The 72,089-nt window shown below is 45.3% G+C and overlaps 1 protein-coding gene across 1 annotated transcript; it reads left to right on the top strand.

Annotated features, from left to right (window-relative positions):
* Window positions 1-20,552: 20,552 nt before the first annotated feature.
* On the top strand, window positions 20,553-51,064 carry LOC139266317 (NACHT, LRR and PYD domains-containing protein 3-like). The gene is made up of 12 exons (XM_070884138.1): window positions 20,553-20,562; window positions 20,845-20,976; window positions 21,079-21,102; window positions 23,954-25,730; window positions 32,213-32,299; window positions 32,592-32,762; window positions 33,769-33,939; window positions 35,904-36,020; window positions 36,583-36,753; window positions 40,245-40,415; window positions 46,140-46,307; window positions 50,956-51,064. Exons 1-12 carry the CDS (start codon window positions 20,553-20,555, stop codon window positions 51,062-51,064), a joined length of 3,108 nt encoding a protein of 1,035 aa, XP_070740239.1.
* The last annotated feature ends 21,025 nt before the right edge of the window (window positions 51,065-72,089 follow it).

The raw sequence follows: 72,089 nt of genomic DNA, 5'->3' as shown, positions 1-72,089 counted from the left end.
TTTTCCAATGGTAATTAGAGTTCTCACACAGCACACAACACTCTCACACACAACTGGCTCTTTAAAAATGGCTGATTGCAGACCTGCATGCGCGCCCATAGGAATCAATTCAAAAACGGCCTTTTTTTCACGCATGTGCAGAAGGGGCGCATTGCTTTTTCGGCGCAGTCAGTAGGCACCACCCACCGAAGCAAATGGACAGGCTGCGTGACGCAAAGTTGAAAGAAACCTGCCATATTTATTTTTGGAGTAGTTCTGGCCGAGAAAAATGGGCATAACTGGCAATACACTAGAAAACAGCTTTGGGCAGAATTGAACCCTATAGCTGTACTGGAACAGCTTGGCTAAAAGTACTGCTAATTAAGTTCAAAGACCAATATAAACCATTTTGCAAAAGCAATTCTGCTTCGTTTGAGCTCAGTGGAAAAAACAGATAAATGAATAATTTTGATGCAAACGGATCAAAACAGTAAAGTACCTTTTGTTGTCAAATGTTGGCAGCCCCAAAGCCCATCAGTACCATAGCAAACAATTGCATCTAAGACACACCTGAGAGTGAAGAAAAGTTCATACCTAACTCAATTTTAGTTGACCTGGGTTTTGTCTCATTGATGTTTTATTGTCTCTTAACTATATTTCCACTATCAAAGATCTGTTTTTTTTTAATTGAACTTTACAACTCCATAACTTCAGATGATTTTGCACATAGTCTACTTTCAGGTGCACTTATTTAATTCTTATCATTGAAACATTGAACAATGATGGAGTTGTTTACTATCTTAATAACATGGAAATTAAAACTTGGTCAATATAAACTGGGCACGAATGTCAATGTAAAAGATAACACGTTTCAATTTGATGAAGGTTCATGGACCTGGGCTAACTCGGTTTCGGGAAAAAGGCATTTTCTGTCTGCCTCACCTATGACATACATTGACTGTCGTGAGGTTGCTGTATTTGCACGGTAACTATAAACTAAACTCATTGCTGATATTTAGAGCCATTAATTGCAAGCCTAAGTACTCTTAACAAAGTGGTGAGTGTCAATTTGCTAATCAACCTCACTGACACCGAAAATTAGTATAAGTTTGGAATCACCTTCCTTCAGGTTGTGAATTATTTTAGGAGATTTAAAAAATGTCAGTTTTTTAAATTTACTTTTATTCCCCTTTATAGTTTCTGTCACGTTTTCTCTCTACTCTCTCTCTTAATCCAATCTTTCTTTTTCTCTCTTTATTTTGCTTTCTGTACCTGATTTGACATTGCATCCACCCCCTTTAATTCACCCTCTTTCTCAGTCATTCCTGTGTTTATTTCCCAATCCTTAAATCTCACTGTTTAAGGAGATACCCTTTGGTTGCCCTGTTCACTCAGGTCCCAGATGCTGTGTTTCCCTCGCTGTGCCGTTATCAGCTCGCACTTTCAGCAACTTAGTGAGTTACCAGTGCCCCATGAATCGAAACCGCTTCCTTCCACACCACTCTTTGAGCCACGCATTTAACTCTCTGCTCTGCTTGTCCCTATGCCAATTTGCGTGTGGCTCAGGTAACAATCCAGAGATTATTATCTTTTAAGGTTCTGCGTTTAATTTGGATCCTAGCTACTCAAACTCTCTCAGTAGGATATCATTCCTCGTTCTACTTATGTTGTTAGTTCCTATGTGGACTACAGCAACTGGATCATCCCCTCCCACTCCAAATTCTTCTCCAGCCGTGAGGAGATAGACTTAGCCCTGGCACCTGGCAGGCAACACAACCTTCGGAACTCCTAGGCACAGCTACAGAGGACAGTATCTATCCCCTACCACTGCAGCATTCCTTTTCACTCTCCCCTACTTGACTGGCCTCCTGTACCATGGTGCTGTGGTCAGTTTGTTCATTCACCCTGCGGACTTTGCCTTCATTCAAACAGGTAGCAAGAACCTCATACCTGTTGGATAAGGGCAAAGGCCGAGGCTCCTCCAGCACTGCACCCTTACCTGCCTGAGTCACAGTCACGCCTTCTTGTCCCTGACCGCTAACCAGACCTACTCCACTACCTAACCTAAAAGGTGTGACTGCCTCCTAGATCAAAGTGTCCAGGTAACTCTCCCCGTCCCTGATGCCCCACAATGTCTGCACCTCAGACTCCAGCTCAACAAGTCTAAGCTGAAGTTCCTCAAGGTGCAGCCATTCACTGCAGACCTGGTCGTCTGGGATAGCAATCCACACCCACATGTTGCAGTTGTGGCACACCACCTGCACTGCCATCTCTTTATTTGTTTAATTAATTAGAGTTTATGTATTTAATTAACTTAATTGTTTAACTAATTAGTTGATCTAGTTTAAGTTATAGGTAAATGAAATTATATATGTACCTGCAACACAGAGTATGACAAGTATTGGAGGCAAAAAACAGCCCCTCCTTCGCCCTCTGCTCCCAATTCCCACTCTCACCAAATCTCCAACTTTAACATTCTGTTTCAAAATACTCCATTTAATATCACTCTATGCAAACCACTCATTGAGATAGAGGAAATATTTGCTTAACATGAGGGTCCTTTCATATTTCCACACCTTCCGCTTTCTTACCACGATTTACCTAATCCCTTGCCATTAAGCAACATCCAACATTAGCAAGACCACCCTGCTTTTGCCCCAACAAGAAAAGAAAAATTGTATTTGCACTTATATAGTACTAGTCATATTATCAGTATGTACTAAAGTTCTTCACAATAATTAATTATTTTTGAAATAATCACTGTTTTTGTCATGTATCTCACATTACTGTATATAACTGTATCTTACCATGCTATACATGACTGTAACTGGATATGACCTGTAACTATAAGCATACCTTACCACCAGGGATGCACTTGCAGGAGACACTCCATACCTGTCCCACTGAGGTATATAAAGGGAGGTGTTGAAATCTCGACCTCCAATAAACGACTCAGACACCTTCAGCTCCGGCAGAAGTTTATTTAATTTTACTTGTTAGCAAGTGAAAGGTCACACTCAATCAATGGCTAAGTGAACATCTTCCAAATGGAACAATTTCACGAGATATTTATATAGCAAAACCCAAGTTATGGCCTCTCCCTGTATATTGGCTCTGTCTCGCAGTCAGTGAATACAGATAAAGAGTTAATTACTACACCCTTGTCCTGACATGGTTTCCAGATATTTCCTTTTGTCAGGGTTATTAGTTGGCCAGCCGGCCATTACTCCATGAGAGTGTGGTAATGAGCTATTACCTGTCTTGCATTGTGTCAGGATTGTCCAGTTTCCTGGTCAGTTATCTTTTTGCATCAAATGGATGAGGTCTGTACAAGAGATAATGGCTGGTGGTTTGAGTACTTTGAAAAGGGTGGGGTGGAGTGGAACTGGTGTCGTATCGACAATAGGAGAGCACCATGGGGGATACTTGTCTCAGCAGGACTTGCCTCCCAGCTGTCTGATGGCTAAGAGCCATTTCAAGCCAGGTTTAGCTGTTTATGCAAACCGACTGCTTGTTGCAGAAATTCCTGGAAGGACCAGGACTCCATTTTGTTTTATATTAAAAAGGGCACAAAAATACCGTGTGGTACAGCTTAGGTAAAAATACATTTCCACAGAGGTCTCAGGTATGTGCAGCACTGGAGAGCTGGAATTAAAGGTACAGGTCCTGAGTGACCTTGACTTCAGCATGTGTATTGTGTAAGTCAGTATATTAGAGTCAGGACTTAACAGTGGCGACGAGTTACGGGATCACAGAATCCACAGAATGGCTACCAACAGCTCAGATGAGAAATACAATGCTGGAGACAATTGGGATGACTTTATAGAAAGGCTCCAGCAAAGCTTTGTGACCAAAGACTGGCTAGGCGATGATAAGGCAGACAAGAGAAGAGCCCATCTCTTGACCAGCTGTGGCTCAAAAACATACGCTTTAATGAAAGACCTGCTGACACCCGAGAAACCAGCAAGCAAATTATTTGAGGAGTTGAGCACACTGGTGAGAGATCACCTGAAGCCAGCGAGCAGCCTACATATGTCCAGACACAGGTTTTACAACTACAGACGCTGTGTGGGCCAGAGCATACCCGACTTCGTGGCGGAACTTCGGAGGCTGGCTAGTTCATGTGAATTCCCCGATGAACTAAGGAGAGAAGTACTGAGAGACTTTTTTATTGAAGGAATAGGCCACGCAGGCATATTCCGAAAGCTTATAGAGACTAAGAACTTGACTCTAGAGGCAGCAGCACTGGTCGCACAGATGTTCTTGGCAGGCGAAGAAGAAACGAGGCTGATCTATACTTCAGGTACGACAACCAACAAGGCATCGGAATAAAGGGTTCACATTGTGAAACAAACCGCTACCCCCACACACAGACAAAGGCAGGAGAGCAGGCCTTCAACAGCAGACAGTGGTGCCAGAAGCCATCAAAATCAAGGGCCACATGAACGACTGATCACACCTCATCAACCCACAATGCGAGCAAACAGCAACAGATTGAGAGAAGCTCAAGGGAGATCAGCCAGACGCAGCTCATCCTTTGGAAACAATGGAAACTGTCTGTGTTGGAGATGTGGGGGAAGGCATTCAACCAGGGTGTGCCGATTTCAGCATGCTGTTTGCAGAAACTGCAACTACACAGGGCATCTGGCTCGCATGTGCAGAAAAACAGCAGCTCGGCTGGTATATGAATCGGAAGGGTCGGAAAGCGGACCAGAAGACGGTTGGAACAGTGCACGGGACGCCGAGGTACAGCGGGTTAACACGATCAATGTCCACTGTTCTTATACCAAGACACCTCCAATTATGATGAGGGTTCTACTCAACGGGATACCCGTCAACATGGAACTGGACACGGGGGCCAGTCAATCCCTCATGAGCGTTCAACAATTTGAACAGCTGTGGCCGCACAAAAGCAACAGACCAAAACTCACAAAGATCGACACCAAACTAAGGACCTATACTAAAGAAATCGTCCCAGTCCTTGGCAGCGCCATGCTCTCAGTCACACACAAAGGGATGGCGAACCGACTTTCCCTGTGGGTTGTCCCTGGAGATCTCCCAGCCCTGTTGGGGAGAAGCTGGCTAGCAGAACTTAATTGGAAATGGGATGATGTTCACGCCATGTCGTCAGAGAAATGCACCTCCTGCTCAACAGTTCTAAGCCATTTTGAACATCTCTTTCAGCCAGGTGTGGGCTAAAGTTAGAATCTACATCACACAGAATGCCAGACTGGTCCATCACAAGGCTAGAGCTGTGCCTTATGTGATGAGGGAAAAGATTGAAAGCGAACTGGACCGGCTTCTGCGGGAAGGCATAATTTCTCCCGTGGAATTCAGCGACTGGGCAAGTCCCATCGTCCCCGTCATGAAGCCTGATGGATCTGTACGAATCCCGAAACTTTACCTCACATCTGCGTATATGACGCAAAAACTGACCGAAGAGTCTAAGATACTCACCACCATCAACACACATCGAGGCCTTTTTGTGCACACTCAATGCCCATTCGGCACCAGGTCGGCAGCTGCTAAATTCCAGCGCAACATGGAGAGTCTGCTCAAGTCCATCCCTGGGACGGTTGTGTTTCAAGATGACATACTCATCACGGGCAGGGACACCGACTCTCATCTCTGCAATCTTGAGGAAGTACGAAGTCGATTGGATCGGGTCGGCCTAAGAGTTAAGAAATCCAAGTGTTTGTTTCTCGTGCCTGAGGTTGAATTTTTGGGCTGAAGGATTGCCGCTGATAGAATCCGCCCAACCGAATCCAAAACCGAAGCGATTCGCCTGGCACCCAGGCCCCGGAATGTCTCGGAACTGCGCGCGCTTCTTGGGCAACTCAATTGCTTTGGGAACTTTATGCAGAACTTGAGCATGCTGCTGGAGTCTCTCCACGTGCTACTCAGAAAGGGGTGCGATTGGTTTTTGGGGGATGCCCAAGAACGCGCCTTCAATAAGGCACGCAACCTTCTATGTTCCAAGAATGTTTTAGCCTTTTTTGACCCAGGTAAAAAGTTAGTCCTTACGTGTGATGCGTCGGCGTACGAGGTCAGGTGCGTTTTACAGCACGTCAATGATGCGGGTAAATTGCAGCCCGTTGCTTATGCCTCCAGGTCACTTTCGCGGGCAGAGCGCGGGTACGGTATGGTTGAGAAGGAGGCGCTCGCGTGCATGTACGGTGTCAAAAAGATGCACCAATATCTTTTTGGGGCCAAGTTTGCATTAGAAACCGACCACAAACCCCTCACGTCCCTACTATCCGAGTGCAAGGCAATCAACGGCAACGCCTCGGCGCGCATTCAGCGGTGGGCACTCATGCTGGCGGCTTCCGACTACACGATAAGGCACAGACCAGGCACAGACAACTGTGCCGACGCACTTAGCAGGCTACCCCTGGCGACCACAGAAGGGTCCGACGAACAGGACTGTGAGACGGTCATGGCAATCAATGTCTTTGAATCCACAGGTTCGCCCATGACGGCTCGCCAAATCAGAGCCTAGACGACCAGCGACCCCACGTTATCTCTCGTTAAAATATGCGTTTTAACCGGTGACTGGGCAGAGGCTCGCGATGCCTGCCCCGAGGAGATCAAACCCTTTCATGGGCGCATGCATGAACTCTCGCTACAGGCAGACTGCCTGATGTGGGGCAGCCGAGTAGTTATGCCCTTGCGAGGCAGGGAGGCGTTTGTCCGGGAGCTCCATCGCGAGCACCCGGGGATCGTCCTTATGAAGGCCATAGCTAGATCTCATGTCTGGTGGCCTGGCATTGACGCGGACTTGGAGCTCTGCGTCCGGCGGTGCACCATTAGTGCTCAACTCAGTACTGCCCCCAGGGAGGCCCCCCTAAGCCCCTGGCCCTGGCCCACCAAACCGTGGTCGTGGGTGCATGTAGACTATGCGGGCCCATTCATGGGCAAAATGTTCCTCGTAGTTGTTGATGCATTTTCAAAATGGATCAAGTGCACCATTTTAAACTCGAGCACCACCTCCACCACTGTGGAGAACCTTAGAACCATGTTTGCAATGCACGGCATTCCTGACATATTGGTCAGTGAAAATGGTCCGTGCTTCACCAGCACAGAATTTCACGATTTTATAGTTGACCACGGTATAAATCATGTTAAGACAGCACCTTTCAAGCCGGCCTCCAATGGCCAGGCAGGGCGAGCAGTGCAGATCATTAAACAAGGCATGCTCAGAATCCAAGGTCCCACGCTGCAGAGCTGCCTGTTGCGACTGCTGCTGGCATACAGATCTCGTCCGCATTCATTGACTGGGATTCCCCCCCGCAACTATTGATGAAACAAACCTTAAAGATCAGGCTCTCGTTAATCCTCCCAGACATGCATGAAATTGTTGAGGCTAAGCATCAAAAGCTAACTGAGTACCATGACCGAAATTCCAGGGGGAGGTGGAATGAGATAGGGAACAAAGTGTTTGTGCTAAACTATGGCCGGGTCCCAAATGGCTTGCAGGGACAGTAACAGACAAAGAGGGAAACTGGCTACTGGTTGTACAAATGGACAATGGCCAAACCTGCCGGAGGCATTTAGACCAAGTAAAAAGTAGATTCACTGATAACACTGAAGAACCAGAGGCAGACTACAATGTGGAACTCACTCCACACATGCTGGACAGACAGAGAGAACAACCTGAGGAAAGGGCAATCCCAACAGACAGCCCAGGCGAGATACCAGCAATCACACCGAACGATGTTCATTTACTCTTACAATACATTGGTTCCGACCGCAATCGCTCGACTTATCATGGTTATTTACAGTTACATACTTGAATTTGTCAATTACTTCGCTTACATATGTATCACCGGCATCGCTGTATAAAGAGTGGAATTGTCCCTTTAATTGTGATGGGTTGCCGCTCTCCTTTAAGAGGGCCTTGCAATCTTTACCCCAATCCAGTTCGCTGCTCGGCATCACGTGTTGCTCCCTCAATGCTGCCCCTCGTGGTCTGGCCACCACCATCTTTACTTCAGGTGCTTCACCTCGTGGTTCGTGCTCCATCTTCTTTCTCTCCACGAGGAAGGCTGTGATGATCCTTTTCTCCCCAGGTTCTGCCACGGAAACAGGGAAGTTGCCTTCTGCACCAATTTTCTTCCTCTGGAGTCCTGCCACCGGAACCTGGAAGGTGAGGCCGGGTCATTTGGGCTGGATCATCTTGCAGTCGGGTTGAGCGGTCTGTGTCGTCTCCACTCAGATCGAGTTGACCGGCTGGTTCTTCAGGTGTTGTGCTGGATCTGACTTCGGGGCCGCGGAGGACGTCGATCGCTGGAGGCTGGAGGTTTTCCCAGCTCCAGCGGATCTTTTTCATGCATCTTCTTCCTAGCAGCGTTGGACCATCACCAGCAACAATCCACAAAGGTAACTGGTGCATCGCGCCGCCATGGGACACCTGGACATCCACGCTGCCAACGGCTGGGATGGTGTCGTTTGTATAGGTGAGCAGCTTCACTTGGATTGGGATCATTTCAGGTCGTGCGACTGGATTGTCCCAGAGTTTCTCAAAGGCCACCTGATTCATCAGTGACTGGCTCGCCCCTGTGTCCACCTCCAACGTGATTGGCACATCGTTAATTTCGACTTCCGTTTTCAACGGCGAACACTCGGTGGTGCAGGTAAACACTCCGTACACCTCATCGTGGGGCTGAGCTGCCTCATGGACTCTCCCTTCATCGTCGTGGAATCCGGATGATCAGCCAACTCTTCATCGATTCGGTGAGTATAATTTCTCTTGCACATTCGCTGGAGGTGGCCCTTCGTGTTACAGCCTTTGCAAGTATAGTCTTTATAGTGGCACTGGTGGGCCCTGTCATTTCCCCACAGCACCAGCATGGGGTTAGCCGGTTGGCCCCATGTGGCGGACTCAGGGTTGCGGGACTCGGGGTTTTGTTCTCTCTTCCCTGGGAGAGACTGCTTACAGCAGCCCTGCCTCTAAAAGGCGCCAGTAGGTTCACAGAACTTGTCGGGTTAGAGTCCTGGGGATGAGTCATTCGCTTAGGTTTGAGTTGTTCCTGTATCAGCGTTACGAGCTCCTCATATGTTTTAGTTATTGTTTTCGCTGGTGCCATCAAGTCCCTGACGAAGCCATAGACGGTGGGCCCACAACTGGTGAGCCGGATAGCTCTGCACTTATCAGCCAGCGAGGCCGGGTCGTCTCCCGCCAGGTCTTTCGCAATAAAGAAGTGTTCGAGCCTTTCCACAAAGGCCTCCCAATCTTCCCCATTGCCGAACTGTTGAAACGTGCCAAGGTTAGCCATTTTCGCGTGAAAATTCGTAATCTCATCGCCAGTTATTGTGTCTTTAGGCACTCGAGTAATGACTCCACGAGGTAAGGTATTGTACTTGAACTGTGGTGACCTTAGTCCATTTATTACAGCTCCTGAGTGAGGGTACAGCACGGTGACCTCCCCTTTATCCTGGTTACCTGTCGTGTACAGGTGACCCCTCGGTCTCCACCAGTTGCACTCTCTGGTGGTACAGGCATAGTGTATACAGTGTGAAGATACATCCAATAGTCTTATGTAACTGTACATTGAGAGTACAGGGAGTATACTTATATTACACATACACAACAGGGACCATTGGGAGCCCTCTGCCACCAGTGTTCCTGGCTATCACCTCTAGGGCCTCTGCCATCCGCAGCACGTACTCGGTCATGGTGACAGTCATGCTGGCCAGCTGTTGGGATATGCCCCCCATTGTCTTAGGATCTGCTGACCTATGTCAACACTCTTCCTGGACAAGTGTACCATGTCCCCGCTCAGATCTGCTGCTTGTGGAGCAAACCTGCTGCGTCGAACCACCCTCCGCATGGTCAGCACCATCATGGAGATATCTCGGGTGCCCTGCGGCAAGGTGCTTGGGCCCGGTACCTCCACGGTGGAGGAGGGCATGGCCGCAGGAGCACTAGATGTAATCGATGTAGAATGCATTATGGAGCTTGGCGATGCACGCCCCTCGAAGTCCGCACTGTCATTCGTGGAGAAGGCACCCTGCAGCTCCACAGGCGAGGATTGGCGCTCCTCACCACCAGATGGACGATCGCCCGGCGACTCCAGCTCCAGATCCCCAGCTCCTGGGCTCGATGCTCTTGCCTGGGGCCGCACTGCTGGTTGAGCTACAAAACACAAATGAGGTTATTAGAGGAGAATGGGGTGCTACTGTCACAAGGTGATTCCAGTGCTACACACAGCATATACACGACAAAAGCACCACTGCTATCAACATCATCACAGACATCACATTTCATCACCGTGACAAATTCTGCATTACAATGATTCTCATGAGGCCATCATTATTTATCTAACACTTTTATCAATCATCTATCATGTATTATTGGTCGGATATGAGTGGGTGTGGCATCTATTGACTTTACATCACGCAATGGTGTATACTTTACTCACGTAACATCACATCAGGCTCTGCTGCTGCATGCATGGCTGACCGGGATGGCACCCACTAGTGCCAGCACCCGCTCCTCGATGTCGGTGAGCTCGATGATGACTGGTGTCCCGCCAAACCATTCGCCTCTACTCGGCCCTGTTCTTCGAAAGCTCCTTCTGTAAAAGGTAACAATAGGATGACATGGCATGAGATCATTACATGAGATCGTTGCTAGGTACTGTCACAGAGACTGATACAACACATAATAATCATCATTAAATCTGTCGTTTATGAAAATTATCATTAGTTACCTAAGGACGTATACCGTCAATGCAGGCTTTGAGTGAAACATTCCCGATATAAGTGCAAGACATCACATCTGATTTTAATCACTCATTACACACAATTCAAATTATATAAATATATAAGTAAATGTAAATAAATGTAATACTTACTCTGGCGGATCCGACACGGTTGTTCCAGCGTTGCGGCAATGGTTGCCCTCACGCACCTCGCTCGTCGCCAATGAGACCACCTTGTCTATGTCGACCCATATCTTCTGGTAGACCTTTGGGGGGGGCTTCCCATGCACACCCCGGGTCAATTGACCCCAGCGTGACTCCACCTCCTGCAGGAGGGAGGCATTTGCCTTGTCGGAGAATCTCCGAGCTCGTTTTCATCCTCCCAATAGTTCCTCTCCCACCTCATTGCTTTTGCCAGCATCCTCAGTCTCCACAGCGTGCTATGTCGCCTCCTCCATCCTTTCCATTTTAACTATATTTTTTTTGCAAAAACTCCATGGGAACAATGTTATTTGTGCTCACAAGTCTTTTTGCTGCTGGTAAATCTCCCTGTTACCTCCCACAACAGCCAAACAACCGCACAACACATTCACATACGCTTTCAGTTCCTCTCTGCTCCCTCTCTCTCTCTTCACTTCTGCACATGTTTTGATGACCCTTGACCTCCTGAAACACGGGAAACAACCATTGCCATGGCGTTGCTATGGACGCCGACAGTTTATGGCAGAAGGTCAAAAAATGTAATGCTAACGCCAATTTCAGATCGCTCGCGGTAACGCCCATTTTATAAAATGGAAAGTTGGGGTTTTGAAAATGGGCGATAATCCGGCGATCTCAAAACCCATATTTACCGCCAACACTGGAAATAATGTCAATTTTTGGGCGACGTGCACAAAAGTGGAAAGTCTCGTCCATAGTTTCAAAGTAGTGCAACATAACTTTAGGAGTGGATTGTAAACCCTAGAATTATTTAAGAAACAACTAAATGCAATGGAGAAAGTGAAGGGTTCTTCAGCATGGATGTATTAAGATGGACCAAGTGGCCTTCCTCATTCACAAGTAACTTGTGATTTTATCAAATATGCCTTGTTTTCATTTTGGTGCCCTTTTGAAACATTCTGTTAGAATCCCAGCCCATTATGTTAACTTCTGAAACCATTTAATACTTGTTCTTGTGTGTAAATAGTAGTAACAGCAAGAATTTCAGAGCGAAGTAAATGTGTTGTTTAAGATGCAGCTATTTTGATTCTATACTAAAGCTGTCAATCATAAACAACTCTCAGGGCAGAGAGAACAGTTAAGGGCCTTCTTGTAATTCAGTATTAAAACAGGATTTCAAGTCACTAGAAATGTTTGGACTCTAGCACTGTTCTTTATGAGAGGAGCAAATTAAAGGTCATAAGTACATAAAATAATAAAGCAATGAAATACGAGATAGAAAATAGATAGCATTACTAAAAGTGACAATGGTAGCTCGATTGCAGTTAATATATAATTTTTACAGCATCCACAAGTGAAAAACAGAATCAACCCTTGCAAATCTAACCAGAGCTGAAATCTCTGTGCCTTTCAAGACATCTGTAACAAACTTAACTTGTATAGACATCTAAACAACTTGATGAATTCATTGTGTATCTATTTGAAGTTAACATTACAAAAGATTTAAGTTCCACACACAGAGCTGCATTATATGAAGTAAGTCAAATCTTTAAGTTATTATGTTTTATCGACTGCTTATTTTTTTTCAGTCGTTCTGTTCATTAATGAACGCTATTTTATCTAGGACTGTATGTTTTAATGTAATAGAATTGTAGGAATAAAGTTCATTAAACTATTATCTTTGTTTCTTTGAGGATAATTTTAACCTGCCCACCCCGTAGGAACAGGGCAAGCACACAATTAAAATAGCTGTGCAAAGACTTACCCACCTGGCCCAGATGGGAGTCACATTAATATATGTTGCTCGGGATCCAATGATGGCCATAGCATCCAGATGGCATTTTATTGGCTTACCTACCGTGGGTGTCTGTAAAACCTGGCAGAGAAGAAAAGGAGGCATTCTAAGGTAAGTCAAAAGCTTCCTTAGCTGGGTCAGGAGGAGCACAAATGATGCCCTCCTCGTGGCTTACCTTTGTGCTGGTAGGTGGCCTCCAGGTCCCACATTCTTGACCTGCAACAAAGCCAGCCAGCTGCCTCTTTCCATCCTTTCGAGCAGGCAGCCAGCTGGCAGGATGTAAATGAGGCCAGGCCATTAAAATTGGCCTAGGTTTCCCGTGGATATCCCCAGGCAGGAAGGCCATCAGTGACCCCCGACCTCCAATCTTGGAGTTAAAATTCACCCCATTATGTTGGCCTTTCTTCTGTTTGACTGCCAGGAACATTATAACAAATAACAATCCCACAATTGATTACTTTTAGCTTGAGAAAGATATATGGACAGATCAGGAAGTGGTGGTAACAGCCCTGGGTTTTCCCAATGGAGTGAGAGGGGATTGTAGCATCCTTCTCACCCTCCATTCCAACCCCCTTTTACCTTCTTGTGCAGGTGTCAGTATCTGCCAACTTCAATCTTCGAGGTGCCTCTGACCATTTAACTGCCCATTCACCTGTCCTGGTGCTGCAGCAGCACTGAGATTTCACCCCTGGGCAATGGTAAACCCCTGCTCGATGATCAGAATGCCATCAAGAACCCACTAATCATGGATGCAAATTGGGTTGGGATTCCGATGGTGTCACAAAGGTGGGCGAAACTGCCTCTTCACTGGAATACGGCCACTGAGAGGATAATCCCTGCTCGTGAGTCAAATTTGCTTTTGAATTTGCCTGCCTTGTTTAGTGAAGGTGGGCAGTGAAGCACAGCCATTATTTGCTGAAGATCCACCCTTAGCACAGAGCCTCATTGGCAGCTGGTAAGGGTCAGGAAACTGGGCACTGAATCATGCAGAACCAATTTCACAGTGTACCTGATTTTTCAACGGGTGATCTTGGTTTAAAAAAACGAGGCCTTGCTACTGGGAAGTTTGGGCCTCATTTAAATAGAATTACTTCAATTGGGTCATTCATTGAATCTTCCAACTTCAGGCTAGGCTCTGCCCATAGAAAATGGACACATTGGAATCCTTAAGCCTAGACTTCTCAATAAGTTTCCGAAAGATAGGTTAATATTGCACAGTTGTTGAAACAATGATGACTTCAGTTATTTTAAGAGGGGTTTGGCAAAATCAATCGAGGGATATATGTAGCTTTTGAACTTCAGGACTACCCAGTTGGATCGAAATGGTTGTTTTTCCAATCCTGTGTTCCTATATTCTCTATGTTTGTTTTCTTTTTAATTTTCTGTAAAGTTTGCAGCATTTGATTCAGTGCATCTCTTGGTTTTGCTGGATAGTGCACTTTTTTCATTGCTTTTTTAATATCAATGCTTTCATTCATAATTTTTGGGTTGCCATTTAATTAGCACCATACAAAGTAATGAGGATGGAAATTTATTTGAGGCTTCCGCTAGCGCTACATTATTCACGTAAGGAAGACAAGTTCACGTGCCACGTGCAGCACCTGAGGTATGTTGTCCACACCTGTCACTGCCCCAGCATCTATACCTATAGAACCTACCACCTGGCCCCCCTGTGGGCATCTTGACTCCTCATATCAACCCGACAGCGTTGGTGAAGAAAAACGTTAGCACTCAATTTCTGTGCAGATGGTATTATCATGCACGGTCAAGAAAAGTGTGCCATCTAGCTCTGGCACAACAAAAGACTGTTTTGAAAAAAGCAAAGATTGTTCATAATGCTTCAAAATGGTTCCTGTAAGAATATAGATATGATCTTACATTGTTCGATGTAGAATTAAGACAGAACTGTAGGCAGAATTGTTTTAAAATGTATGCTTGCTGATGTTATCTTTTGATCCCTATGACACTGAAATAACATTGGAGAAGGGTGAAACTTTAGACAATAGTCTCAGATATTGTCAAGATGAGGACCCCTGTGGTTGTGTGTTCAGCAATCTGTCCAATGACCTAAGGGTCATAAAATGTGCAACAAAGTTAAACTCAGCAAGAAATAGACAATGTATGATTGTTTTTCTAAATGGTATAAAAAAGGAATACAAAGGAAAACCATTCGAAACTTCAGCTACCTTCAAAGAGAGATATCATGAATAGCCTGGAAAGGCAATCACTCTCAGTTCTGGGAAGTTCTTTACATGCATGTTTCCAGACGTAGGACTAGCATGTACTGCTCTATGTAATCTTGAGAGCATAGAATCATAGAATGATACAGCACAGAAGGAGGCCATTTGGCCAATCATGTCTCTGCCAGCTCTTTGGTAGAGCTATCCAACTAGTCCCACTCCCCTGTGCTTTCCCCATAGCCCTGCAATCTTTTTCCCTTCAAATATTCATCCAATTCCCTTTTGAATGTTACTATTGAACCCCTTTCAGGCAGTGCATTTCAGATCACAACAATTCACTGTGTAAAAAAAATGTTTTCTCATGTTGCCTCTAGTTCTTTTGGCAATCACCTTAAATTTGTGTCCTCTATTTACCAACCCTTCTGCCAATGGAAGCAGTTTCTCCTTATTTACTCTATCTAAACCCATCGTGATTTTGAGCACTTTTATCAGATCTAGTCTTAACCTTCTCTGCTCTTAAGGAAAACAACCCCAGCTTCTCCAGTCTCTCCACATAACTAAAGTCCCTCATCCCTGGTACCATTCTATTACATTTCTTCTGCACTCTCTCGAAGGCCTTAACATCCATCCGAAAGCGTGGTGCCCAGAACTGAAACATACTCTAAATGAGGCCTGATCAGTGTTTTATAAAGGTTTAGCATAACTTCCTTGCTTTTGTAATCTATGCATTTATTAATAAAGCCAAGAATCCGATATGATTTTTTAACAGAGTGCTCAACTTTGTTTACTAAATTTCCAAATTTCATGTCATCTGCAAACTTTGAAATTATGCCTTGTATACCCAAGTCCAGGTCATTCATCTATATCAAAAAGAGCAGTGGTCCTAATACCGACCTTGGGGGCACCACTGTATACTTCCCTACAATCTGAAAAACAACCGTTCACCACTACTCTCTGCTTTCTGTCCCTTAGCCAATGTTGTATCCATACTGCCATTGACCCTTTAATCCCATGGACTTCAATTTTGCTAACAAGTCTATTATGTGGTAGTTTGTCAAATGCCTTTTGAAAGTCATATACACACTTCGACCACACTACCCTCATCAACCCGCACTGACTTTTATTTATTAGCCCATACTTCTCCAAATACCAACTAATTTTGTCTCAGATTATTGTCTCTAAAAGTTTCCCCTACACCAACATTAAGCCTGTAGTTGCCGGGATTATCCCTACCTCCCGTTTTTTGAACAGGGGTGTAACATTTGCAATCCTCCACTCCTCTGGCACCGCCCCCATATCTGAGGAGGATTGGAAGTTTGTGTCCAGAGCCTCTGCAATTTCAGCCCTTACTTCTCTCAGTAACCTAGGATGCATCCCATCCAAATTGGGTGACTTTTTAAATACCTCTTTATCTTTTTAATTGTTATCCTACCCAATATCGTTACTGCTTCTTCCTTTACTGTGACATTGGCAGCATCCTCTTTTCTCTTGAAGATAGATGAAAAGTACTTATATAGTACCTCTGCATCCACAAGAATATCTCCTTTTTGGTCCTAATTGGCACTACCCTTCCTTTGATGACTATTTTACTATTTATATGCTTATAAAAAGACTTTTGGGTTCTCTTTTATGTTAGCCACTAATCTATTCTCATATTCTCTTTTTCCCTTTTATTCCTTTTTTTAGATCTCCTCTGTACTTTTTTACATTCAGCTTGGTTCTCTATGTATTATGTAAGAACATAAGAACATAAGAAATAGGAGCAGGAGCAGGCCATTTGGCCCCTTGAGCCTGCTCCGCCATTTAATAAGATCATGGCTGATCTGATCCTGGCCTCAACTCCACTTCCCTGCCCGCTCCCCATAACCCTTGACTCCCTTATCATTCAAAAATCTGTCTATCTCCACCTTAAATATATTCAAAGACCCAGCTCTCTGGGGCACAGAATTCCACAGATTAACGATCCTCTGAGAGAAGAAATTCCTCCTCAACTCAGTTTTAAATGGGCAACCCCTTATTCTGAAACTATGGCCCCTAGTTCTAGATTTCCCCAAGAGGGGAAACATCCTCTCTGCATCTATCCTGTCAAGCTCCCTCAGAATCTGATATGTTTCAATAAGATCACCTCTCATTCTTCTAAACCCCAATGAGTATAGGCCCAACCTGCTTAACCTTTCTTCATAAGACAAACCCTTCATCTCAGGAATCAACCTCGTGAACCTTCTCTGAACAATTTTTGTGGACCCCCTCATGCATAGCACAAATTGGGGAAAAAATGTGTGAAAAGGTAAAGAACACATAGCTTCACTTTTCTCCTGATTGCAGTACCTATTCCTCATTTGCAGCCAGGTACAAGGTCAGTAATCTCTCTCCATGTTGCTGGGACCTGTGCTTTTATTTGAGGGTATTGTTCAGCCTGAAATAAGGCCATTCTCTTTTGATGAACCTCCTGCAGCAAGACCTCCAAATCTTCAGCAATAAAGGGAGCAATGTTGCTTACATGTGCCTTTTTGTCCACTTTTGTCCATCAGGGTCGGTGCCAGGTCTTGAACCTGCTGCTGGTTCCAGCCCGCTGTGTAGAAATGATTTTACGTTGATTGGACTTGCCCGCCCAGCACTTTTCCCAGCCAATTGGAGGGAGCGGGTCTGATGATGTCATTTGATGATGTCTCATCAACCGGTTTCCTTAAAGGGCCCATGTCCAAATTTACTTTGGCAGTTGTGCCATCAGTGTTCTGCAGCATTGAGGTGCTGCAAACACTGGCAAGCATTGCACAAAGGTGCACAGCTGCACCCAGGCTTATGGAGGGAGTCGTAGCATTCAAGGAGGTTCTCTTCCCTTCCAATGAGCAAAAGAGACCTCCCCAGGAGATCAACACAGTCTGGTTGCACATGGCACAGGACGGCACAAGCAGGGATGTTGTCAAGAGGATCAGGCTGCAAACCTTTCAATGATCTCAGTGGATCATGAAACATTACTGCAAAGCCACACTTAACCTCATCCTGCTGTGCCACTCATCACATCCCCATCACTCTGCCTTCCCTACCCTACTCCTGCACATCCTTACACACACCAACTTAACTTGCACCTCCACCATCTCTCTCTATCTACATTATCTCATCCCCAGCTCACTAGCCACCCCTCACACTCACCCTCATCCTAGTCCAATCATACCAACTAACAACATACAAGGGTAAGCAATTCGATCTTTAATACAATGTTCATGTAAAGTTTCTGTCAAACATTGAAATCTTTATTTTCAACACTTTGCCTTCTTGGACAGATTTCTGTGTACCTTTGGAAGTGGCTTAGTGAGTGAATTGAATGAATGGTGAGACATAACGGTATCCCCAAAATGGTGATGAATATGAAAGGAATGACTTGGGCATTGTAGGGGTGCTTTATGGTGTTGGTGTGGAAAGGTGCCAACCTGGCACATCATGTGACAGCCAGGGTGTACAGCATCAAGTGAAGTAAATGTGGCCGGGTGCTGATGCCCTGTGTCCTGTACAGCATCAGTTGATTGCAGAGAAGGTTGGCGTTATTGTTGGTGCTGCTGTTGTGCCTAGTGTTGCTGATTATGGTGAGATTCTGAGGACCAAGGTGAGATAGTTTTAAGGGCACCAATGTTAATAGATGGCAGATGAGGTTGAGATAACAGAAGCGATCTGTCAATGGTGAGATAGGTTGTTCCAATGAGGTAACACTGGATAGAGAGATTGTTCCAAACACTTGCAACCTGCATAAAGCTCAGTGTGCCTTCCAAATACAGTAAGCAACAGCTGTGGATCTTGGAAAGTGAAAGTGAACAGCTGTGAGATGGGAGCTTTTATAGCACAGTTGCAGCAGTCAAGTAAATAAATTAATTCATGATCACACAGCTCCCGATGTCCTGACCCGATGTGATCCCCGAGCAGAGTAAACTTCATGCACAACCTGGTAAAATGATAAGTTCAGCTCAAAATTATTTTTAATAGGCTCTTAACAAAGTCATAATGACCTAAATTGCCTCCTCCACCGCTGTGTGTCGGGTCTGTTCAGTGTTGACAGACCCGACATTTGGCGGCAGTTTGACAGTGGGTTCAAGACCATGATCATGAGTCGAGGCCTCGAACCACTATGCTACCATACCCCATGACAGAATTATATAAATTATAACACAGGAGGAGGCTATTTGGCCCCCAGTGCTGGCACTCCCTCTTTTCACTCCACTCCCCCAACCCCAGATCCTTTTATATTCCTCCTTTTCAAAAATGTATCCCATTCCCTCTTAAATTATGTTCTCGTCTCTACCTCAATACTCACTTGTGGTGAAGCATCCGTGGTCTAATAGCCCTCAGTTTAAGAAGCTTACTTCCCTCTTCCCACTTACTTCTTCCAGGAGAATCCATGGCCTCTGTCTCCTTGTTGTCCATTTACCCACCAGTGGAAACAATCTTTCACCCACAGTAAGGTTCCCAGGTTTCACACCACTTTACTAGCATTTTCTCTCACCCGCAGCTCACTGTCATTAGGGATGCTCTTGATGGAAGCCTGATCTGCCACAGGTAAATAGGATCATTAGATCTCATGTTCAATAGATCATGGCTAGCCCCTCCAACCCATTTCCCACAACCGTTGGACCAAACCAGCCCCAAATAATTACCGCAACGAGATAAGTGGCAGTCAGAGCTGCAGAAAGGTATCCCATAGGCGAATCCCACATTGAGGAGGCCATTTTGTGTGCTGCTATTGAAGGTTGGTGTTACTTTGCCTGAAAATCAAATTGTTTAGTAGTTTGGAGGTTGTTAGGATTTTTGCGGCTAGTTTTACCAAGCTCCACTTAAAGTACTGCTTTGCACTCGGGGCATGATAATTGGAATACCTATATGAAGAGGAAAATGATGAGAACATGAAAACATTGGAGGCTCTTAAAGACCTTCTCATTCATACTCTCTCACCTGGGTCTACAGACCAAGACAATCTTACTTTTCTGACTGTCAGTGCTTCTGAAGGGGCCCTGAGATCTGGGTCCGTGGCCAAGGGCAGTTGTTTCTCCACCCTCATAGAATATAAAAATTAGGAACAGGAGTAGGCCATCCAGCCCCTCGAGCCTGCTCCGCCATTCAACAAGATCACGGCTGATCAGCTCATAAGGAGCCAAGAAATAAGGACAGCTTTCTATATAACAGGTGATTTGTCAAGTTTGGTTATTTCCCCCTTTCAGGCAATAGAGAACAGCATTTCTACAGTGTGTGTGTTATATTGTTACATATTCACTTGTTGATTATTAATTTGATAGATTTGCTTAATATTTAAAACTAGATTAAGCACAAATGTGATGTATCATTTATCAAGGACAGGAGATATATCTTGCAGAAACATAAGAGTGGTTCCTGTAACTTAAAAATTGTTTTCTGTTCATTGTTCCAAGTGTATTATGTAGATAGTAAGCGTAGTGAAGACACTCTCAAAGGCCTAGGAAATTGGGACTCACCAGGAGACTGATCTACCATCCAGGAGGCAAAAAATCAACAGTAAGTGAGGGTAGAAAGAAATAAAATTGTAACACATACCACATAAAGTAACTGTTGTTTCATGATTAGAAATTGCTATTTTTTTCGTACTGTGATTACGCATTAAATAAAAAATAAAATACAATCTTAACACTATTCAAAAACAAAACTTACTGTTTGTGGATATTTTTCCTTTCAGAGTTTTCCATTTTTTAGTGTACTGATCCACAAATCTGCACCATGGCGACAGGTACGTCAACAAATATGTTTGTAACAAAATAGTTATGCAAATGAGCTAACAATAAATTTATTTAGGAGCAACTTAATGTAAATATACATTTGTAGGTAAATTTCCAGAAGCTTATTGAGAAATGTGCTTTTAGAGGCAGGTTATCGTAAATTAGCAAAACTACTAAAAACTAATTAAATGTATTTTTTTAATATATTCTTAAAGTTCAACAACAAGTTTGTTTGAGAATAAAGCAGGTTTTTATACATTTATTTATTATTTAAAATTGTTAATATAATTAAGGCCACAAGATTGAAAATCAGCAGTCAGTCACAAGTGGTGGAAAACTGTTTGCACCCAATATCCAAAGTGATCATATCTCTGGCCCTGTGTCACTCTCCATGGACAACAAGACAATTGTTCACCAATATGGAGGTAATCTAATTTTTCATTATCAGTTGTGTTTGCTGAAAAATTTGGATACTTCTAAATTTTTCAGGATACTTTTGTTCATGAAATGTTTTTTTAAATTTTCAGGGTCCCATGAAAAAGAACTTACAAGTAAGTATTAAAATAGCATTGTTTATTAGTAAATATACAAGTAAATTATGTTACACATCAGGATCTTGTTGATTTCAGTTACTTTCCCCAAAAAATGTCCTCCATATTGTACCTTATAGATGTCCCGTGATCAACTCACAGTCATGGAAAGATTAGCAAGTGGCTTGATATACAGCTCAACTTATAGTTATGGTCATTTTTTCCAGCTCCAATTGGAAATTGTACACGTTAGTCCTAAGCTCTTTTTGTATCCAGTCTGGTTGCACAGGCTTGACCAACAGTGCACAACCCTGGTATCCTGTTTGATTCCAAGCTTCACACTTCACATCAAGACTATCTGAAAGCCCGTCTACATCTGCTTCCATCATATTGGCTGCCGCTAGTCCTGCCTCACAACATCTGCTACCAAAATCTGCATTTATGTATTCATCACCCCAGAGCACAACTCCTGTAATGTCCCCTCTTGTGTGCTCCCAAGCTTTACCTTGCATTTCTGTGGCTCAGTGGGTAGCATGCTTGCCTCTGAGTCAGAAGGTTGTGTGTTGAAGTCCCACTCCAGAAACTTGAGTACAAACTCTATGATGACACTCAAGTAGAGTGCTGCACTGTTGGAGGTGCTGTTTTTGGATAAGATTTTAAACCAAGGCCCCATCTGCTCTCTCAGGTGGATGTAAAAGATCCCACGGCATTATTCGAAGAAGAGCAGGGGAGTTATCCCCAGTGCTCTGGCCAATATTTATCCCTCAATCATTATAACAAACAAATTATCTGGTCATTATCACGTTGCTGTTTGTGGGAGCCTGCTGTGCACAAATTGGTTGCTGTGTTTTCCACATTACAACAGTGACTACACTCCAAAAGTACTTCATTGGATGTAAAGTGCTTGAGGCATTCGGTGGTTGTGATAGGCGCTATATAAAAGAAACTCTTTCTTTTTTTATTTCATCCAGAACTCCACTTCCTGCATCCAATTTCATATTAACTCCTGTGCAACTATCACTCTTCCTCTGGCCCCCCATTCCCTACCGTTGTGATTTCAAAATCTTTGTCCTTTTTTATAAATCCCTCATGATCTTGCCTCCCTCTATGCTCGCAACTTCCTTCAGCCCTGTATCCAGCTCACACCTTCTGCTCCTCACTAACTTCACCCCAATCCTCAGCTCTGTATCCAGCTCACACCTTCTGCTCCTCACTAACTTCCCCCCAATCCTCAGCTCTGTATCCAGCTCACACCTTCTGCTCCTCACTAACTTCCCCCCAAACCTCAGCCCTGTATCCAGCTCACACCCTCTGCTCCTCACTAACTTCCCCCCAAACCTCAGCCCTGTATCCAGCTCACACCCTCTGCTCCTCACTAACTTCCCCCCAAACCTCAGCCCTGTATCCAGCTCACACCCTCTGCTCCTCACTAACTTCCCCCCAAACCTCAGCCCTGTATCCAGCTCACACCCTCTGCTCCTCACTAACTTCCCCCCAAATCTCAGCCCTGTATCCAGCTCACACCCTCTGCTCCTCACTAACTTCCCCCCAAACCTCAGCCCTGTATCCAGCTCACACCCTCTGATCCTCACTAACTTCCCCCCAAACCTCTGCTTGCCGTCCAATCGCCTTCGAAAAATGCCTTGGGTTGTTTTTTTTTTACATGAAATGACCTGCATTATTGCAAATGATTGTAATCAAGTGCAGTCTGGCTTCTTGAAAACTGTTCCTCGATTGTAAAAAAACAGATCTGGCAGTTGAACCAACTTGCAGCTAAGAGGCTGCCGCAGGGATCAGTGCTGGGACTCCAACTATTTACAATCTATATTAACGACTTGGAAGAAGGGACTGAGTGTAACGTAGCCAAGTTTGTTGACGATACAAAGATGGGAGGAAAAGCAATGTGTGAGGAGGCACAAAAAATCTGCAAAAGGACATAGACAGGTTAAGTGAGTGGGCAAAAATTTGGCAGATGGAGTATAATGTTGGAAAGTGTGAGGTCATGCACTTTGGCAGAAAAAACCAAAGAGCAAGTTATTATTTAAATGGAGAAAGATTGCAAAGTGCTGCAGTACAGCGGGACCTGGGGGTACTTGTGCATGAAACACAAAAGGATAGTATGCAGGTACAGCAAGTGATCAGGAAGGCCAATGGAATCTTGGCCTTTATTGTAAAGGGAATGGAGTATAAAAGCAGGGAAGTCTTGCTACAGTTGTACAAGTTATAGGTGAGGTCACACCTGGAATACTGCATGCAGTTTTGGTTTCCATATTTACGAAAGGATATACTTGCTTTGAAGGCAGTTCAGAGAAGGTTCACTAGTTGATTCCAGGGATGAGGGGGTTGACTTATGAGAAAAGGTTGAGGAGGTTGGGCCTCTACTCATTGGAATTCAGAAGAATGAGAGGTGATCTTATCGAAAAGTATAAGATTATGAGGGAGCTTGACAATGTGAATGCAGAGAGGATGTTTCCACTGATGGGGGAGACTAAAACTAGGGGGCATAATCTTAGTATAAGGGGCCGCGCGTTTAAAACAGAGATGAGGAGAAATTTCTTCTCTGAGAGGGTTGAAAATCTGTGGAATTGGCTGCCTGAGAGAGCTGTGGAAGCTGGGTCATTGAATAAATTTAAGACAGAAATAGACAGTTCCTTAAATGATAAGGGAATAAGGGGTAATGGGGAGCGGGCAAGGAAGTGGAGCTGAGTCCATGATCAGATCAGCCATGATCTTATTGAATGGCAGAGCAGGCTCGAAGGGCTGTATGGCCTACTCCTGTTCCTATTTCTTATGTTCTTATGTTCTAAGAGACTCTTCCACATTTATCTTGAGAACTGTTTCTTTTTATTTCTGCATTTCTCTTCCATCATAGAGGCTGATTTGGAAAATCTCAAAGTGACACACAAAAATAAATTAAGAGAAAGGTTTGAACACATGATGGAACACGGGGGGCAAGGAGGAAAACAAGTTTTTCTGTGTGAGCGATTTATTAATGTAGGCATTACTGAAAGCAAAAAAAGCGAGAATCCTAATGAAGCTGAGTCTGATGGGACGGCAGATACATTTATCGAACTCGGTCATATTTTCAAGCCACCACCTGGACAGGACAAAGCACCCATGACTGTAGTTACAAAGGGGATAGCTGGCATTGGAAAATCAGTTCTTGTACAGAAACTAATTTATGATTGGGCCACTGGCAGTGCACTGTCCGAGTACGATTTCATATTTATGTTTCCTTTCACTGAGATCAGTTTATTGTCCGAAAACAAAAAGGACACCACTCTACCTGAACTTGTCAAAATGCACTACCCACATATGGAAAAGTGTGGGAACATTTTGGCAAATGACTCGATGCGATCCCTGTTTATCTTTGACGGGCTGTCAGACGGTAAACTCGATGTCGATTTTAACAAACACATCGTGTGTCGAGATGTGACCACGGCGGTCACAGTTGACACTTTACTCGTCAATCTCCTCAAACGGCAGCTTATTCCTTCGGCTTCCATTTGGATAACTACCCGGCCCGGAACAAAAAACAACATTCCTCATAACCACATAGACCGGATGACTGAAATCAAAGGATTCCAAGACCAGGAAAAGGAAGATTATTTCCGGAGGCGATGCAAAGAACAGCAGCTGGCAAAAAAATTGATCCAAGTTGTGAAGAAACAGAGAAGCCTGTTTTTCATGTGCTCTGTCCCTGCCTTCTGCTCTATTTTGTTCATTGTTTTGGAAGCTGTGTTGAAATCTGAAGAAATGAAGGATGAAATACCTCAGACATTAACAGAAGTGTATTCTCACTTCCTGGTTCATTTGATTCTATATCAACAGGAAAAACTCGAATTTGTACAAAAAGGTGATCAGACTAAATGTCTGCACTCAAAGCGCGATTCAATCTTCAAACTGGGGAAGCTGGCCTTTGAAAAAAGTTCCAAAAATGTTTCCCAGACAGTCTTATTCAATGAGACAGAATTGAAGGCACACAAACTTGAACTCTCGTTCGTTTGTGGTGGGTTTTGCAAAGAGATTGTCACTGACAACGATTTATCTGAAGAAACGGATTACACTTTTGTCCATTTGGCAGTACAGGAATATTTTGCAGCTCTGTATATTTTTCTTTCCTTTCACAACCAGAAAAAGAATGCCTTTGGGAAAAGTTTCAAAATGTTTGAAAAACGCAGCTATTCCCAGATATGTAAAGAAGCCTGCGAGTCTGCGGCTAGAGATGGAAAGGGTCGTCAGGAGTTTTTCCTCAGATTCCTTTGTGGATTAGGCACAAAGCAAAGTCATGACTTTTTGAAGGGGCTTCTTGTAAATGACACGAACAACAAGGTAAAAGACGATTCGAAGAAAATCGTTAAATTCTTGAAAAAAACCTTGCAGACAAATATTCCTCCGGAACAAACCATTAACATTCTGCACTGCCTAAATGAATTAAGTGACATGTCTGCCCTCAGTGAAATAAAAGCTGCATTTAAATCCGGGACCTTTTCTTCTGGGAGACTCTCACCTGCTCAGTGCTCAGCGCTAGCTTTTGTTTTGCAAATGTCAGAAGAAAACTACCGAGAATTGGATCTGTCACTATACAGACTGCCATCCATTGGCATACAAAGACTGTTGCTAATTGCAAACTATTTTACGGGGATAAAGTGAGTATTTGCTTTGATGTAATATTATTTTCCTAGATTCAGAACTGACGCTATGTGGTTGTGCTGTGGGTTCTCCATTTATGCAACATCGGGTTGTCTCTCTGTAGCTCCACTCAGTTTTTATCTGTTCTGATATGCTGTGTATGTCTGAAGTCCAGTTGCTAAATTGGACCTGCACCACTCTACCCAGCACCTTAGCATCACTTACAAAGGGTAAAATGATTATTTTGAAACGCATTATTGGTTGAACATATTCCTGCAGGTTTAAATAGAGTTACACAGGATATACAGCACAGAAACAGGCCATTGGGCCCAACCAGTCCATGCCAGTGTTTATGCTCCACTCGAGTCTCCTCCCATCCTTCCTCATCTATCCCTATCAGCATAACCCTCTGTTCCCTGCTCCCTAATATGCTTCTCTAACCGCCCCTTAAATGTATCCATACTATTCGCTTCAACCACTCCCTGTGGTAGCGAGTTCCACAGTCTCACCACTCTCTGGGTAAAGAAGTTTCTTCTGAATTCCCTATTGGGTTTCTTGGTGACTATCTTATATTGATGGCCTCTAGTTATGCTCTTCCCCACAAGTAGAAACACTTTCTCTGGATCTACTCTATCAAAACCGTTCATCATTTCAAAGACCTCTATTAGGTCACCCCTGAGCCTTCTCTTTTCAAGAGAGAAGAGACCAGCCTGTTCATCCTTTCCTGCTAGCTCCAACCACTCCTCCCAGTCAAACTGCGATTATTCCCATCTCCAATTTTTGTATAACTAATAAACAAAAATGTTCAAAGAAAATGAAAAAAAAACACACAACTGTTTTCATGCCCCCATGATTTTCCTCATGGGTTGCTCACAGCGGTGTCCAGGAGATTAATCTTTAATTCCTGGAGAATCCAGGATAATCCTGGAGGGTTGGCAACCCTAACATTGACATCAGCTTAAGCCTTTGGCTTAGTGGTAGCATTCCTGCCTCTGGGTTAAAAGGTCCAGGATTTGAACCCTGTTTCAGACAGTCCGGCTGAGTGGAGACTGGAGCCCAGCTCTGAAATCGGATTGACATCCAGCAGGTTACAAGTCCGGTGAGTGTCGGTGCCCCTTCATCGTATGGGTCCTGACAGCCCATAAAGGACTAACCACCCTCCCGGCTAATGTAAAGATGGTTATAACCAGGGAAGGAGCGTTCACTACAAGTTTCAGAACAGCACCTGTCTAGAGCAGAATTATTATCAAAGAGGTCTCCAAGGCACCCACCAGAATCTCTTCTGACGGTCATCCAATTGTCAGGCAAGAATAGCCAACAGGGTCTTTTTAATGTGCTCTCAAAACATCAAAAAGTTACCGACTGGAAGCAATGCTCTGCGGATGTGTATGTGCACACATTTGTAAAACTCTCTGCTGATGGCTGGAGTACAGTTCACAGTAAAGAAGTTTAACAAGGTATATTCCAGTGGTGAGTCACATTCTACACCCACAGGTTTCAGACTAGTAACACAATGGCCCTGAAATTGCCGTCGGAGGCTTCCCGCGGGCAATTGTCTCCGACCAGCAACATTTCTATGAAATTACCTGGTGGTCTGGAAGGAGCCTGAGATTCCGGAGGGGAGGCCTTTTCTTCCCGCGCTGTGAAGCGCGCTTCCGTCCTCGAGATTCCTACGCAGAAGGTGCAGTCACGTGTGACTGCTCGACCAATCAAGTGCAGTATTCTCAATTAATAGCAATGGGAACTCCGTATCTACAAGTTCTCATTGCTATTAATTGAGAAAAAAACAAACACAATAACACCAAATAAAAAATAAAAAACACCTCACATAATTAAAATGAATTGAAATTAAACTTAATAAATATCTTAGAGAAAGCATTTTCTTCCGGGTTTTTAAAACGTTTTTTAAATTATGGTTTAAAATAAATTTAACGTAGTGGGCAGGGTTTTTAAAAATAAAATGTGTATTTTTAATTTTATTTTTCATGTTTAAAGTGTGTTTTAAGACGCTTATGACTGTAAAAGTAGGCTATGCGCCTGCTTTTATCAGGCGCGAGAGTTTTGAGGACATTTGCTGGGCAAGATATGGGCAAATACCGCAATCTTGCCCTTGCAAACGTCCTCGCTCCTGAGATACGGAGTATTGTGTTCCTAACACAGATGAGGCTGCACACAGGGAAGTTAAAGTAACAGTGACCTCAGTCTTTATTAAGACACTCCAGAGTGAGGAACAGGCCTCAGGGGCCGGCTTATATACAGTGCTCACAAGGGATGCTGGGATCCCTTGGGACTACAACATCACTCCCCCACAAATTCAAAGTGAAAACTATTTACAAGGTGAGGCTTGTACAATACTGCCGCCTGCTTGCTACCTGATCATGCAGGTTGGGGTGAACCAGCGAGAGTTTGGTTTCAAGTGTCCTTTTCATGAGTAGCTCAGCCGGGGGTACCTCTGTGAGCGAGTGGGGTCTCGTGCGATAGCTGAGCAGTACTCGGGACAGGCGGGACTCTTTTAAGGCTCTGTTGGATGGTTTGTACTGCCCGCTCTGCCTGCCCATTGGAGGCTGGTTTAAATGGGGCCGAGGTGACATGTTTGATCCCATTGCGGGTCATGAATTCTTAAAATTTGGCACTGGTGAAACATGGCCCATTGTCGCTGACCAGTATGTCAGGCAGGCCGTGGATGGCAAACATGGCCCTCAGGTTTTCAATGGTGGCGGTGGCGGTGCTTCCCGACATTATTTCACATTCAATCCATTTAGAAAAAGCATCCACCACCACCAGGAACATTTTACCGAGAAACGGGCCCGCATAGTCGACATGGATCCTCGACCATGGTCTGGAGGGCCAGGACCACAAACTTAGTGGTGCCTCTCTGGGCGCGTTGCTCAACTGAGCACACACGCTGCATTGCCGCACACAGGACTCTAAGTCAGAGTCGATGCCGGGCCACCACACGTGGGATCTGGCTATCGCTTTCATTATTACTATAGCCGGGTGTGTGCTAGAAATCCGAGATGAACGTCTCCCTGCCCTTTTTGGGTAGCACTACGTGGTTACCCCACAACAGGCAGTCTGCCTGAATGGACAGCTCGTCCTTTCGCCACTGGAACGGCTTGATTGGCTCTTGCATTTCAACGGGGATGCTGGCCTAGCTCCCATGCAGTATACAGTTTTTTACTAGGTACAGCAGAGGATCTTGGCTGATCCAAGTCCCAATCTGGTGGGCCGTGACAGGTGATTTATCAGTTTCAAATGCTTCCATGACCATCAACAAGTCTGCGGGCTGCGCCACCATCAACAAGTTTGCAGGCTGCGCCATTTCCAACCCGTGGTGGGCAATGGTAGCCGACTGAGAGCAGCTGCACAGTTCTCAGTGCCTGGCCTGTGGCGGATGGTCTAGTTATATGCTGATAGTGTGAGTGCCTACCTTTGTATGCGGGCTGAGGCATTAGTATTTATCCCCTTATTTTCAGCGAACAGGGATATGAGGGGCTTGTGATCAGTTTCCAGCTCAAATTTGAGGCCAAACAGGTACTGATGCATTTTCTTTACCCCGAACACACACGCTAATGCCTCTTTCTCAATCATGCTGTCGGCCCTCTCAGCCTTAGACAAGCTCCTGGAAGCATAGGTGACAGGTTGCAACTTCCCCGCAACGTTAGCTTGTTGTAATACACACCCGACTCCGTATGGCGATGCATCACATTCTAGCACAAGTCTTTTACACAGGTTATACAATACAAGCAGCTTGTTGGAGCATAAAATGTTTCTGGTTTTCTCAAAAGCAATTACTTGTTTTTTTTCCCATACCCATTTCTCACCTTTATGCAATAACACAATAAGAGGGTGCTTAATCCCGGTAGAAAGTTACCAAAATAGTTGAGGAGTCCCAGGAACGACCACAGTTCCGTGACATTCTGTGGCCTGGGTGCGTTCCTGATCGCCTCTGTCTTGGTGTCTGTGGGCCGAATGCCTTCCGCTGCGAAAAGTCTTCCCAAAAACTCCACTTCTGTTTGCATTTCGACCTTTTCAGCTGCAGCCCTACACGATCCAGTCGCTGGAGGACCTCCTCCAGGTTTTGTAGGTGGTCGACAGTGTCCCGACCCGTGACCAATATGTCGTCCTGAAAAACCACTGTACGTGGTACCGACTTGAGTGGGCTCTCCATGTTTCTCTGGAAGATCGCTGCAACCGACCGAATTCCAAGCGGGCATCTGTTGTAGATAAACAGTCCCTTGTGCGTGTTGATGCAGGTGAAGCCCTTCAAAGACTCCTCCAGCTCCTGCATCATGTAGGCCGAAGTCAGGTCGAGCCTGATGAACGTCTTGCCTCCTGCCAGCGTCGCAAATAGGTCGTCTGCCTTAGGTAGCGGGTATTGGTCCTGTAGCGAGAAACGATTAATAGTTACTTTATAATCGCCTCAAATCCTGACTGTGCCATCACTTTTGAGTACTGGAACAATCGGGCTGGCCCACTTGCTGAATTCCACTGGGGAGATGATGCCTTCGCATTGCAGCCTGTCCAGCTCGATTTCCACTCTCTCCCTCATCATGTGAGGTACTGCTCGCGCCTTGTGGTGAATGGGTCGTGCCTCTGGGACCAAGTGGATCTGCACCTTCGCCCCGGAAAAGTTTCCAATGCCTGGCTCAAAAAGGGAAGGAAATTTGTTAAGAACCTGGGTACATGAGGCCTCATCGACATGTGATAGCGCTCGGATGTCATCCCAGTTCCAGCAGATTTTGCCCAGCCAGCTCCTTCCAAGCAATGTGGGGCCATCGCCCGGGACAATCCAGAGTGGCAGTTCGTGCACTGTGCCCTCGTAGGTGACCTTGACCATGGCGCTGCCCAGGACAGTGATGAGCTCTTTGGTGTACGTTCTCAGTTTCTTGTGGATGGGGCTCAGGGCTGGTCTGAGTGCCTTGTTGCACCACAGTCTCTCAAACATCTTTTTACTCATGATGGATTGGCTAGCGGCAGTGTCCAGTTCTATGGCTACGGGTAAGCCATTCAATTTTACAATTATCATTATAGGTGGACATTTCGTCGAAAATGTGTGCACCCCGTGTACTTCAGCATCTGCCTCCTCTCTCTGAGGCTCAAAATTGCTTTGATCCACCATGGACCGATCTTCCTCTGCCACGTGGTGGTTAGCAGCTGCAAGCTCGTTGGAGGTGCCCCATTGTTCCACAGCTCTTGAAAACATACCCTTTGAAGCGGCATGAATAGGCTGAATGGAATCCTCCGCAGCGCCAACAAGATGTGAATTGCCTTGCATTCATCCTTTGTTGCGGACTCTGAGTCATCTGGGTCACCTGAGGCCTGCTGGCAGTTGCAGACTTGTGGTTTCTGCCCTGTACATTCCTGCTTGCAAACACAGTTCCAGTTATTTTATGAACATTGCTAACACTTGTGTGCTGAGAGATTTGTTTGGTGTTATCACTGGTGGACATAAACGCCTGTGCTATCGCAATGGCCTTACTGAGGGTCGGTGTCTCTCCAGTCAAAAGTTTTCATAGGATGGTCTCGTGGCCAATGTCCAGTACAAAAAAGTCTCTGAGCATCTGCTCCAGGTAGCCATCAAACTCACATTGTCCTGCAAGTTGCCTTAGCTCGGAGACATAGCTCGCCACTTCCTGACCTTCAGATCGCTGGCACGTGTGGAACCGATACCTCGCCATCAGCACGCTCTCCCTCGGGTTAAGATGCTCCCGAAACAGTGTACACAGCTCCTCATACGACTTATCTGCTGGTTTCACCGGAGCCAGAAGATTCTTCATGAGGCTGTTGGTCGGTGCCCCGCAGACTGTGAGGAGGACCGCTCTCCTTTTTGCGGTGCTTCCTTCTCCGTCCAGCTCATTGGCTACAAAGTACTGGTCTAGCCGTTCGACATAGGCTTCCCAGTCCTCAGCCTCCGAGAACTTCTCCAGGATGCCCACAGTTTGCTGCATCTTTGCGTTGGATTCGTATACTCATCGCCAGTTATTGTGTTCCTAACACAGATGAGACTGCACACAGGGGGGTTAAAGTAACAGTGACCTCAGTCTTTATTAAGACACTCCAGAATGAGGAACAGGCCTTAGGGGCCGGCTTATATATAGTGCTCCCAAGGGATGCTGGGATCCCTTGGGACTTCAGGGGATGAGCTCCCTGGTGGCGGAATATGGGAGTGCATGCTTTACAGATACACAACATGGAGGATCTGTTAAGCTGGAGCTCTGTGCTCTGAAAACTGGCTTTTGCAATGCCTTCCTGGGTCCGTACACACTCCGTACAGACCAGGGAGGCCGCGATTTCTGGGTGAATATGGCTGCAGCCTAAATGTACTTGATTGGCTGTAAAGTGCTTAGGACGTCCTGAGGTTGTGAAAGGTGTTATATAAATGCAAGTCTTTCTTTAAATATCCTTTATCAGCATAGGTAATCGAATATAGGCACACAGGATGATGAGTTTTATTTCTCATACTGCTGGTTTTTGTTTGAAATCTGTTCATATTTAGATTATCTGGGGCCAATATCAGAGATGCTGGACTCAAAATACTCTCTGAAGTGATGCAAAGGCGGGATTGCAAATTACAAAATTTGAAGTAAGTAAGAATGTATTGTGTGCACAATATTAAGAATATTTCCATTATGTCACTATTTGTCTCACATACAAACATATAGCACACAGGACTGTGAAGCAATAATGGATGGACAGTCTCTGCATAATTAAATACTTTAACGAATATCCAAACCAAGATATTTTGATCGGCATCGATGTAGCACGTGTCTTCCCGTTTAAAAGCAGTACCTACATCCAAAATAAAATGCATGCTGTATTCTGAATGCCATTGTTCCATGCATTACAGGTATTGTCTTATTTTTTGCATTGTTTAGATTAGATGGAAACAATCTTACTCATAAAAGTTGTGAGCAACTTGTTACTGCTCTGAACGTTAACCACAGAATAATACTCCTGGACTTGAGTGATAATAATATACTAGACCAAGGCGTTAGTATTCTTTGCAATGCCCTAAAAGATGAGCAGTGCACTCTGCAAACACTAAGGTAAGCAAATGCCTTAAGGATTTATTTACAGTGCATATCTAGTGATAAATGTAAAAATCCATGATGGCCTTTTCATTTACACTCAGTAGGTTTATCACCATTATACCATGTCATGTTTTTACCGAAGGAAGGAAATACTTGCCATAAAGGGAGTGCAACGAAGGTTCACCAGACTGATTTCTGGGATGGCAGGATTGTCGTATGAGAAGAGATTGGGTTGACTAGGCCTGTATTCACTGGAGTTTAGAAGAATAAGAGGGGATCTCATTGAAACGTATAAAATTCTGACGGGGTTGGACAGACTGGATGCGGGGAGGATGTTTCCCTGGGCTGGGAAGTCTAGAACAAGGGGTCACAGTCTCAGGATATGGGGTAGGAAATTTAGGACCGAGATGAGGAGAAATGTTTTCACTCAGAGGGTGGTGAACCTGTGGAATTCTCTACCACAGAAGGCTGTGGAGGCCAAATCACTGAATATATTTAAGAGGGAGATAGATAGATTTCTAGACACAAAAGGCATCAAGGGTATGGGGAAAAAGCGAGAATATGGTGCTAAGATAGAGGATATTGAATGGCGGTGCAGACTTGAAGGGCCGAATGGCCTACTACTGCTGCTATTTTCTATATTTCTATGTTAAGTAGAGGTGACTGTAAGAGAAAATAGTTTCAAATCAAATCACTCAGTCCTTTTATTCTTTTGTATCTGTCATTATTTCGTAACCACCTGCTTCCTTTGCAGAGAAATTCTCAGTTGCAGAACTACATTGAAACCAGAAAGTTGATAGTACAGTCAGGGGATTGCTGCTGATTTTCCAACTTTGACTTTTATGGAGCTGGTCACTTTACAAAGTGATCAGAAGCAAACCATTATTTTAACCAAGGATGCACAAGAAAATCCCCAGGAGAGCTGCATTAAAGTGAATTTTGTGTAGTCAGGTACAGTACTTTGGTGTCACTCAGTATTTCCAGTATTTTGGTTTGTAATTTGTCTTTTTTATCTCCATAGTGTGGGTGGTAATAAACTAACACCCAGTTGTTGTGAGTACTTGATCTCTGTGCTTGAGACAAACAAGACCCTGGTAGAGCTGGATCTGAGTAATAATAGAATAGGTGAGGAAGGACTACAGGAACTATCTAAGGCACTGACGAAAGAGAACTGTAAATTACAAAAGCTGGGGTACGTAAATCACTATTAGTGCTGACCATCAGTTGGGTTTGCACCTTTGTCTCTTTTTTGTGAAATGCTTTGCCTTGTATTTTATTTGTCTTAATTTATTACTTCAGTAAATGTAAAGTTGGATATAATCCAATGCTAATTTTCAGCGATACCCTGCCATAAACACTCCTTACAATTGTCAACTAACTTTCCACCTCACGAACTTACTCGGGAGATGTTGGTAGTGCCTAGTATGGCAGACTTGATGGCCACAAGTTACTTTTTAGGGGTGCTTTAATCAAGTAAATGCTCTAGGACTGGATCCAATCTAATTCCCGAAGCTGTTATCGTATATAGCCTGTAAAATTGACGACATTTGATAAGGGAGGTTTAAAAAAAACATTTGCTGCTGATCCTCCAAATTGTAATTATATCCTGGCTGATATTAAGGCATGCCTGAAGAATCCATGAAATCTCAGAGAAGCCCTGTACCATTACCCCTCACCTCAGCTACTTGTTCAGAAAATATTATCCAGTCATGAGTTACAGGTCCTCAAAACTGCCACCAAGCTCATGGTCTACAGGGCTGTAGTAATACCCGCCCTCCTGTATGGCTCAGAGGCATGGACCATGTACAGTAGACACCTCAAGTCGCTGGAGATATACCATCAACGATGTCTCTGCAAGATTCTACAAATCCCCTGGGAGGATAGGCACACCAACATCAGCGTCCTCGTCCAGGCCAACATCCCCAGCATTGAAGCACTGGCCACACTCGATCAGCTCCACTGGGCAGGCCACAAAGTTCACATGCCAGACACGAGATTCCCAAAGCAAGTGCTCTATGCGGAACTCCTTCACGGCAAATGAGCCAAAGGTGGGCAGCGGAAACATTACAGGGTCACCATCAAAGCCTCCCTGATAAAGTGCAACATTCCCACTGACATCTGGGAGTCCCTGGCCAAAGACCACCCTAAGTCGAGAAAGTGCATCCGGGAGGGCGCTGAGCACTTCGAGTCTCAACACCGAGAGCATGCAGAAATCAAGCGCAGGCAGCAGAAAGAGCGTGTGGCAAACCAGTCCGACCCTCCCCTTCCCCCAACGACTATCTGTCCCACCTGTGACAGAGTCTGTGGCTCTCGTATTGGACTGTTCAGCCACTTCAGAAGTGGAAGCAAGTCTTCCTCGATTCCAAGGGACAGCCTATGATGATGCTGATGACAGGTGTCCAGATTTAAAGGCTACAAATAAATAAATGTTGGAATTACATGGTCTAACAACCCTCTACATCAAAAAACAAGTTTTCTAACCTCTCCCTTTGTTTCTTTTTGCCGATTCTTCTAAATATCTGCCCTGTGATCACCAACAACGGAAATAGTTTTTCTCTATTTACCTTATCAAAGTTCATCCTAATTTTGAACATATTTATCAGATCTACGCTTAACCTTCTCTAGTTTAATGAAAAGTTCCTCAGTTTCTCCTTGTAACTAAAGCCTGGTATTATCTTAGTCTATCTCTTCCACGGCATTGACATCCTCACTAAAGTAATGTACCCAACTTGACACAATGGGAATAATTTGCAGTTTCAACATGGGCAAGAAACTGGCGGTTAGCCACACTTTCAATGGAAAGGAAAATCAGGTGGCGTGTTTAACGGGCAGCCAATCCGCAAGCACCAGTTTAATACCTGCTGCAAAATCAAAAATTACTGCCAACAAATCGAACTGCGACCTAAGAATATGTCCTATTAACCTCAAATAAATCACGAAGCAAAGATACAATACAAATATGTTCGAGCTTGAAGCCACAGACATTTCCAAGTAAAGTAGGTGAGAACCAAAACCTCACATCATTATATGTTTGCTGTCTTGAATGCTCATAATTGATCCAAATTCATTGTCATTTTTCTTGACAGTATTAAACAAATGTTGTCAATGAGTAGAAGCAGTGCACTTTGTTTCCAAGCTGATTTGTATTCTGTTTAGGTTAAATTCTATATTTGCGTTTGATTTTGGAATAATGGGCACCTATGAGGACACACCTGGAGCTGAAATATTGTGCAATGTACTGGCAAGCAAAAATTGTACATTACAAAGTCTACGGTAAGCATATTTTGTAACTAACCACATTCTCCTACTCACACAAAAAAAACTGTTTGTGAGTCTGTGTCTGTGTGTGTGTGTATATGTGTATGTGCATGTATAGGTGTATATTGGTGTGTGTGTGTGCCTGTGTGTGTATATGTGTATGTGCATGTATAGGTGTATATTGGTGTGTGTGTGTGTGTCTGTGTGTGTATATGTGTATGTGCATGTATAGGTGTATATTGGTGTGTGTGTGTCTGTGTGTGTCTGTGTGTGTGCATGTATAGGTGTATATTGGTGTGTGTGTGTGTCTGTGTGTGTATATGTGTATGTGCATGTATAGGTGTATATTGGTGTGTGTGTGTGTCTGTGTGTGTATGTGTATGTGCATGTATAGGTGTATATTGGTGTGTGTGTGTTTCCCCGATACTGCACTCCGGCAATTCACATTTTTTTTCAAAATGATATGCCTCAGTTTTAAAACTTGAGTTTGAATTATTTTTCTATGACAACTTCTAGTTTATTTCCTTCATGTATATGTTTCATTACAAACTTACAACATTTCTTTTGCATCTTAAAGGTTGGCAAAGAATTCACTCACACAGAAATGTTGTACAGATCTCATCTCATCCCTGTCAGACAATCATATACTGACAGAGCTAGATCTCAGCTCTAACAATTTACACAATGAGGGAATTACTACAATGTGTGAAATTCTGAAGGGACCAAACTGTAAAATTCAATCGTTAAAGTAAGTGTCTATAAATGCATCATGTTGTGAGACACTATATAGGGCTAGATTTTCCTCCACTATACTGTCTATGTGACTGTGACAAAGTAAACTATCCCTCCTCGGTTTTCTCGACCTGTCTGCAGCCTTTAACACAGCTGATCACATCGTCCTCCACCAACTCCTCTCCACCATTGTCCAGCTAGATGGGACTGCACTCGCCTGGTTCCATTCTTATCTATCTAATCGTAGCCAGAGAATCATCTGCAAAGGCTTCTCTTCCCACTCCTGCACCATTACCTCTGGTGTCCCCCAAGGATCTATACTTGGTCCCCTCCTATTTCTCATCTACATGCTGACCCTCGGCGAAATCATCCGAAAACAGAGCATCAGTTTTCACATGTACGCTGATGACACCCAGCTCTACCTCACCCCCACTTCTCTCAACCCCTCCACGATCTCTAAATTGTCAGAATGCTTGTCCGACATCCACTACTGGATGAGCAGAAATTTTGTCCAATTAAATGTTGGGATGACTGAAGCCATTGTCTTCGGTCCCCACCACAAACTCCGTTCCCTAGCAACCGACTTCATCCCTCTCCCTGGCAATTGTCTGAGACTGACCCAGACTGTTTGCAACCTTGGTGTCATATTTGACCCCGAAACTAACTTCCGACCACAAATTACTAAGACCGCCTATTTCCACCTCCAGAACATCGTCCAACTCCGCCCCAGCCTCAGCTCATCTTCTGCTGAAACCCTCATCAATGTCCCTGTTACCTTGATATTTCGACTATTCCAAGGCACTTCTGGCCAGCCTCCCACATTCTACCCTACATAAACTTCAGGTCATCCAAAACTCTGCTGTCCTAACTCGCACCAAATCCCATTCACCCATCAGCACTGTGCTCACTGATCTACATTGGCTCCCAGTTAAGCAACGTCTCAATGTTAAAATCCTCATTCTTTCTTCAAATCCCTCCATAGTCTCACCCCTCCCTATCTCTGTAGTCTCCTCCAGCCCAACAACCCTCCGAGATATTTGCACTCCTCTAATCCTGGCCTCGAGCTGCCCCGATTTTAATCGCTCCACCATTGGTGGCCGTGCCTTCAGCTGCCAATGCCCTAAGCTCTGGAATTCCCTCTCTAATCCTCTCTGCCTCTCTTCCTCTCTTTTCTCCTTCAAGATGATCGCTAAAACCTATATCTTTGACATCTGCCCTAATATCTCTTTATGTGGTTCAGTGTCAATTTTTGGTTTATAATGCTCCTGTGAAGCGCTTTGGGATATTTTATCCCATTGAAGGCATTGGCCCTGATATTGGTGGCCTTACCGCTGATTGCCGCTGAGTTTTGTCGCCTGTCTCCCCTCTGTGCCAGTTTCCACTTGGGCTGGAGCGGGCAGGATGGGAGAACCGCTGGGAACTGCCCACTGACGGCTGCTGGCGGCCAAGGAGTGCAAGTGTCCTCCCGCCCGCCGAGCTGCTAGATTGGTGAGGGCGGGAGTTGGCGCCAGCAGGGGGAAGGACCAATGCATGAAGGCAGGTCTAACCCCGACAGTAAGTACGAAGACCTGCAAAAAAAGGTTAGTGAACATCTTTTAAAATGTTTATTACAGCGTCTTACCTGGATGGGGTCTCCTGAAGGTGTTCCAGTGGGTTTTTTGGAATTGGTTTTATTTTCAGCTCCTGGGCCCGACTCCATCCTTGGCAGCACTTAGGCGGCAAGTGCATTTGCTGCATGAGATTGAGAGCTCCCGCCCACTGACGCCCAGATTGATGGTGTAAGCCGTTATTTTGCCACCGGGTGGTACTGCCACCTCTTTTAGAGGCATCTTCCTGGAAAAGTACCGCCCGGTCTCTCGGCAGCCATTGGCGGTCCTTTCGGCGGCACTTGGGCAGGCTTTGGCTGCGACCAAGTTCGGGCCCATTGGCCCTGAAATCCCGGTTCCTTCTTCCCGCGGGCATTCGACTCAATTCTAGACAAAAGATGCACATTTACCTTTGCTGCTGCGCCCACCAGCGATCCTGGTCCTGAGGCCTCCTCTCCCTGTGCATCGGAGCGCGTGCACGTCTGGACGGACAGAGAGCTGGACTGGAGTCACATGGCACTGGGCAGCCAATCCAGATAAACTAGTTTCTTTTTCATAATAATGGGAACTCCGTAAGCAGGAGTTCTCATTGTGATTCAGAAACACTACCTCATCCCCAACACCAAAACACCAATAAAAAATAGAAAAAAAACATGACATATTTAACATTAATTTAAATTAAAGTTAATAAATGTCTTAGAAAAATAAATATTTTTCCGATTTTTAAAAAAGTTTTTTAATTATGGTTTAAAATAAACTTACTTTAGTGGACAGGATTATTAACATTAAAATGTGTTTCTTAAATTTTATTTTCATATGTTTTTGTAGATTTTAAAACTCTTACTCTGGTAAAAGTAGGCTATGCGCCTGCTTTTACCAAGCGCAAAAGTATTAAGAACTTTCGCAGGGCAAGATTGGGCAAATATCGCAATCTTGCCCATGCAAATGTCCTGGCTGCCGAGATGCGTGTGATCTGTCAAGCTAAAACTTGACAGATCGGAAAAGCCGTTTTTTGGCACATGTGCATCAAGTGGCGAAAACTGGCATTTGCGATGCCTTCCCGGGTCTGTAAACACTCCATACAGACCTGAGGAGGCCGGGATTTCAGGGCCATTATATAATTATATAATTATAAGTTGTTGTTGGTGTTGAAACTGGACAATGTTGTGTCAAAACTGAAGAAAATCCATTGGTGAGGCTTACCACTGCCAACTATTTCCTTCCCATCCCCATTGTATGGGGGTTGGCTGCCTGATCCTAGACCACTCCGCTGCTTATAACTGAGAGGGTTTGGGAGTCTGCTTGATCACCCACCCTTCCACCACTGTAACGGACAAGCCCAGGGACCGTCCGGAGAGGGGTGACAGTGTATGCTGGGCCAGCAGTGGAAGGCCCACTGAAGCTCCTTTTGGAGGGAGAGGTCCCAGTGGTGGGCATCGCGACCTCTTCTGAGGACCCAGCCATTCATCACATGAAGACATCAGCTCTGTCTAAAGCCTAACTCAAAAATTCTAGGTTGATCACCACTGTAGCACTGCCACATTAGTCCCTTCATTGCGGGCTCACTCTTGTTGGCAGAGATGATGCTCTACATAGTTAAACAACCCCATCCCAGGAACATGAGTTGGAGTCATGGTGATGGGCAAGGTGTCTGCAGAAGTCACCACTCTGCATCCACCCCTCTCCTGTCCCCGCCCCCCAGCCCAGTTGGAAATACTAGTCTGGTCTTCCTGTTGATAATTTAAATTAAAAGTCAGCTTAATAGAATTTAGAATTATCAGCAGCAGGAACATCACCTATTTAGTGTAAGTAAGTATAGAGTAATTTTACAAATAGGAGCAACAATGTTCAATGGACTGAGATTTTATATATCTTAAGGACATTTTCACAAACTTATATTTCTAACTCTTTATTTCCACAGGGTGGCGAACACTAAACTAACAAGTGATTGTTGTGGGACACTTGCTTCTGTGTTCAACACGAACCAAACACTGACTGAGTTGGATCTGAGCATGAATGAATTGGGTGATAACGGAGTGAAAACATTGCTTTCTTCATTTAAGGATTCACACTGTAAATTACAAAATCTGGGGTATGTAAATACAGAGGTTGATTGCCTTTAATACATCAGGATGTTGAAACAATTTGGGTGGAGATAAGGAACAATAAGGGGGAAAAGTCACTGGTGGGCATAGTCTATAGGCCCCCTGACAGTAGCAACTCTCTTGGTCGGAGCATAAACCAGGAAATAGTGGGGGCTTATAAAAAGGGAACAGCAATAATCATGGGTGATTTTAACCTCCATATTGATTGGACAAATCAAATTGGTCAGGGTAGCCTTGAGGAGGAGTTCACAGAGTGCATAAGGGACGGGTTCCTTGAGCAGTATGTAACGGAACCAACCAGCCTGCTATCTTAGATCTGGTCATGTGTAATGAGACAGGATTAATAAACAATCTTGTAGTAAAGAATCCCCTTGGAATGAGTGATCATAGTATGATTGAATTTCAAATTCAGATGGAGGGTGAGAAAGTTGGATCTCTAACCAGCATACTAAACTTAAATAAATGGGAATATGAAGGTATGAGGGCAGAGTTGGGTAAAGTGGACTGGGAAAATAGATTGATGTGTGGGATAGTTGATGAATAGTGGTGTACATTTAAGGAGATATTTCACAACTCTCAAGAAAAATATATTCCAGTGAGGAGGAAAGGGTGTAAGAGAAAAGATAGCCATCCGTGGCTAACTGAAGAAATAAAGGACGGTATCCAATTAAAAACAAGGGCATACAAAGTGGCCAAAACTAGTGGGAGGACAGAAAACTGGGAAGCTTTTAAAAGCCAGCAAAGAATGACTAAAAAATGATTAAGAAAGGGAAGATAGACTATGAAAGTAAACTAGCACGAAATATAAAAACAGATAGCAAGAGTTTCTATAGGTATATAAAAAGGAAAAGAGTGGCTCAAGTAAATGTTGGTCCCTTAGAGGACGAGACCGGGGAATTAGTAATGGGGAACATGGAGATGGCAGAAACTCTGAACAAATATTTTGTATCAGTGTTTACAGTAGAGGACACTAACAATATTCTGACAGTGAATTGTCTAGGGGCTTTAGGGGGGAGGAACTTAATACAATCACAATCACAAAAGAGGTGGAACTCAGTAAGATAATGGGACTAAAGACAGATAAATCCCCTGGACTTGATGGCTTGCATCCAAGGGTCTTAGGAGAAGTAGCGGCAGGGATAGTGGATGCATTGGTTGTAATTTACCCAAATTCCCTGGATTCTGGGGAGGACCCAGCAGATTGGAAAACTGCAAATGTAATGCCCCTATTTAAAAAAGGAAGCAGACAAAAAGCAGGAAGCAAAGACCAGTTAGCCTAACATCTGTGGTTGGGAAAATGTTGGAGTCCATTATTAAAGAAGCAGTAACAGGACATTTGGAAAAGCAAAATTTGGTCAGGCAGAGTCAGCATGGATTTATGAAGGAAAGTCATGTTTGACAAATTTTCTGGGGTTCTTTGAGGATGTAACAAACAGGGTGGATAAAGGGGAACCAGTAGATGTGGTGTATTTGGACTTCCAGAAGGCATTTGACAAGATGCCACATAAAAGGTCACTGCACAAGAGAAAAGTTCACAGGGTTGGGGATAATATATTAGCATGGATAGAGGATTGGCTAACTAACAGAGAACAGAGAGTTGGGATAAATGGTTCATTCTCTGTTTGGCAATCAGTAACTAGTGGTGTGCTGCAGGGACCCCAACTATTTACAATCTATAACGACTTGGAGGAAGTGACCGAGTGTAACGTAGCCAAGTTTGCTGACGATACAAAGATGGGAGGAAAAGCAATGTGTGAGGAGGACACAAAAAATCTACAAAAGGACATAGACAGGCTAAGTGAGTGGGCAAAAATTTAGCAGATGGAGTATAATGTTGGAAAGTGTGAGATCATGCACTTTGGCAGAAAAAAAATCAAAGAGCAAGTTATTATTTAAATGGAGAAAGATTGCAAAGTGCTGCAGTACAGAGGGACCTGGGGGTACTTGTGCATGAAACACAAAAGGATAGCATGCAGGTACAGCAAGTGATCAGGAAGGCCAATGGTATTTTGGCCTTTATTGCAAAGGGGATGGAGTATAAAAGCAGGGGCGTCTTGCTACAGTTATACAGGGTATTGGTGAGACCACACCTGGAATACTGTATGCAGTTTTGGTTTCCATATTTATGAAAGGATATACTTGCTTTGGAGGCAGTTCAGAGAAGGGTCACTCGGTTGATTCCGGGCATGAGGGGATTGACTTAAGAGGAAAGGTTGAGTAGGTTGGGCCTCTACTCATTGGAATTCAAAAGAATGAGAGGTGATCTTATCGAAATATATAAGATTATGAGAGGGCTTGACAAGGTGGATGCAGAGAGGATGTTTCCACTGATGGGAGAGACTAGAACTCGAGGGCATGATCTTAGAATAAGGCCGCCCATTTAAAACAGAGATGAGGAGAAATTTATTCTCTGAGAGGGTTGTAAATCTGTGGAATTCGCTGCCTCAGAGAGCTGTGGAAGCTGGGACATTGAATAAATTTAAGACAGAAATAGACAGTTTCTAAAATGATAAGGGGATAGGGGTTATGGGGAGTGGGCATGGAAGTGGAGCTGAGCCCATGATCGGATCAGCCATGATATTATTGAATGGCGGAGCAGGCTCGAGGGGCCGTATGGCCTACTCCTGCTCCTATTTCTTATGTTCTTATCAGAAAACCTTATAATTCACACACACCTGTGATGCTCATGCATGTTGGACCTTTTCCATTTAGGAAATAAACCCAGTGATACCTTGATCCCAATAACATATCCTACTTTCAATGTTTACATCTGTTACTGTAACATTTCACAGCAATGAAAAGAAAAATAATGGGCCAAAAATTGCTCTCCGCGGATGCAAGCCTCCGCCCACATAATATGATGCACACCTGCAGTCCCTGCGCACACGGAGAATTCTGTTTTGAACCGGCAGAGTCCTGGGCAGCGCATTGCGGCACACCACCCAGGGACGTTACACACGTGAAGCCTGTTGCTTCATTCGCAAAATAATACCGCTCACAAGACCTGTCAAAAAAGTAATTTGAATAGGCCAAGCCCCCAATTTTGTTTACCTCCACGGAGTTGTGCGGAGCTGCCATTACTATGAATGGGAATACCCCCAAAAACAAAGAAAACACTTTACATAAATAAAAATAACACCTCACTTATTTAAAATGAATAGAAATTGAATTAAATTAAATGTTTTAGAAAAAAATTATCTTTTTGAAAATGCTTTTAATGTTTTAATAGTGTTAAAAATAAATAAACTTACCTTAATGGACAGAGTTTTTAATATAAAAATTAGTCATAACATTTATTTTTTCGATCTTTTCAAACTCTTATGCTGGTAAAAGTAGGTCTTACGCCTACATTTGCCAGGCGTAAGAGATTTAAGGACATTCGCTGGGCAGGAATTGGGCTCTCCACCTATAGAGACCCTTTACTTTTACATTTGTACGATCTGTCAAAATTGCAAGTGCCGAGTTGCTCTATATAACACACCTGAAAAACCAACAACACATGAATAAAAGACCAGTAGCATCCTGAAACATCATTGCCGTTATCATATCTCATGTCAGCCATTCTATAAGTGAAAGTTCTAATTTGGTGCTGATTTCCGGGTAGTTTTATAGGGCCCAAGTTTCAAGCCGCGCCTGGAACGGCGCAGTCCCGACCTGGACACCCGTTTTTCACGCCACAAAGTGCGCCTAAAAAAAACTTCCAGATTCTCCGGCTCCCTGCAGATCGTTTGCAGCTGGGCGCGGCGCAGCACGAGCTGCAGGGGGCGGAGCCAGGTCCCTGCGCTGAAAACAGTACCAGGACCTCTGCACATGCACGCTACAGTGGGCGCGCATGTGCAGTAGCTCCAGGCGCCCGAAACTGTGTGGGAGGGGCCGAAGCACGCAGCCCCTAGCCCTGGCCGAATGGCCTCACTGGGGCTGCGTGAATAAGGCTCCTCCCACGGCCAGCTCCTGCTTCCTCCTGACCCGACTCGATTCCCGCTTCCCGCCTCCGGACCCGACACTGACCTGACTCCCGCTTCCCGCCCCCTGCCTCCGGACCGGACCCAACCCCGACCCCGGCCCCGACCTCAACACCGACCCGATTCCCGCTTCCCGCCGCCCCCACCCCCCGCCCCCGGACCGGACCCGACCCCCCGGACTGGACCCGACCCGACTCCCGCTTCCCCCCCCCACCCCCGACTGGACCCGACCTGAACTCCCTCTCCCTCCCTCCCCCCGACCCGAACTGAACCGACCTCTCTCCCACCACCCCGCCGACCCGACCCGTGATCCCGACCCGACCCAACGCCACCTACCTGTAAATCTGTTGCTGGGGATGGGCCCTGCCCGAAGTCTCGGGCCCGGCCCGTTCAGCCTCCCTCCTCCATCTCCTTTCCTCCCCCCTCTCCTTTCCCCCCTTCTCCTTTCCCCCCCACTTTTTCTTCCCCCCCCTTTTCCTCCTCCCCCCCCTCCCCCTTCTCCCCCATCCCTCCCCCTTCTCCCCCATCCCTCCCCCATCCCTCCCCCTTCCCTCCCTCTACCTGGTGCATCATGTGGCAGCCAGGGTGTACAGCATGAAGTGAAGTAAATGTGGCCATGGTAGGCCATTCCTAGCATCCCGGGCAGCAATGTGGTTGGGTGCTGATGTCCTGTGTCCTGTGCAGCATCAGGTGATTGCAGAGAAGGTTGTTGATGCTGGTGTGTTTCGTGATGTTGGTGTTGGGGCTTATAGAGGTGGAATTCTGAGGACCAAGGTGAGATTTTTTCAAGTGCACGGATGCTTCTGGAATAGATGGCAGGTGAGGTTGAGATGACAGAAGCAATCTGTCAATGGTGAGAGAGGTTGCTCCAAGGAGGTGACAGTGGATAGAGAGTTCACTGCAAACACTTCCAAACTGTATACAGCTCAAAAGTGTCTTTCAAATCCTAAAGGCTTCAGATTATAAAAACATAACAACATAAGCATTAGGAGCAGGAGCAGGCCATTTGGCCCTTTGAGCCTGCTCCGCCATTCTCTGCCAATGACATTGGAAAGTGAATAGCTGTGAAATGGTAGCTTTTATACCACTTCTGTAGCTGTCAACTAGTCAAAGCAATGGAGAGTATTGAGAGTCATTGAGAACCCGACACACGTACCTGGAGTGCTCCCCGAAGGATGACAAACTTGTCAGAAACTTGGTAAAATGTTAAGTGCCTGGTTAAAATCATTTTCAATATCTTTAAAGTACCTGTGAAACATCTTAATTGACTGGCCCGCTGCTTGTTGTTGGGTCTGCGATCCGCACGCAGACCCGGCACTTGACAAGATGACACGGAGGCAGGTTCAGAGCGGACTTAAGACCCACTGTCAATCAGGGTTACTTTGACAACGAGCCTGCCTCCAAACCTGCACTCGCAGGGCTGGGAAGATTCCGGTCTAACAGGCTAAAATCACTTTGTGTAATGTTCGTTATGGTCATGTTAATATATTTGTATAAAATTTCCTCTGTCTAAAATTTTAAAAAGACCTTAACCCATTTAAAATAAATGAGCTAACTCTTTTGTTAAAATAGTCGACAAAAGAATTTCAAACGAACATGTTCATTGCTAGGATCTCACAGTACGATTTTAACCCCTAGATATCATTCTGCACATTAGTAACCTTTACCCATAAGTAATTTTGAACATGTTTCAGTCATTTTGACAAACCCAATTAACTAAAATTATTTTCTATATTTCTGTTTCTCTAGACTATCAAAAACTGGACTCACAGATGCTTGCTCCAAAGACCTCGAATCTACATTTGCAACATTCGAAACACTGATACATCTTGATTTAAGTCACAATAAATTTACAGACAAATCTACTGAAAACTTTTATGACTTAATTTCGCATTGTGCCAGTCTAAGGACAATAAGGTAAAGTGTCACCTCTTTTTTTAGTTCAAAGACAAAATTTAAAGGCTGCTGCTGCCAGTTATTTTTTAACTGAGCTGTTTCTATTGGTGTAATTCAGCTATACTTGAGAACTCTGTTACTTAAAGCGCCTGCTAAGAGATACATTTTCAACTTTTACTTTTGACATAATTAATTGTGCTATTTTTGGTCACATTGAACAGCCAATAATGTATAATATGAATCCAATAGTACATGGTGTTCAGTAACACCACTTGCGTATCTAGAAGACGTGGATGCGCTGTGAAGCACGTGGAAAGAAGGCCTCCGACCAGATTCCAGATGCCTCCAGGACTACCAGGGCTGCCTTGTACTTCCTACAATACATCAGCGGCAGGTCGGGGCCATAAAAGGAGCGGCAAGCGGCAGCGTGGAGGCATGCCACTACAGGGTACAGTGCGAGCTGGTGCAGGAGGGCAACGGCACCAAAGAGTGATGTCAGCAAGGTCCAGGTCGGTGATTGGAGCGTGGGCAGATACAGCAGGAATGACGAGGTGGGGGCGAAGGAGCAGCAAGAGATGTGATCGGGGCCCTGGGGAGGTGTGAGTTCGGGGCCAGGGACCCGGGGCACCACGGGCCAGCCCACACTGCGATATGTGTGTGCACTAGGTCCGTGCAGCAGAGCTGGTCTCCAGTCGTCTTGGTTAATCCTTATAACTGGACCAAGACCTAGCTCTGTTAAGCCCGTGTGGTGGCTGATGTGCAACGGTCACCCCACATTAAAAAATTCACGCACAGGCATCATCTACCCTTGAGGATGTAGTTCGGGTCCTTCATTGAAACACCTGTGAACTCATCCTTTTTTGGTGTGGAAGCAAGTCATCCTCGTTTCGAGGGACCACCTATGATTATGATGATGTTCAGTACAATAATGATAAGGTGGATGAAAATCTGAAATATGCTTCTCAAATTGCATTGTTTGAACATAAGACTGACTTTTAATATCATGGCTAGCCTGGTAAGTCATTGAATTTCTTCCTGCACCGAGTAGCTGTACAGGGATTGCAGGAGGTGACACTCACAGCAAGGTAATTTCCTTCTACAGATATTGGGCCTGTATCATCTCTTTGGTTGGTTTCTTTCCTTCAATGACAAAGATTGCCTGCTTCTTTTTCTTCATTTCGGCCAACAAAATGTCAATGGAGCAACTGGGAAATTAGGAGGCTCTGTTATTTGATGTAGTGGCTGCAGATATTATTCCTTGGCTGATAGTCTTCGAATTTCCATTTTAAGTTACTGCAGCAGTGCTGGATTCCCTTCAAAGCTGAGCTTCCGATAGAGGGTGCCAATAATGCTGAGAGGCTGCCCACATAGTAAAATTAAGTTGGCCCAGAGAATAAAATAAGGTCACAGCAGTGTTACATCAGCAGGCAGAATTCTGGTCAAGGTGCATTTCTCGTGTTAAACCTACCAAAGAGGAAATTCCAGGTCATGGCCACATCGCTCTGTTCTGGGGCATACCCGTTGAAGTACTTGGAGCACTGACTGTCTCATTGAGATCCTGGACCCTGAAATTCCTGGGGCTACCATCTGTGGAAAGCACAGAGAAATAGCACAAATGTCTGAAAATAGCAGTCTACTCCATTTCTCTGGAGATTCCACCAATCCCTTGCCGAAGTTGGTAAACAAAATTTCAGAGGCCCTATTTTTGACTGAGGTCATATGATAAGTCCAAATGTGTCTGTTATACATCAAATATAAATTTACCTATAATTTATATCAAAGTCGCAAGGAGGAAAATATTCTATTTTCTCGCATTGTTGTCATGAATAAACGTCCAATAGGATTTTAGAAAGAATTACTCAGAATGTAAATTTCCACTTTATTTTGCAGTAATTGATTTAACCATTAACCAATAGTAAAAGATATTGACCTAGAAATTGCAGTCAGTGGCATGCCGCGAGCGAACACCTCTGAACCGCAGGAAAAGTATGCACCTACCCGGTGGCTCTGGAAACTTCGCACACATGCGCTCCTGGGCCTGCAGGGGTTAGCGTTAGGTTAGGGTTAGGGTTAAGGTAAAGGCCCACGCATCCCAGGAGTGCATGTGGTTCATAAGCGCCCTGGGATCAAGTGGGTCAGCCCAACTAATGACAATGGAGGATCCCTATTATGTTTATGGGGATTCCATTTACGTACAGAATCCCCATAAGCAAAATTGAAATCACTTAAAAAATGTAATTTCACCGCACTTAAATAAAAATAAATCATCATAGGTTCAAAATTAATTAAAATATCATTCAATTAAACATTTAAAATAAAAATTTAATTGTTTGAAAAATAAATGTAAACATTTTTAAACAGGACAAAAATAACCTAAACTAATTTTAAATGCAAGGGAATGTTGAAATGATTTTAATAATTTTATTTTAACATTTTTGAACCCATATGCTGTTAAAAGAAGGCCCTATGCCTTACACCAAATAACGGTTTGGTGTGTATTCGCTGGGCAGTAGTTCGGCAAATAGCCCAATTTGCGCCAGCAAATGTCACGCAGAAACTTAACAGATCACAAGTTCCGTGTTTTCACACATGAGCATTGCATGAAGCGCACTCTCCCCGTTATAGGCCCCAAAATCCAGGCCCATTATTATACATTCGGCTCTTCTGTCAAACAATGCCCTCCCACATTTGGGGGGTTAGTGGGGGGGGGGCACTTCACTAGCATGGGTCAAGCAAGTGGAAAAGTCCCTTTGGGCTCCCACTTGCCCATGCCTGCTGGAAACTTCAAAACCTGTCCCCTGTTGGGAGGTGGGGATTTACCCATGTCCTAGCAGCCGCTGAGCAAGTGAGCCAATTGGCAAGATTATTTATTTTTAATTTTAAATTCTTTGGGGATGTAAGTGGTTTTGCCTTTGGTGGTTTCGAATCACCCCCTTTACAACAGTTCTAGACACCGGAATTATAGTGGTGAACAGAAATACAGAGTTATAGCCAGATCTTTCGGTTTCAACTGTCACAATGCTTTGATTCAAGTTAAAGCACACATCAGCACGCAGTAAAACACACCCTGATGGTGTAGAACAAACAAACACAGTACAACACACAACCCTGGCCCGCCTGAACAGGCCCCTAATGCAAAGTACCCACGACTAAAACACCCCTGCTCAGATTCAAAAGTGCACCACCGAATCTGTCCAACAGAATTGTGCGTACGCTTACGATCCGTGCAAAAGCTCCCCACTAAAATCCCTAAGGCTTGGTTGGGACACATGACACCCTTTCACACTATGTGTGGTCTTAAAGATGTGTGGGCTGGGATAAATGTTCACCAATTACCGTCTGGCTTACTCGTTGCTTCTCCCGATGAGATACATCTTCTGATTGTGGTATTCAAGTCCAGTCTCAAGGTCAGCTTCCCAGTTGAAATAGCGAGGCTCTCCTTGCTCGTAGATGGTGTTTCTTCTCTCCGACCCAGATGGAGTGCTCAGTCCTTGTGCGTTGAATGAAACGAGTAAGCGTAGAAGAGGAGAGAGCGAGAGAGAGAGAGGGCAGCTGAAACCTGCCACTCTTATACCTGCAAGCTGCTTCTTCTTACACCAAACGTTCAACTGTCCTTCGCCTGAGGCAATACAACGGAAAGAGCAAAATCATGTCTTCGGCCTGTTCCTTTGTTGCTGGGCTGTTTCTTCGATAAGGCTCCAACAAGTCTGTGAAGTCGAAGAGCTTTCTTTGTGTCTTGAGCACCGACCAATCTTATTGATCTCTCACTGGTAGCATGACAAAAGGGCCCGACCATCAACCACCTTCCTGCCATTTCAGCCATTCCTGCACCCCTCCCCCACGGTGTGTATTCCTGTGGGACATGTTTGAACCTGTCCCACATCAGGCTGCCTGCTTCTCTGTGCAGTAACAACCGAATTCAAAACAATATCCAAAACTTTAAGTCCAAAAGTATATGTTTTTGCTGTCGATATTTTCACGGAATTCTTACAGGGATCCAGGCTGCTTGCCTGGCATGGACCATACCTATACTCCATCTCCTTCCAGCTAAAGGAGAGGGAACTTCTGGCTTAGGGAATCACTTCCCCTGGCTTTGGTCCTGGCAGTCATTTGCTTGTAAGGGTGGATAGAAAGAGGAAGCCCACAGAAATGAGACAGAGAGAGTGTTCCCACTTGTGGGGAAGAGCAAAACTAGAGGCCATCAATATAAGATCGTCACCAAGAAATCAGATAGGGAATTCATAAGAAACTTCTTTACCCAGACAGTGGTAGGAATGTAGAACTTGCTCCCACAGGAAGTGGTTGAGGCAAATAGTATGGTTGCATTTAAGGGGAAGCTAGATAAGCATATGAGGGAGAAGGGACTAGAGGATTATGCTGATAGATTTAGATGAGGAAGGATGGGAGGATGTAGGAGTAGAACATTAGTGCCGGTATGGACTGGTTGGGCCAAATGGCCAGTTTCTGTGCTGTAAATTCTATGTAATTCTATGTATATCCACCATTTCTCTGTGGGTTCTGCTGATCTCCTACTGGAGTTATGGTAAGAGACATACGGAATCACCATAGAATTTCTTACCCCGGACATTATAACAGTTGCATAAAGTGAAATAGTCTTCTATTTACAGAAATGTGTAATAATTATTAATATTTCTCATCTATGATGAAGGCTGGAGAAGAATCGGTTCTCTGCAAATAAATACAAAAAACTAGAGGACTTGAAGAAGGAAAAGAATGACCTCCACACCATGGAGTCAAACTCAGAAAAGGCTCAATAATGCATTTAAAACTCTCCGTGCATCATTATAATAATCTACATTTTCATAGGAATTAAAATGGAAAATGTTATGTGAACAAATTGTAAATTTAAAACCTGTGTAATCATTGCAATGTGTGATGGTGTGAAATCTCTTTATTTTCTCCGATAGTAGGCTCAGTGTGTTTAGTCAATGGGTAGCTGAGCCATATAGTTCAGGAAAGACCAGTGTTTAATTCCTGGTGTGTGCTGACCTTGCTGATCTTAACATTTGGCCTCAGTGCCCTGGGTTAGAAAGAGAAAAAATGGCCAGGGTTCCCACTCTTGATCATTATTGAAGGGTTCCTGCTGAAAGTGGACACCCTGTCCTTAAATTAAGATTTGAGAACGCAGATCTCCAGAAATGGTAACAAATACTAAATGGGTGTACAAGAATATTGTGTAATTCAGCAACTCATTTTCTCAACAACCTTCATTAACAGCCTGAATGAAAAGATTATAGTGTGATGCTTAATTTGATGACTGAAGGTACAAAATCATGTGGGATATCTAACTGAAGATGGAATGTAATCCTGCAATGATCTGTTTATTGTTTCAAAATAGTATAAAATCTAAACAAATCTAAACAAATTAAAGTGAACCGTGTTTGTGTATTTTGATTTATTTGTTGTGTAAGTTGATCAGTGAATTATATGATTGAATTAATGGAAAAGTTTTCACTCTTTAAAAATGTTTAATTTATAACAAAATTGATTGATAGCTTTGTATTGTAAATTCTATTTTACATTGCATTAAAATTATATATGTGTGTGTTCTCATTCAATGTTGCCATTCTTTTTTAGATGCTCAGAAATACTTCAGCTTTTACACAGCTATAAGCATCAGTAGCTGCATCATTATCTATCTATTATATATAAAAATTCAGTATGTGGAGCCCGTGTTTCAATAAAAACTTATTATAAGTACGTGTAGTAATTATTACTCCTGAACATGGTGCTATGAAAGGTAGTTTTAATGTTAAAGGTGTCATGTTGCCTGAGAATCACATAATAGCTGCTATTTTATAGTGAGAGTATATCACCCTGAGCAATCTGGCCAGTACATTCCCACAATCAAAACACTTTCAGAAAGGAAAATCCATGCATGATCTTTTTCTCAGTAACTTAAATTTCTGAATGTCCAAAATAAGGGCTTAAACAAAATTAAAAGTTCAAAAACTTACAGATTTCACAATAGCATGGTTAAACATGGAATTATGAGTCCCCAGTGTATTTCACCCTCCTGGTCAAGCAGGTAAACCCAGAAAAATTGTGCCCTTTGGATCTTAGATTATTTCACCCAATGTTTGCTGCTTATCACACAGTTAGAAGAAAACCTATTGACAGCGATGCTTAAAATACATGAACCAAGGAACAGTTAATTTATTAGAAAAAGTTTTGAGATCATGCCAATCAGATTCATAATATTGAAAGTCAATGCTTTTCAGGGAGATGTTTAACTTTTTTAATATTTCATCTTCAGGCAGATAATAAGGGGTTGGAATTCAGTTGGTTACACATGCTGATAGCGCTGGTGTTAGGTGTCAACTGGGAGTTAGGCATCTGGGAGTGGCGCTCGATGCTGTTCATGCCTGATGCGAAATTCACTTGAAATTTTTTAGGGGCGTAAAAACGTAACGTCCCGCCGGCTAATGCCATGGAAATCATGACATCAGTACATGTGCAAGGCCTCCTTGGCTCCCTTCTCGCCACATTCATTTTTGCCGCCTCACTTAACAGCTGGCGTCCATGATGCCTGAAAAAGTTGGACTGTGCAAGGCAGAGAAAATAATCCGGGGCGTTATTTAAAGGGAGTTGCAGCTGGGGATCAGAGATTTCGGTGAGTGATGCGTTTGATGCTCGCACAGAGTGTTGACGTTGCACTGCTGTTCACTCATCAGATTGATTATTGACACATTTTTGGGTTTGATATCGGAAAAAAGTGAAAGTTGGATTTTGCTGTGACCTCTACAAAATTATGGGGGCAGTGATCGCACACTACGTCATCCTGCGGCGACGAATTGAAAGGCGCCGGCTGCAGAGACAGCTTAGGGCAATGTGGATCCTCCCCAAAGGAGAGGCCCCAGACAGCGGGGCAGGAGGCCGTACACACACAGGGTTTACTGTGCGCATTACTCTTATCTTGAGATATCCAAGGAGCAGTGCTTAGGAAGGCCGAGGTTCCGCAAGGAGGTGGTCACGGAAATTTTCAACCTTCTGCAGACATACCTGGCAGATGACATTGGCACCAGGACTTTGCTGTCAGTGGCAGTGACAGCAGCACTCAACTTCTATGATACCGGCTCCTTCCAGTCTCCTGTAGGCGATATAAGCAACATAATCACAGTTTGCAGTACATTGCTGCATTCACCAGATTACCGACGCTCTCTACAGCAAATGAACACACTAGATCAAGTTCAGCATGTCCAGGGAAGCCATGGATGAGCGCATTGTGGCTTTTCCATGATCGCGGGCTCCCCCAGGTTTCAGGGAGCCATCGATTGTACTCATCTAGTATTGCGGGCTCCGCCTCACCTGGCCAGACTCTTCACCTGGCCATCTGCTGAAGTCTCCATGCATACAAATGGCAACACAAGATTGTGACAAATGAAACAAATATTTATTGACACAAAACACCATAGTGTGCTGAAAAGAAACACCAAAGGACGCCATCATCGACAGCAAACAATAATAGAAACCAGTCCCTTTGAAACATTATCACCCACATGCACATGCAACTATTCACATTATTTCATCATGGAACAAAGATAGCATTCTTTATTGGCTCATCCAACTGCAACTATTTACATTAGTGCACCTTAGAACAAGGTGACCATTTCTGTCCACTAGCACACACATCTTTACCGGCTCTTTCTCAGTGGTTTACCATCCCTTCCCTTCTCCCCCTCCCAGGACTACTGCTCCTCCTCAATGGGGTCTCAGTGCCTGCAGCAGGACTGGTAGAAGGTCACTGTTTTGGCGCCGCTGCCACAGTTGATGGCCTAGCAGTACATACCGCGCCACCTCGGTCCCTGGAAAGGCCGGCTGTGGACTGCATCTCCTCAACATGGACAGCAGCACTCTGTGGTGGATGGGTTGCAGAGAGCGGCAGGGGCAAGAGTGGAATGATATTGTCCTGAGAGAGGACATTACGTTCCAACAGGACCGACATGCTGCTATTCCCCCAGGGCTGAGCCTCAGCATCTGGAGCTATCTGGCTGAGCACAAATTGCTGCCGTGCTTCGTCAACGTTACTTCCTCGTGCAACTGATGGGGCCCCAGACACGATGGCAGCAGTCAGTGCCCGTGTGGATTCAAGTTGGCTCTGCATCAGGGCAGACTGCGACTGCAGCACGCCACAGAACTGATCGATGCCACCACACACTGAAAACATGACAGTCTGCAGGCCTACCATAGCGTCGGCCTGATGCTCAATGGCTACTGCCATAGCTCATGCCACCATGTCTGGGACCCCATGGTCACTTGAAGCATCCAACATCCATTGGTATCTATCAAGGATCAGATCGATGGGCCACTGAGACACAAATGAAATTACTGAGGCGGCCTCCACCACACTCAAAGCATATTCAAAAAGGAGTTAGATGTAGTCCTTACTACTAGGGGGATCAAGGGGAATGGCGAGAAAGCAGGAATGGGGTACTGAAGTTGCATGTTCAGCCATGAACTCATTGAATGGTGGTGCAGGCTCGAAGGGCCGAATGGCCTACTCCTGCACCTATTTTCTATGTTTTTATGCTTCTATGACAAAACACCCAGCAGATCGCTGTGCACCTGCAATAAATGTCTGGCGAGATCCTCGAAGTGGCCTGATCTTCAGAGTGCTGCTGAGCATCACTCAAGTGCAGCTCCAAGTGCTGCATAATTCTCAGATGTTGAGCCCATGCTTAACGGCCCAGTTAGTACATTCAGGTAAGTGTGCAATACCATGATTTTACACTGCTATCAATTCTTTAGATGTCAACACTGAATTTCGCGTTTGGATACCGTGTCTGAAGCGAGGCATTAAAAATCTCTCTCTCATAGTGACAATGCCTCAACAATGACAGTACCAAATTGCAACCCATAAGACTTTGGTGTCTGTGGTTGAGAACCAAAATAATGTCAGCAGATAGGTTACATTTTCTACTATTCAAAGTCATTGGGGAGAAAATCCAAATTCAAAAATACTGCCTTATCCACAGAGGCGTGGCATATGACCATCAGACACCACGAATGTGTTGTGAGACTTAATTTAGTGGGACAGAATCAGTTAGTTGGAAGAGGTACTGTTGTACCTGTGGATTATAAGTAAAGCTGTCAGCAATGTCAGTTTATTAGCAATGCTAATTTATTTGGTATGGGGCACATGTTGTACACTGTATGTCTTCATTGGGGTTAACTTTGGCTACTGGTTACTACTGTTTGGCTTCAGACTGCTCCATAGCAAGGTTCTATAATGATATTGTTGTGTAGGCATGTCTGTTCACTGTGTGATGTCTGTAACACTGTTATGCCACATTGAATGTACCCTTGTACTGTACACACCTTACCGGTACACTAGAGGATGCTGTTGCTGGAGACCCAGGGGTTGCCTGCACACGGCAGGTAACCCAGTATGAAAAGGGAACTCACAGCTTGTTGTTGGCACTCAGGAGCTGCTAATAAAGGACTGCAGATCTGCACAGTTTAAGTTTCATACCCTGCCTCGTAGAGTCATTACTAAAGGTGCCTACATACACTATAACTGGCGACGGGAATACGGGATCATAAACTACACGCTCAACATGTCTAACCTCAGCAACTTTCATCAATTTACGGAGGGGGAAGATTGGGATGCTTTTGTGGAAAGATTGGAACACTTCTTTATTGCCAACGACCTGGACGAGGACACACCGGCTACACGACCGAACAAACGCAGGGCCATCCTGCTTAGCAGTTGTGGGCCCACCATCTACGGTCTCATCAGGGACTTGCTAGGCCCGGAGAAGACAACTACCAAGAGCTATGAGGAACTTGTAACAATCATACAGGAACAACTAAAACCGAAAGAAAGCATCTCACAGCCAGGCACCGGTTCTACACTTACAAGCGATCTGAGGGCCAAGAAATTGCCAAGTATGCTGCACACTTAAGAAGACTAGCAGCACCGTGTGAGTTTGGCGACCACCTTAATGAAGCACTAAGGGACATATTTTTCATCGGAATCAGCCACGAAGGCCTCCTACACAAATTGCTCTCGGCTGACATCACAGTCACCCTGCAGAAAGCAATTCAACTGAGCCAGGCCTACATGGTTTCGGCCAGCGACTCCAGGCGAATACTGACCCAGGACTCTAAACCGGCGAGCGCAGTGCACCGCATGGACACTTCTAAAGGCAGAAATGCTGCCCCGAGTCCCGCAACACTGAGTCCGCCACATGGGGCAAACCGGATGGCCCTGTGCTGGCGCTGTGGAGGATAGAGGTGTACCAATGGATGTGGTGTATTTAGATTTCCAAAAGGCATTCGATAAGGTGCCACACAAAAGGTTACTGCAGAAGATAAAGGTACGCGGAGTCAGAGGAAATGTATTAGCATGGAGAGAGAATTGGCTGGTGAACAGAAAGCAGAGAGTCGGGATAAATGGGTCCTTTTCGGGTTGGAAATCGGTGGTTAGTGGTGTGCCACAGGGATCGGTGCTGGGACCACAACTGTTTACAATATACATAGATGACCTGGAAGAGGGGACAGAGTGTAGTGCAACAAAATTTGTAGATGACACAAAGATTAGTGGGAAAGCGGGTTGTATGGAGGACACAGAGAGGCTGCAAAGAGATTTAGATAGGTTAAGCGAATGGGCTAAGATTTGGCAGATGGAATACAATGTCGGAAAGTGTGAGGTCATCCACCTTGGGAAAAAAAACAGGAAAAAGGAATATTATTTGAATGGGGAGAAATTACAACATGCTGCGGTGCAGAGGGACCTGGGGGTCCTTGTGCATGAATCCCAAAAAGTTAGTTTGCAGGTGCAGCAGGTAATCAGGAAGGCGAATGGAATGTTGGCCTTCATTGCGAGAGGGATGGAGTACAAAAGCAGGGAGGTCCTGCTGCAACTGTATAGGATATTGGTAAGGCCACCCCTGGAGTACTGCGTGCAGTTTTGGTCACCTTACTTAAGGAAGGATATACTGGCTTTGGAGGGGGTACAGAGATGATTCACGAGGCTGATTTCGGAGATGAGGGGGTTACCTTATGATGATAGATTGAGCAGACTGGGTCTTTACTCGTTGAAGTTCAGAAGGATGGGGGGGTGATCTTATAGAAACATTTAAAATAATGAAAGGGATAGACAAGATAGAGGCGGAGAGGTTGTTTCCACTGGTCGGGGAGACTAGAACTAGGGGGCACAGCCTCAAAATATGGGGGAGCCCATTTAAAACCGAGTTGAGAAGGAATTTCTTCTCCCAGAGGGTTGTGAATCTGTGGAATTCTCTGCCCAAGGAAGCAGTTGAGGCTAGCTCATTGAATGTATTCAAGTCACAGATCGATATATTTTTAACCAATCAGGGAATTAAGGGTTACGGGGAGCGGGCGGGTAAGTGGAGCTGACCCCACGGCCAGATCAGCCATGATCTTATTGAATGGCGGAGCAGGCTTGAGGGGCTAGATGGCCTACTCCTGTTTCTAATTCTTATGTTCTTATGTTATGTTTTAAACCACAGGGCCCACCAGTGCCGCTACAAAGACTATGCATGCAAAGGCTGCAAAGAAAAAGGGCACCTTCAGAGAATGTGCAGAAAAGGCTGTACTCACTGTGTCTCTGATGAGTTGGCTAATCACCAGGGCTCTGTCACAGATGAAGATGAAACTGCTCTAACCCTGGGAGAAGAGTATGGAATCTTTACCTGCTCCACCGGAAGTTCTCCATAGATGCTGGAAGTGGACATTGATGGGGTGCCAGTCTCCATGGAGATCGACACAGGGGCGAGCCAGTCTGTGATGAGCCAAAAGACCTTTCAAAAAATTTGGAGGAATCCTGCCACTCGACCAAAACTGTCTCCTGTCCAGGCAAAGCTGCTCACCTTCACCAAAGGTAAAATCCAAATCGTTGGCAGTGTAGACGTCCAGGTCTCCCAGGGCGGCGTGTTGCACAAACTCCCCCTGTGGATTGTAGCCGGCGACGGTCCCACGCTGCTGGGCAGTAATTGGATGAACCGGGTCCACATCAGGTGAAGTGGTGCTGTGGAAGAAAAGACCACCACAGCCCTCCTGCAGCAAGACCACAAAATGGCTGCAGTGCCACAAGCAGCAGAACCTGTAATCAAAATGGCCTCCTCCATGCCATGAGTCAACATGGAGGAGCATCATGTGACATTGAGCAGCCAATCGGATTTGAAAGCTCCCTTAAAGGAGACCGGTAACCAAAAAAATTTAAAGGGAAAGTTCCAACTATTTGAGTACATGGAGTTTAAAGCTAAAGAGGCAATAAAAGGGTGCAAGTATGAAAATGTATGCAATGTAACCATGAATTGTGATGCTGGTTTAACTAATGTGACTAATGAGATGAATGCAGGTGTCAGTAAGGTTAAGAGCAAGTTTATTATGCTTAACAATAATGATAAAGATTGTGAAATGCCTAATGTAACCATGTCTGTTGAAACCAGGACACCCCAAAAGTGATGCAAATGCTGTAATGTATAATGTAGGCTCGACTATGTGTGATCAGAGCCAAGGTGTCATGTATACTGGTAGGACACTGCCAACGGACATTGGGTCCTACAGGGAGCATGCTGATGCCAATGGAATCCCCCTGTGGGAGACCCCCAGGTCCAGCAGGCTGCCTGACCATGTAGCCTGGACCTTTGGAACGAATGTGATGCCCCTTGCAGGACACACACACACCCAGTGGGAGCAGACGCACTACAGGGACAGTGGTCAATGGACAGCCCAGCCACCACCAATGGCAACCTGCACCAGACCAGCCCTACAGCCCCTGGCCACCAGGAGCATGAGGCCAATACCCTCCAGCTTCACTGGCAAACCCTGGGATGACCTGACCCTCATCCCCATTGGTGGACAAGGAGCCCACCCAGTCCTGTGGCCCTGCCCACCACCCCAACTACCCACATCACAGTGTATACACACCACCCATTGCTGCCGTGGCTACCTCCCCGAGGGATCCCACAACAGTGACACCCACTTGGTTTGTGGGTGAGGGAGGGGAAACGTACGAGGCCAGCCTCAAGCACAGGGGTCACACCTGACAACCACACAACCCTCACCACAACCCCCCATAGCCCACCACTGATCACCTCTCCTGGTCATGACAACAAGGATAAGAAAAATGCTCAGGGGGGAGTATTGTTGTGTCGGCATGCCTGTTCACTGTGTGATGTCTGTAACACTGTTATGCCACATTGAATATACCCTTGTACTGTACACACCTTACCAGTACACCAGAGGGTGCTGTTGCTGGAGACCCAGGGGTTGCCTGCACACGGCAGGTAACCCAATATAAAAAGAAACACACAGCTTGTTGTTGGCACTCAGGAGCTGTAATAAAGGTCTGCAGGTCTGCACAGTTTAAGTATCATGCCCTGCCTCGTGGAGTCATTACTAAAGGTGCTGACATACACCACAGATAATAATAATTTTTATTTATATAGCGCCTTTAACGTAGCAAAGCATCCGAAGGCGCTTCACAGCCGTGTTACAAGACAAAACAGATACATTTGACACCGAGCCATAAAAGAAGAAATTAAGGCAGATGACCAAAAGCTTGGTTAAAGAGATAGATTTTAAGGGGCATCTTAAAGGAGGAAAGAGAGGCGGAGAGGTTTAGGGAAGGAGTTCCAGAGCTTAGGGTCCAAACAGCTGAAGGCACGGCCAATGATGGTTGAGCATAGAAACACAGAAAATAGGAGCAGTAGTTGGCCATTCGGCCCTTCGAGTCTGCACCACCATTCAATATGATCATGGCTGATCCTCTATCTCAACACCATATTCTCGCTTTTTCCCCATACCCCTTGATGCACTTTGTTTCTAAAAATCTATCTATCTCCCTCTTAAATATATTCAGTGACTTGACCTCCACAGCCTTCTGTGGTTGAGAATTCCACAGGTTCACCACCCTCTGAGTGAACAAATTTCTCCTCATCTTGGTCCTAAATTTCCTATCCGTATCCTGAGACTCTGACCCCTTGATCTAGATTTCCCAGCCCCGGGGAAACATCCTCCCTGCATCCATTCTATCCAACCCAGTCAGAATTTTATACGTTTCAATGAGATCCCCTCTCATTCTTCTAAACTCTAGTGAATACAGGCCTAATCGACCCAATCTCTTCGCATACGACAGTCTTGCCATCCCAGGAATCAGTCTGGTGAACCTTCACTGCACTCCTTCTGTAAAGTCCTGACCCTGTAGTACAGACTTACACGAGGCACATGCTGAAATCAAGGTCACTCTGGACCTGCACCTTTATTTCACAGCTCTCGAGTGCCACACTTGCCTGAGACCTCCTTTATATACCTGTGTGGGACAGATATGCTGTGTCTCCCGCAAGTGCATCCCTGGTGGTAAAGTATGCTTGTGGTTACAGGTCATATCTAGTTACAGTCAGGTATAGCATGGTAAGATACAATTATATACACTAGTGTGAGATACATGACATCAACCTCCCGCAAGGTCTTACTGTCTTTATAGATTCAGTCTCTCAGGTGGTCTACACTCTCGCGTGGAGCGTCTTAGTTGTGGTTCAGTTTTTTGCCTTGGTGCCTGTTTTTCTTTCAGTATGATTGCTGGTATCTCGCCTGGGCTGTCTGTTTCGTTCAGTATGATTGCTGATATCTCACCTGGGCTATCTGTTGAGACTGCCCTTTCCTCAGGTTGTTCTCTCTGTCTGTCCACCAGGTGTGGTGTGAGTTCCACATTGTAGTCTGCCTCTGGTTCTTCAGTGTTATTAGTGAATCTACTTTTTACTTGGCCTACATGCCTCCGGCAGATTTGGCCATTGTCCATTTGTACAACCAGTAGCATGTTTCCTTCCGTGCCTGTTACTGTCCCTGCAAGCCATTTGGGACCCCTGCCATAGTTTAGCACAAACACTTTGTCCCCTATCTCATTCCATCTCCCCCTCGAATTTCGGTCATGGTACTCAGTTAGCTTCCAGCGCTTTGCCTCAACAATTTCATGCATGTCTGGGAGGATTAACGAGAGCCTAGTCTTCAAGGTCCGTTTCATCAATAGTTGCGCGGGGGGAACCCCAGTCAACGAATGCGGACGAGATCTGTATGCCAGCAGCAGTCGCGACAGGCGGCTCTGCAGCGTGGGACCTTGGATTTTTAGCATGTCTTGTTTAACGATTTGCACTGCTCGCTCCGCCTGGCCATTGGAGGCCGGCTTGAACGGTGCCGTCTTAACGTGATTTATGCCGTGGTCAACTATAAAATCTTGAAATTCTGCGCTGGTGAAGCACGGACCATTATCACTGACCAATATGACAGGAATTCCATGCGTTGCAAACATGGTTCTAAGGTTCTCCACAGTGGTGGAGGTGGTGCTCGAGTTTAAAATGGTGCACTCGATCCACTTTGAAAATGCATCGACGACTACGAGGAACATTTTGCCCATGAATGGGCCCGCATAGTCTGCATGCACCTGCGACCACGGTTTGGTGGGCCAGGACCAGAGGCTTAGGGGGGGCCTCCCTGGGGGAATTACTGAGTTGGGCACAAATGGTTCACCGCCGGACGCAGAGCTCCAAGTCCGCGTCAATGCCAGGCCACCAGACGTGAGATTTGGCTATGGCCTTCATAAGGACAATCCCCGGGTGCTCGCAGTGGAGCTCCCGGACAAACGCCTCTCTGCCTCGCAGAGGCATAACTACTCGGCTGCCCCACATCAGGCAGTCTGCCTGTAGTGATAGTTCATGCATGCACCTATGGAAAGGTTTGATCTCCTCGGGACAGGCATCACGAACCTCTGCCCAGTCATCAATGAAAACACATCTTTTGATGAAGGATAACGTGAGGTCGCTGGTCGTCCATGCTCTGATTTGGTGAGCCGTCATGGGTGAATCTGTGGATTCAAAGGCATTGATTGCCATGACCATCTCACAGTCCTGTTCGTCGGACCCTTCCATGGTTGCCAGGGGTAGTCTGCTAAGCGTATTGGCACAGTTGTCTGTGCCTGGTCTGTGCCTTATTGTGTAGTCGTAAGACGCCAGCATGAGTGCCCACCACTGAATGCACACCAAGCCGTTGGCACTTATTGCCTTGCACTCGGATAGCAGGGACGTGAGGGGGTTGTGGTTGTAAAGTCCTGTCCCCTCAGTACAGATTCACACGAGGCATGTAGTGAAGTAAAGGTCACTCTGGACCTGCACCTTTATTTCACAGCTCTGGAATGCAGCACTTGCCTGAGACCTGTCCTTATATACCTGTCTCTTACAAGTGCACACCTGGTGGTAAGGTATACTGGTGGTTACAGGTCATATCTTATTACAGTCATGTATAGCATGTTAGGATACAGTTATATATATAATAATGTAAGATACATCCCCCAAGGTCTTATTGTCTTTATAGGTTCAGTCTCTCAGGTGGTCTACGCTCTCGCGTGGAGCGTCTGAGTTGTGGTTCAGTTATTTGCCTTGGTGTCTGTTTTTCTTTGGGTGTGGTTGCTGGTATCTTGCCTGGGCTGTCTGTTTCAATTGGTGTGATTGTTGTTGACTCGCCTGAGCTGTCTGTTGGGATTGCCCTTTCCTCAGGTTGTTCCCTCTGTCTGCCCACCAGGTGTGGTGTGAGTTCCACATTGGAGTCTGCCTCTGGTTCCGCAGTGTTGTTGGTAAATCTGCTTTTGACTTGGTCTACATGCCTCCGGCGGGTTTTGCCATTGTCCATTTGTACTACCAGTAGCCTGTTTCCTTCCTTGCCCATTACTGATCCTGCAAGCCATTTGGGACCCCTGCCATAGCTTAGTACAAACACTTTGTCCCCAATCTCATTCCATCTCCCCCTCGAATTTCTGTCATGGTACTCAGTCAGCTTACGGCGCTTTGCCTCAACGATTTCGTGCATGTCTGGGAGGATTAATGAGAGCCTTGTTTTTAAAGTCCTTTTCATCAACAGTTGCGCGGGGGGATCTCAGTCAATGAGCGCGGACGAGATCTGCATGCCAGCAGCAGTCACGACAGGCGACCCTGCAGCGTAGGACCTTGGATTTTAAGCATGCCTTGTTTAATGATTTGCACTGCTCTCTCTGCCTGGCCGTTGGAGGCCGGCTTGAACGGTGCCGTCTTGACATGATTTATGCCGTGGTCAATTATAAAGTCATGGAATTCTGCGCTGGTGAAGCACGGACCATTGTCACTGACCAATATGTCAGGGATTCCGTGCGTTGCAAACATGGCTGTGAGGCTCTCCACAGTGGTGGAGGTTGTGCTCGAGTTTAAAATGGTGCATTCGATCCACTTTGAAAATGCATCTACAACTACGAGGAACATTTTGCCCATGAATGGGCCCGCATAGTCTACGTGCACCCGCGACCACGGTTTCGTAGGCCAGGGCCAAGGGCTCAGTGGAGCTTCCCTGGGGGCATTGCTCAGTTAGGCACAAATGTTGCACCTTCGGACGCAGAGCTCCAGGTCCGAGTCAATACCAGGCCACCAGACGTGGGATCTGGCTATGGCCTTCATGAGAACGATCCCCAGGTGCTCGCGGTGGAGCTCCCGGACAAATGTCTCTCTGCCTCGCAGAGGCATGACTACTCGGCTGCCCCACATCAGGCAGCATGCTTGTAGTGATAGCTCATGCATGCGCCTGTGAAAGATTTTTAATTCCTCGGGGCAGGCATCACGAGCCTTTCCCAGTCACTGGTTAGGACACATCTTTTTACTAAGGATAACGTAGGGTCGCTGGCCGTCCAGGCTCTGATTTGGCGAGCCGTCATGGGCGAACCTGTGGACTCAAAGGCATTGATTGCCATGACTATTTCACAGTCCTGTTCGTCAAACCCTTCCGTGGTCACCAGGGGTAGCCTGCTGAGCGCGTCGGCACAGTTGTCTGTGCCTGGTCTGTGCCTTATGGTATAGTCGTAGGACGCCAGCATGAGTGCCCACCATTGAATTCGCGCCGAGGTGTTGGCGTTTATTGCCTTGCTCTCGGATAGGAGGGACGTGAGGGGCTTGTGATCAGTTTCTAACATGAACTTGGCCCCGAAAAGTTATTGGTGCATCTTTTTGACACCGTACACACACGCGAGCGCCTCCTTCTCTACCATTCCGTACCCGCGCTCCGCCCACGAAAGTGACCTGGAGGCATAAGCTATAGGTTGTAATTTGCCCGCACTATTGACATGTTGCAAAACGCACCCGACCCCATACGCTGACGCATCGCATGTGAGAACTAGCTTTTTACCTGGGTCAAAGAAAGTCAAAACACTGTTGGAACACAGAAGGTTGTGTGCCTTATCGAAGGCGCGTTCCTGGGCGACCCCCAAAACCAATCGCATCCCTTCCTGAGTGGCACGTGGAGAGGCTCCAGCAGCGTGCTTAAGTTCTGCATAAAGTTCCTAAAGTAATTGAGTAGCCCGAGAAAGGCACGCAGTTCTGAGACATTCCAGGGCCTGGGTGCCAGGCGAATTGCTTCTGTTTTGGACTCTGTTGGGCGGATTCCATCAGCGGCAATCCTTCTGCCCAAAAATTCAACCTCGAGTGCGAGAAACAGGCTCTTGGATTTCTTAACTCGTAGACCTACCCAATCCAACCGCTTTAGTACTTCCTCCAAAATACGGAGATGGGAGTCGGTGTCCCTGCCCGTGATAAGTATGTCGTCTTGAAATACAACCGTCCCCGGGATGGACTTGAGCAGACTCTCCATGTTGCGCTGGAATATGGTAACTGCCGACCTGATGCCGAATGGGCATCGATGTGTGTTGATGGTGGTGAGTAGATTGGATTCCTCGGTCAATTCTTGCGTCATATACGCAGATGTGAGGTCTAATTTTGAGAAAAGTTTATCTCCAGCCAATATGGCAAATAAGTCCTCTGCTCTGGGCAGTATGTATTGGTCCTGTAGAGAGACTCTGTTTATGGTAGATTAGTAGTCCCCACAGATTCGTACGGGTCCATCAGGCTTCATGACTGGGACGATGGGACTTGCCCAGTCGCTAAATTCCACAGGTGATATAATGCCTTCCCGCAGAAGCCTGTCTAGTTCATGTTCAATCTTTTCCCTCATCACATACGGTACAGCTCTGGCCTTGTGATGGACCGGTCTAGCATCCTGTGTGATGTAGATTTTGACTTTGGCCCCCTTGAAAGTGCCCACACCTGGCTGAAAGAGATGTTCAAATCGCTTTATAACTGTTGAGCAGGAAGTCCATTCCTCTAATGACATGGCATGGATATCATCCCATTTCCAATTTAGTTTTGCCAGCCAGCTTCTCCCCAGCAGTGCTGGGGGGTCTCCGGGGACAATCCACAGGGGAAGTCGGTTCACTATATTTTGTGTGTGACAGAGAGCATGGCACTGCGAGGACTGGTACGATTTCTTTGGTATAGGTCCTTAGTGTGGTGTCGATCCTTGTGAGTTTTGGTCTGTCTCTTTTATGCGGCCACAGTTGTTCAAATTGTTGAGCGCCCATGAGAGATTGACTCGCTCCCATATCCAGCTCCATGTTGACAGATATCCCGTTGAGTAGGAACCTCATCATTATAGGAGGCGTTCTGTTATAGGAGCAGCGGCCATTGATCGTGTTGACCCACTGTACACCGGTGTCCCCACCATTGTCTGGTCTGCTTTCCGATCCATCCGATTCGTATACCAGCCGAGCTGCCGTTTATTTGCACATGCGGGCCAAATGCCCTGTATATTCACAATTTTTGCAAACAGCCTGCTGAAATCGACATCCCCATGACGAGTGCCCACCCCCACACCTCCAGCACAGAACTGTTCCATTGTTCAAAGAGTTTCCAAAGAATGAGCTGTGTCTGGCTGATCTCTCTTGAGCTTCTCTCAGTTTGTAGTTGATTGCTTGCATTGTGGGTTGATGAGGTGTAAACGGCCGTTCCTGTGGCCTTTGATGGCTTCTGCCTGCTGTCGAGAACCTGTTCTCCCGGTTTTGTCTGTGTGTGGGGGTAGCAGCTTGTTTAGTGCTGTGAACTTCTTGTTCCAATATTTCATTAGTTGTCGTACCTGCATTGTAAATCAACCTCGTTTCTTCTTCCCCTACCAAGAATGTCTGTGCAACCAGTGCTGCCTCTAAGGTCAGGTTCTTGGTCTCTATGAGCTTTCAGAATATGCCTGCGTGGCCTATTCCTTCAATGAAAAAGTCTTAGCATTTCTCTCCTCAGTTCATCGGAGAACTCACATAAACTAGCCAACCTCCGAAGTTCTGCCACAAAGTCGGGTATGCTCTGGCCCACACAGCGTCTGTAGTTGTAGAACCTGTGTCTGGCCATGTGTAGGCTGCTCGCTGACTTCAGGTGGTCTCTTACCAGTGTGCTCAATTCTTCAAACGACTTGCTTGCTGGTTTCTTGGGTGCCAACAGATCCTTCATTAAAGCGTATGTTTTCAAGCCACAGCTGGTCAAGAGATGGGCTCTTCTCTTGTCTGCGTTATCGTCGCCTAACCAGTCTTTGGTTACAAAGCTTTACTGGAGCCTTTCTATAAAGTCCTCCCAAGTGTCTCCCGCATTGAACTTTTCATCTGATCCGTTGTTCGCCATTCTGTGGATTCTGTAATCCCATCCTCGTCGCCACTGTAAATTCCTGTCCCCTCAGTACAGATTCACACGAGGCATGTAGTGAAGTCAAGGTCACTCTGGACCTGCACCTTTATTTCATAGCTCTGTAATGCAGCACTTGCCTGAGACCTGTCCTTGTATACCTGTCTCTTGCAAGTGCACCGTTGGTAAGGTATGCTGGTGGTTACAGGTCATATCTTATTACAGTCATGTATAGCATGTTAGGATACAGTTATATATATAATCATGCAAGACACATGACAGTGGTCGGTTTCTAACGCGAAATTGGTCCCAAAAATGTATTGGTACATCTTTTTGACACCGTACACGCACACGAGCACCTCCTTCTCAACCATACCGTACCCACGCTCCGCCCGCAAAAGTGACCTGGAGGCATAAGCGATGGGTTGTAATTTACCTGCATCATTGACATGCTGTAAAATGCACCTGACCCCGTACGCTGATGCATCACATGTAAGAACTTGCTTTTTACCTGGGTCAAAAAAGGCTAAAACGGTGTTGGAACATAAAAGGTTGCATGCCTTATTGAAGGTGCGTTCTTGGGCGTCCCCCCAAAACCAATCGCACCCCTTTCTGAGTAGTGCCTGGAGAGGCTCCAGCAGTGTACTCAAGTTCTGCATAAAGTTCCCAAAGTAATTGAGCAGCCCGAGAAAGGCGCGCAGCTCCGAGACATTCAGGAGCCTGGGTGCCAGACGAATTGCTTCGGTTTTGGATTCTGTTGGGCGGATTCCACCACCGGCAATCCTTCTGTCCAAAAATGCAAGAAACAGACACTTGGATTTCTTAACTCTTAGGCCTACCCGATCCAATTGACTTAGTACTTCCTCCAAATTGCGGAGATGGGAGTCGGTGTCCCTGCCCATGATAAATATGTCATCTTGAAACACAACTGTCCCCGGGATGGACTTGAGCAGACTCTCCATGTTGCGTTGGAATATAGCAGCTGCCGACCTGATGCCGAATGGGCATCGATTGTACATGAAAAGGCCTCGATGTGTGTTGATGGTGGTGAGTAGCTTAGACTCTTCGGTCAGTTCTTGCATCATATATGCAAATGTGAGATCTGGTTTCGAAAAAAGTTTTCCTCCAGCCAACGTGGCAAATAGGTCCTCCGCTCTGGGCAGTGGGTATTGGTCCTGTAGGGAGACTCTGTTTATGGTAGACTTGTAATCCCACAGATTCATATGGATCCATCAGGCTTCATGACGGGGATGATGGGACTTGCCCAGTCGCTAAATTCCACGGGTGAGATAATGCCTTCCCGCAGAAGCCGGTGCAGTTCGTGTTCAATCTTTTCCCTCATCACATAAGGCACAGCTCTAGCCTTGTGATGGGCCGGTCTGGCATTCTGTGTGATGTAGATTTTAACTTTAGCCCCTTTGAAGGTGCCCACACCTGGCTGAAAGAGATATTCAAAATGACTTATATCTGTTGAGCAGGAGGTCCATTCCTCTGATGACATGGCGTGAACATCATCCCATTTCCAATTTAGTTTTGCCAGCCAGCTTCTCCCCAACAGTGCTGGGAGATCTCCGGGGACAATCCACAGGGGAAGTTGGTTCACCGTCCCTTTGTGTGTGACTGCGAGCATGGCGCTGCCAAGGACTGGGACGATTTCTTTGGTATAGGTCCTTAGTTTGGTGTCGATCCTTGTGAGTTTTGGTCTGTTGCTTTTGTGAGGCCACAGCTGTTCAAATTGTTGGACGCTCATGAGAGATTGACTAGCTCCCGTGTCCAGTTCCATGTTGACAGGTATCCAGTTGCGTAGGACCCTCATTATTATTGGAGGCGTCTTGTTGTAAGAACAGTGGACATTGATCGTGTTAACCCGCTGTACCTTGACGTCCCGGGCACTGTCCCCACCGTCTTCTGGTCCGCTTTTCGACCCTTCCGATTCATATACCAGCCGAGCTGCTGTTTTTCTGCACATGCGAGCCAGATGCCCTGTATAGTTGCAGTTTCTGCAAACAGCATGCTGAAATCGACACCCCCTTGTTGAGTGCCTTCCCCCACATCTCCAATACAGACCGCTTCCATTGTTTCCGAAGGATGAGCTGCGTCTGGCTGATTGCTCTTGAGCTTCTCTCAGTCTGTAGTTGATTGCTCGCATTGTGGGTTGATGAGGTGTGAACGACCGTTCATGTGGCCCTTGATGGCTTCTGGTGCCACTGCCTGCTGTTGAAGGCCTGCTCTCCTGCCTTTGTCTGTGTGTGGGGTAGCGGCTTGTTTCACGCTGTGAACCCCTTGTTCCGATGTTTCGTTAGTTGTCGTACCCGCAGTATAGATCAACTTCGTTTCTTCGTCTCCTGCCAAGAATGTCTGTGCAACCAGTGCTGCTGCCTCTAGGGTCAAGTTCTTGGTTTCTATAAGCTTTTGGAATATGCCCGCATGGCCTATTCCTTCAATAAAAAAATCTCTCAGTACTTCTCTCCTTAGTTCATCGGAGAACTCAGATAAACTAGCCAGCCTCCGAAGTTCCGCCACAAAGTTGGGTATGCTCTGGCCAACATAGCGTCTGCAGTTGTAGAACCTGTGTCTGGCCATGTGTAGGCTGCTCGCTGGCTTCAGGTGGTCTCTCACCAGTGTGCTCAACTCCTCAAACGACTTGCTTGCTGGTTTCTCAGGTGCCAGCAGGTCCTTCATTAAGGCGTATGTTTTTGAGCCACAGCTGGTCAAGAGATGGGCTCTTCTCTTGTCTGCCATATCATCGCCCAACCAGTCTTTGGTTACAAAGCTTTGCTGGAGCCTTTCTATAAAGTCCTCCCAATTGTCTCCAGCATTGTATTTCTCATCTGAGCCGCTGGTAGCCATTCTGTGGAGTCTGTGATCCCGTAACTCGTCGCCACTGTAAAGTCCTGACCCTGCAGTGCAGACTTACACGAGGCACATGCTGAAGTCAAGGTCACTCTGGACCTGCACCTTTATTTCACAGCTCTTGAGTGCCACACTTGCCTGAGACCTCCTTTACATACCTGTGTGGGACAGGTATGCTGTGTCTCCCGCAAGTGCACCCCTGGTGGTAAAGTATGCTTGTGGTTACAGGTCATATCTAGTTACAGTCATGTATAGCATGGTAAGATATAGCTATATACACTAGTGTGAGATACATGACACCCTCTAGGGCAAGTAGATCCTTTCTTTGGTGAGGAGACCAAAACTCCAGGTGCGGTCTCACCAAGGCCCTGTATAACTGTAGTAAGACCTTCTTGCTCCTGTATTCAAATCCTCTTGCAATGAAGTCCAACTGCTTGTGCATCTGCATGTTTGCATTCAATGACTGGTGTACAAGGACACCTAGGCCCCTCTGTACATCGACACTTCCCAAGACATCACCATTTAAATAATACTTTGTCCTTTTGTTTTTGCTGCCAAAGTGGATAACTTCACATTTATCCACGTTATACTGCATCTGCCATGTGTTTGCCCACTCACTCAACCTATCTAAATCGCCTTGCAGCGTCTTTGCATCCTCCTCACAACTCACAATCCCACCTAGTTTTGTGGCGTCAGCAAACTTGGAAATATTACATTTGGTTCCCTCATCCAAATCATTTATATATATTGTGAATAGCTGGGGCCCCAGCACTGATCCCTGTGGTACTCCACTAGTCACTGCCCGCCACCCCAAAAAAGACCTGTTTATTCCTACTCTCTGTTTCCTGTCAGTTAACCAATTTTCAATCCATGTCAGTACATTACCCACAATCCTATGTGCTTTAATTTTGCACGCTAACCTCTTATGTGGGACTTTATCCAAGGCCTTCTGAAAATTCAAATACACTACATTCACTGGTTTGTCCTTATCTATTCTATCAGTTACATCCTCAAAAAACTCCAGTAGGTTTGTCAAAGATGATTTTCCTTTCATAAATCCATGTTGACTTTGTTTAATCCCGTTGATATTATCTAAGTGTGCCGTTATCACATCCTTTATAATAGACTCTAGCATTTTCCCTACTACTGATGTCAGGCTAACTGGTCTGTAGTTCCCCGTTTTCTCTCTCCCTCCTTTTTTAAATAGTGGGGTTACATTTGCCCCCCTCCAATCTGCAGGAACTGTTCCATAATCTATAGAATTTTGGAAGATGACAATCAATGCATCCACTATTTCTATGGCTACATCGTTTAGTACTCTGGGATGTAGATCATCAGGCCCTGGGGATTTATCGGCCTTCAGTCCCATTAGTTTCTCCAGCACTATTTTCTTATTAATAATAATTTCCTTTAATTCCTCTTGCTCACTCGACCCTTGGTTCCCTAGCATTTCTGGGACATTATTTGTGTCCTCTTCCGTGAAGACAGAACTGAAGTATTTATTTAATTGTTCTGCCATTTCCTTGTTCCTCATTACAAATTCTCCCATTTCTGTCTGTAAAGGGCCTACATTTGTCTTCACTAATCTTTTTCTTTTTATGTACTTGTAGAAACTTTTGCAGTCAGTTTTTATGTTCCTTGAAAATTTACTTCCATATTCTATTTTTCCCCTCTTAATCAATCTCTTGGTCCTTTTTTGCTGAATTCTAAACTGCTCCCAATCCTCAGGCTTGCTACTTTTTCTGACAACTTTGTATAACTCCTCTTTGGATCTAATGCTATCCTTAATTTCTTTTGTTAGCCATGGCTGGGCCACTTTTCCTTTTGTGTTTTTACGCCAGAAAGGAATGTATAACTGTTCCAATTCATGCAATCATTCCTTAAATATTAGCCATTGCCTATCCACCATCGTGCCTTTTAATGAATCTTTCCAATCTAGCATAGCCAATTCATTCCTCATACCTTCGTAGTTATAATGAGAGATGTTAAAGAGGGCAGAATTAGAGGAGCACAGACATCTTGTGGGGTTGTAAATGCAAATATAAAGGACATCAGGATCCACATTTAGAATTTTTGCTCATATGCTCCAACAGTGATGCCAAAATGAAGATTATAAACTGTTTGGGGTTTTTCCATCACATCCTTCCTGTTAGTTTTCTCCTTTCATCTGAGTTCTTCAAAAGTTATGTTTATAGGTTGAAAATGAGTTTCAGTTGGTTCCACACATTGCTATAAGTTCTCTTTCTTTTCAGGAGAGGTTTGTGTTCTGCATACTTTCCATGAGGAAATATATGAATTTACTGGCCCAGAAATGTTCCAGTACAGCTACGGCATCTACCCGACAATGTGGAAAATTGCCCAGTTATGTCCTATTCAGAAAAAGCAGGACAAATCCAATCTTGCCAATTACCGACCGATCAGTCTACTCTAAATCCTCAGCAAAGTGATGGAA

The sequence above is a fragment of the Pristiophorus japonicus genome, chromosome 6 (assembly GCF_044704955.1).
Source record: "Pristiophorus japonicus isolate sPriJap1 chromosome 6, sPriJap1.hap1, whole genome shotgun sequence".
Taxonomy (NCBI): Eukaryota; Metazoa; Chordata; class Chondrichthyes; family Pristiophoridae; genus Pristiophorus; species Pristiophorus japonicus.
This window is presented reverse-complemented; position numbering and strand designations above follow the sequence as displayed.

What these genes read in the sequence shown, in the direction of transcription:
- LOC139266317 (XM_070884138.1), top strand. An exon ending in CCATGAAAAAGAACTTACAA is followed by an intron (nt 21,103 to 23,953) that starts GTAAGTATTAAA and finishes CTTCCATCATAG; the next exon opens with AGGCTGATTTGGAAAATCTC. An exon ending in TGTACATTACAAAGTCTACG is followed by an intron (nt 36,021 to 36,582) that starts GTAAGCATATTT and finishes TGCATCTTAAAG; the next exon opens with GTTGGCAAAGAATTCACTCA.